Here is a 71343-nt window from a genome sequence, read left to right on the forward strand (position 1 = left end):
TGGGATTCTCCTTCTAGTCTGTGCTGCCAGTGAATGCCTGGGTGGAATGTCATGTGCTCTCCGTGGCCCCAGGCTTGAGCCAGGTTCTCGGAGAGCAGCCGGCGTGGGGGAAGGGCATGGCGCCATGGAGGCAGGATGTGCAGAGGCTGAGGGGCTGCAGTCTCTGGCCAGACACCCTGGACCCAAGGTCTTCTCCACCCTTGTGAGCTATGTGGGCAATTTATTTGTTTTCCCTAACCCTCAGTTTCCTAATCCAATCTCATACATTGTTTTGAGGATGAAAGCAGTTCACGTACGTAAAGCCAATTCTGGCACACTGCGTAGCACAGAATAACTTTTTTTTTTTTTTGCCGCCGCACAGCATGCGGAATCTTAGTTCCCCAACCAGGGATCAAACCCATGCCCCCTGCAGTGAAAGCGCGGAGTCTTAACCACCGGACCGCCAGGGAAGTCCCACACAGTAACTTTTTAATAAGTATCTGCTAATATTAACTGAAAAAACCCTAAGCTTTGCCACATTCATAGTAACGTAACAGCTGCCTTCAAATATGTTAAGGGACCTTACATGGAAGACAGAATAAGTGCTCTGAACCATCCTGGAGAGAAGTTGCAGGGAGGTGTCCCAGTTCTAGGTAAGGAAGGGCTGTTCACTGAGCAGATGGCCGGCAGGTGAAGGTTGTGGTCCTGAGCGTTACAGCAAGAGGCCCCCGCCACTCGGCAGGGATGCTGTGGGGAGGTCAAATGCCTGATGGGTGCTGGACCTCTGGAGTCCCATCTAAACTTGAGAGTCTATGATTCCAGGACTTGCTCTCTTGGTTCCTCAGCCTGGAGATGTTGGGTTAGGGCTGTTCCTCACAGCCACCCGCACACTGAAAACCCCGGAGTCACCACTGAAGACTCCCATCTCAAAGTCGCTTAGCCAACCCCAAATTCACATTTATACTCCAAGTCAGGAGGGGGAAAGCTAAAACTGAGGAGGGCCCAGGCTGCCTTCGAGACTGGGTGGTTTTTGACTTACCAGGATCAAGACCCTCTTTTATATAAAGAGAAAAATGCTAAAAGACAAAGACAAATACAGGCAAAGCCCAAGAAAAGGTGCTGAGTTCGTCCTCCGCTCCCTCTCACACGCCAGGCCCTCCTTCTATGAAACACAGGGCAACAGCCTCAGGAAGACCCCGGATGTTCCGACAGGGTCCTCTTCTGACATGACCCGCTGCAGCTGCTGTTAACGTCGTACCCCAGCCAGTGGCGGGAGGGACGCTACCTGAAGCACCTGCCCAGCTCCTCTGATAAAGGCTGGGCAGCCAGTCCACAGATGTAAAACAGATGGCACCAGAAAAGCTCTGTGAATAAAACTTTAATAATGTACAGCAGAAACTGGACAGGCTCATTCTTATATTAAAACAAAAGATTTCCTATATTACAACTTATTTACATTTGCATACTGAAGAGGTAAAGTGTCTAAGTGGCTATCTTACAGTCCATTCTAATAAAATGTACAAAAACAAACAGAAGTACCGAGAATGCCGTTCGGGGGCCTTGACGGCGACCTAAGAACGGGCTTGGACTTGGTCTGTGAATCCAGAATCCAGAGGTGCAGGTAGCCCTATGGATCGGGGTTAGCCTCAGGGGGCCAAAACCACAGCTTTAGTTTCTTCCCAACTCTCTCACTCCTAACTCTCGGGTTAAGAGTGGTGGCGGTGGGATTGGGAGCTTCCCCCCAAAACTGCTCAGTCTTCCCCAGAGGTGGAGAAGGAGGAGTGTGTGGTGAGGACAGCAGGGCCACCGGAGGAGTGGGCTAGTGGCTTGGGAGTCCCTGGGTCAAGGAGTGTTGGCAGATCCCAGAGGCTGGCTGCGGCGGGGGGGGAGAGGAGTCTGAGTTCCGTCATCTCCTCTAAACCGCTAAGTTCTGCCGCAGGGCGGACAGATGGGGCATCGGCAGGGGTGGCGAAGAAGGTCCCCCTAATGACACAATTGGTATTCGAGGGAAATTAGTCAGGAGCCAGTAAATTGGCTCAGAGGGTTAGGGGAAGATCTCCTTTAACGCAAGGAAAGAAGCGATACAGCAGGAAAATAAATAGGAAGGCCAGGGCACGGGGGAGACCAATGGAAGTGGGGGGAGGGCTCTCCCCTCCTCCACAAGCTTTGGCAGAGAATCGCTGGGCTGGAGGCAGGGATGCTCTGAGGCTGCACACAGTCTGTGCCTCCCCTGGGGGCAGGAAGGGGGCTCCGGATGAACGCAGCGACTGGGGGGGTCTCACTGCCCACCACCGGCCTCTTTGGTGGGGGACAGGTGGGCATCCTCACTCCTTAGTGGTCTTATATAAGAGCAATCACTCCAGGCTCAAAAGGCTCAGAAGCAACTACGAAAACTTCTGGTTTCAAAACAGTCACCCACTAACTTGAATGGGTCCCGTGGTCGGCGCTCCAAGAGTAGGACCCAAGCCTGTCTTGTTCACAGCTGTATTTCCCAGCGCCCGGCGCACTGCTTGGCATCCAGCAGGCACTCAGCGATGTCTGTAGCGTGAATGCCTGCAGGAGAAGCTGCAACCTGCTGGACAACACACGGAAGGCCAGGGCCCCAGTGCAAAACCCACTTGTGGAACTGGGAGGGGGGGCAGAACGCAAGCGAGACCAACCCCCAGGGCAGAGGAACTCTTGCTGCTGGGTGGGGGGAGCAGGCTCAGGTACAAGGACAGACATTTCCAGTGTGATTGAGCTGTGTGCGTTTGATTGAAGCATTTTTTGTGTGGTTGTTTTTATAGGGATTTCCTTAAAAACAAATAGATTGAGAGGTAATCATCACATAGAGATGGTTTTCCTTTTATAAAAACTTAACAATATTTAAAAAAAGTTAAAATCCAGACCCTCCCAATTAAATTAAAAAAAAAAAAAAAAAAGAAAGAAAAGAAAACCAAACCACTCCAGTTAAGTTATGGCTTCAAAGTTAATATATACCTAAGATATGCTGACGGAATCACCACCCACAACCGCGCTTCCAGACGTCGTTAAATACTACACTCAGGTTAAACAACAGGTTCAGCTCGGGCTGTTCCCTTTAGTAAAGCCCCTGAAGTGGATGCAAGTCTCACATCTTCCCTCCACCGTGATCAGATAATCCAGTAAAAGACCCATGCAGATGCCTCCCTCCCGCCCCAGACTCCCTCCCCACTCCTTGCCCCCCCTTCCCTTCCCCACCCTAAATCCACTACCACCAAAAATATACACTGCTGTTTCCAGAATGTGGGATATGAAAGACAGATGTGACATTCCGATCTGAGTCCCAAGATCTGGGCTTCAGATTCCTCGGCCCTTCCTCGACGCTGCCGAGGACGCTGCCCTTAGGCTGGCTCATTTCCCACGGTGGCCGCTGACCACAACACCCAGACTGCCACCGAGATTCTCTCCCTGCCCATCCCACCCCGCCTCCCTTACGTCTGGACCCAAGAGCCTTGCCTGCCAAGACAACCGGGCCAGCTTTGGTTCCACAGTCTGAAATGGAGAAGGAGGGCCAGGCGACACAGGGCAGGGAGACCCACCGTGGAGGGGGGCTTCTGGAAGGGAGGGGAGGGAGACCTCCGGGAGGGGCACCAGGGAAACCAGACGCTGCTCACTACTGAACAGAGGCCCCAGCGCGCAGAGCCGGCGTGACGACCACACGCCTGACCTGCACATGCACGGAAAGCTCGAGCAGGTAAGTGCGCACCTACAGACACACGTGCGCGCGCACACACACACACGCACACACGCGCACGCGCACACACACGTGTAAGGGCGCGGCACAGACCAGGCACAACAGGGGACGCACCTCGGCACATGCATACACGGCTGGACAGACGGGCACTGGCAGTCCCTCCAGGTGTCCCGACGGGGCGGAGGGGAGCACGAGGCCCGGCGCTGCCGAGAGGGGCCATCCTTCTGGTTCCCCGGGCTGCCTCGCTGCGCTGGGGTTGGTCCCAGAGGAAAGCCCTCGGTGCCGCTCAGCAGGGACCACGCTCGCTCCTCCCGGGCCCTCCCAGGCCGCCCGTCACCATGCCAGGCTTCTCGCCAGGTGCGCCGGGCTTTGCAGAACTTCCCACTACAGCCGGTCCAGGCTGTGGCACTGAGTTCTCCACACCGTTTGCTCTCAGAGGCTCTGTGCCACTAGGAGGTAAATATAAAAGGTGTCTGTGTCTCAAACCCAATGTGGGAGTGAGCGAGTCTCCCGGGCTCTGTCCCTCTTGCGGGCCAGGCTCCTGGCCACAGAGGGCTGGGCAGAAACGAGAGGTAGGCCTCCATCGGACGCTCAACACGGCAGCTCGGCTGTAGGTCCCGCTGCCCAGCAGCGTGTGGGGAGGGGCAGCTAGATCTTCACGTCCTCCTGCACGCTGAGCTGGGAGAGGGTCTTCTTGATGCGCAGCGCGGTCAGGCGGGCCGCGCCGTTGGCGTACCAGCACTCCCGCATCATCTTCCCCATCACCCGCAGCGCCTGCACAGAGACCCGGCGTCACTCGAGCCTGCCCCCGCCCCCACTGAAGCCTTCCTGGTCCCCAGGCTGCCGTCTCCCCGACCCGTGCTCCGCCCGCCCCCCACCCCCTGCCCCGGGCTCCCCCTTCCTTAAGGGACAGCCTGGGGAGGGGGACCTTCTCGGCAAGCATGGTTGGCCAGCCACTCCCCGGTGTCTGGGTGATCCTGAGAGAAATACCTGCAACGGCCTGTGATCTGAAAATCACTTCTGGAAGGTTTGAGTATCCGTGTTTATGACTGTTTACTGACTGCTTTTTGTAAAGCAGCGCTCGAGCCAGGCACAGCAGGGACATCCCCCAGCACGAGCACGCACGCGGCTGTGACCCCACGTTCACGTGCAGAGACAGGGTGGCGGAGGAGGAGGCAGCAGCTCCTGAGGGGCAGCCTCGTCAGAGGCAGAAGCTCACGGCCAGGGCCCGGACGGCACAGGCCAGGGGCAGCCAAGGGGCGGACCTGGAAGGTCACCTGTGGAGGGCTACGGAGTCCCCAGACTGCTGCCTCAGGCCTGTTTTCCAGGTTCCTTTTAGCAGTGGGACCCGTTTTCCCCAGCGGAGTCCCAACACACAAACAGCCCCGACTGAAGAGGGAGTGGGGTGCGGGCAGCTGAAGACCAGCTCTTTCTGCTTCCCTCACCCTCTGAAGTGAATAAACCCTGAGGGTTCCAAGGACCATTTTGGAAAAGGCTGCTCTGTCAGGCAAAGCGGAGGCGTCACCAAAGTGTGAGCGCAGTAATTGTGCTCTTCAACGCAGGCCTGCCCTCCAGTGGACACACTCCTTGAAGCAGAGCCACGAGAGAAAAGGGGGCCCAAGAGCACTAGCGAAGCAAACCCTGTGCCGCCAAAGACTCCAAGACCCCGCAACTCCATGCTTCTTAGGAATCTAGATCATACATTTGTCCTCGTTTCTGTTATTGCCATCGAATGCCACCCCCTCCCCGCTTCATCCGCCATCACTCCCCAACCCAAATTCTCTACACCCTCCTCGCTTCTGAGTTTTTAGAAAGGCCACTTCCCTCGCAGACATGTCTTCTCACCGAGTCCCACCCCCTCATTCTTCTACACCCTTCGTGGACGCCTCTTCTTAACTCTTCCACGAAGCTCAGCTCACCCCTTGGCTCCAGAGCCATTTTTCTAGTTGGGCAGGTCTAACAGCTCCCACTCAGTCTTTGTTCTGTCTCTTATCTGTGTCCTGGGACCAAGCCTTTTTCTTCTTCTAGGCTGTCAATTCCAAAGGGGACCCTCCAGTGCCCAGGACAAGGGCTCGGTATATATAATACAACAGCACATAACAGTCTGCAATGACCGACACGCTCAGGGGGTAGCCCTGGGGTTGGCCCCACTTTTGGCAAACCCTCTTCTAAGGGAGAGAAATCGGGCAGATAGAAAGGCCACGGGAGAGAGGGGAGCTTCCCACCTCGTAACTCTGCCACCAGTTGGGGATGTTGGGGCGGAGCTTCTGGTCGCATACGACCTTCCGCATCTCCTCAATGGAAGGGTCAGAGGGCACTAGGTCATAATATGGTAGCTGATATTCCTCATGGACTCCTGGGAGAAAAGAAAACGTCCACCGGAGTTATCAAAAGAAGGAAGAGATTACTCAAAAGCCAATGACAACACCCATGTTGCGATCTGTAAATACCACTTCCCACTAAGAGGAACTAGGGCTCCTTGGAGAGCCTGGTCAGTGCTAGTTATGGGACAAGAGACACACAGGATTAGCCAGGAATATCTTTTTCGTAACAAAAAGCAAGGAAACTATCAAAGACTACTGAGGCCATGTCAAAAGGTACCGACCTGAAAAGCTCCCAACGGGCCAAAGATGAGAACATTTAAGCAACAGTAAGACCTATGACTTCAATGGAAACAAATATTTTAAATCACCAGTTCGTGATGACACTAAAAACAAACAAATAAACCAAAACCTCAGTCGCCTTTGTAGAATGAGAGGGAATAAACTCATTATTTTGAAAAATGTCAAATAAATGGAAAGAATCAAGTATTTATCCTGCCTTTCCTCTTCAAATTAAACATCTTGGTAACCAAATAGACAATAGGGGAAGTTTCTCTTTAAAGAAAAAAATCTAGCTAATACATGAAGTTTGACAGGATCGGAATACTGGCATTTTTCAACCTCTAATACATTTGGATTTGGACAATAATCAACAACAGCTGCTAACATCACAAAAAGAGAGGTAACCACCATTATCTGTGTCTTTTAACAGAAGGATTTGGGGGGAAAAAATGATTCTAGTCTTTAGATGGAGCTCTCATAGGAAATTCACAGAAACAGTAGAACGTGTGAACTGCATAAGAGGTTACCTGGAAAATCTAGACAGGAAAACCCTACAGGATAAAGGACCTGGATTCTCCAATTTTGAAAACTGCAGGAGAGGGGACTTACTTGGTGTTCCAGTGGTAAAGAATCCACCTTACAATGCAGGGGATGAGGATTCGATTCCTGGTCGGGGAACTAAGATCGCACATGCCATGGGGCAACTAAGCCCATGCGCCACAACTACTGAGCTCTCGCGCCTCAACTAGAGAGCCCGCGTGCCGCAAACTACAGAGCCCACGCGCCCTGGAGCCTGCGTGCCACAACCAGAGAGAGAAAGAACCCGCACGCCACAACTAGAAAGAGAAAACCTGCACGCCGCAACTAGAGAGAAGCCTGCGCGCCGCAACAAAAAGATCCCGTGTGCCTCAACGAAGATCCCGCATGCTGCAACTAAGACCCGACGCAGCCAAAAATAAAATAAAAATAAATAAATAATAAATCTTAAAAAAAACCCCAAAAAACTGCAGAAGAAAAAAATTGAGGGGTAACCTGTAGATTATGAGACTTGGGAGTTACATCAATCAACTGCAGTGGATGGACATTTAAATTAAACCCTGATTTAACAAGCTGTTTTTTATAAAAAATTCACAGATAATTGGGGAAATCTCAACACTGGCTAATGTTATATGATATTAAGAATTAAGATATTAAGAAAACAGAATTACTGTCTGTTTTTTAAAGTGTGATAATAGTACTATATTTTTGAAGTCCTTATCTTCTAGAGCTACAAACTGAAATATTTTCCGTAATAAAAAGTTAATTTAAAAAAATCCAATGTAACTTTCTCATGCCTTTTTCCAGAAAAAAATTCTGCTGTTCTGAGCTGATGGGACAGATTTTTATTTTTATTTATTTATTTTTTTGAGATTAGCATTTATTTTATTATTTCTAAAAAATATTTATTCATTTATTTGGTTGCGCTGGGTTTTAGTTGCAGCTGGCGGGCTCCTTAGTTGCAGCTCGCTGGCTCCTTAGTTGTGGCACGTGGGCTCCTTAGTTGCGGCAGGCAGCCTCCTTAGTTGTGGCATGCGAACTCTTAGTTGCGGCATGCACGTGGGATCTAGTTCCCTGACCAGGGATCGAACCTGGGCCCCCCTGCATTGGGTGCACAGAGTCTTATCCACTGCACTACCAGGGAAGTCCCCCACTGCACTACCAGGGAAGTCCCGGGACAGATTTTTAAATAGAGTCTGACTTGGTTAATCATCTAAGGAGCAATTAGCTTAAACTCTGGCCTCAGTCTGCCAGAGTCTGAATCCTAGTTTCTCAGTGGTGTGACCTCGGACAAATCACCTAATCTGTGACTCACCTTCTTCATCTGCAAAACGGTGACAATAACAGTACCCACACAGACCCGTGCGACCAGATTCAGCTTGATCTGTTTTATCTGTATATCACGATCAAACTTTAAGATGTACCATCCATAATTTGGATTTTACCAAATGTATCACAGATGGAAAAAGGCAGTAAAATACAGAAAAGGGCTCTGCTGGAACACTCACCAGTTCTTTTTAATTAATTTAATTCACTTCCACTGACCTGGAATCTCTTACATCAAAGATAAATGGCTAAGGGCAGGGTTCTAGTGGTTCTTGAACTTGATCATGTGGCAGAATACTTAGAAGTCACCATAAAATTCTGATATACTAAGCCGATGATAAAAAATGTTTTCTGCTGGGCTTCCCTGGTGGCGCAGCGGTTGAGAGTCCGCCTGCTGATGCAGGGGACGTGGGTTCGTGCCCCGGTCCGGGAGGATCCCACATGCCGCGGAGCGGCTGGGCCCGTGAGCCATGGCCGCTGAGCCTGCGCGTCCGGAGCCTGTGCTCCGCAACGGGAGAGGCCACAACAGTGAGCGGAGTACCGCAAAAAAAAAAAAAAAAAAAGTCTTCTGCTAAATCTGATACTACCTTTCATTGAGTTCTGACGTGGTTGAAAACTTGCAAATGCCAAAGACTTAGGAGAAAATTGCATAAGAAAAGACTCACTGTGAGAAAATTCTACGCATTAGTAAGCTTTCTCCCACAAATTGAGAAATCACCACTATTATTTTATCAGTGAAACCCCACATTCCCCAGGAACGTGGCTTGAGAGCCAGTGTGTTAGAATACCCTGCCTCCTGTATAAAAGAGACCCCTGCATTAGTCCTGTGCTATTCCTACCCAGGGCTTTCCCAACCTCGAAAGACCAAGAAAGACAATGTGTTACCAAAAAAACCCCCCAAAAGCCCAAATGAGTCCCCGGAACGGTCACCACTACATAAAACACTATTCAACAAGCTGGTCCAAAGAGTAAACACACTCTTGTCCCTGCGGCTCCCCGGTCCCCTCCCTCCTCTTGGATGAGAACCCTAAGTATGATGGGTGCTGGCGCCAGGCATCTGACAGGCCGTTAGGAGAAAGAAGGCAGGACAACTCTAGCCCCTCAGGACTCTGGACTGCGAAGGAGGAGCCAGAGAAGGCAGGAAGAAAGGTACCTCCAGAGTTGCATCTTCGAGCAATCTCCCAGTACACGAGCCCAAGGGCATAGATATCAGCACACTTAAAGGAGTCGAAGTGCTTCATGTTGATGGTTTCATCAAGTACTTCGGGGGCCATGTATCTGCAAGAGCAAAGGAAACGTGATCACGCATAGAAAATGATGACTTCTTTCTCGACTCAAAGTACTGATTCAAGGGCCCCCTGAATGTGGGACAGAATCACCCCAAGACAGCCCCTTGGGGAGGAGGAAGTGATGGATTCTTATTATTGCAAACTCCCATGCTTTGGATTCGAATCTAAACACCTTAGCAAGGTTTGGTAATACTAGCCTACTCTTATTTCTACCTCTATTTTTTAACCGCCAAGATTTATTTTAAGCGTGTTTTGATTTCTTGGCAGAGGTATGCGTACTGTAGGCCACAGAGCAGGAACAGTACATAATATCTGGTTGCTACTGGGGGCTTGGACTTTATTCAGTGCAGCCAATAATGGGTTGAGCTTAAATTTCAGTCTGAACTTCTTTTGTTATCTTACCCGTGCAGGTAGTGAGAACTAGTTCTAGGTAGTCATCAGAGTCCCACTCAGTTAGTTCATGAGTACTGCTTGAGCCACTCCCCACTGCCCACAGAGGCCAATCAGCTCACCTCAGGCCTCACACTTTGGGGCCTGGGTGGCTGCAATCATTCAGGTCAAAAGGAAGGGGAAAAAAAGCAGCAGCACAATTAGTGAAATTCACTGATACTCAGCAGAGAAACAGCCCTCCTCTTCCATCCTATGAAAAGTTGCATTTCCAGCTCGTGAAGTCGACCTGGAGTCACAGTCAATCTGTTCCTTATTTCCTTTGTTTTTGGCCATGCCATGCGGCCTGTGGGATCTTAGTTCCCCATCCAGGGATTGAACCCAGGCCCCCGGCAGTGAGTGCTCGGAGTCTTAACCATTAGGCCAGGGTACGCCACGTTCCTTATTTCTTATGTCACTTCTCTGTGACGCGGGAAGGAGGCCCATAATCCTTACGCGGGGCCCTCATCTCCACCCTGGACTACCTCTGCTCTAGCTTGGCAAACCTGCTCTCTACACCCTAAGCAAAGCATGCTCCCTGCCTCCTGTGGGGTCCTGCCCAGGCCACCCCTTCAGACTGCAACATTTTCCCTCTCCCCCAGCCAAGCCTGGTGCCTGTCTCCCTTCTAAATCTTGCTCCAGGTTCTCTTTCTCCATGGCCTCCCCTGCCCAATGCACCAGCACCTATGGGTATAGGGTCCTCCGGAGCTGTGCCGCTCGCACTTGTATCTGTGCGATGCAACCTGTGTGGCTTTCCAGTGTGGGGAGCGGGTGTTCAATTCAACCGCCAGCTGTCAGAGTAAGGACCACACTGCCTTCTCCCACGCAGTTGGGCAAGGGCTACTCAGTACCAGTGTCGGGCAAGCGCGAAGGCCCAGGGCCTTCCTACCGTTTGGTTCCCACCCTCTGGTTGGGGGCAATGTCAATGGTGTCCGTGACTGCATCGTGACGGACAGCCAGGCCCAGGTCTGCAATGGCACACATGCCATTTTTCTTCACCAAGATGTTCTTTGACTTTAAGTCTCGATGAGCAATTCCAGGCTTCCCTAGCAGAGAAAAAACAAACAAACAAACCAGGGATCTTTAAAGACAGACAGTACAAGTGTTAAAAGCAAAGTCTCTGCAGCCAGCCGTATGGGTTCGAGTCCCCGTTTTGCTCCCCACTAACCCAGTAACCCTGGAAATGCGACTTCACCTGTCTATGCATTGGTCTTCTCATCCATAAAATGAGACTAAACCCCAGTACTGACTCCAGGGGAATGTTGTAAGGATTAAATGTACTGTATTAACTTAGGTAAGTCAAGAGCTTAGAAGGGCATGCGTATGAGCTAATCTTGCTATATTAATACTACTCCTGCTCGCCTTCCCCGAACTAATAAGCTCCTGTACAGAACTGCTGAGGACTTCAGAGAGAAGCTGCTGCGCTAGCTACGTTCTGAGAACCAAACGGGGGAGGTAAGGACTGCTACTTGCCCTGAAGAGCCCAGCAACAGGGTCAAACTTTCGTGGCTGGTTTTCTGTCACGGGCAGCAAGAGCTGCTGCCCGGTCGACCAGGCACGAAGGAGCAATGTGCCGCCTGCCAAGCCCAGGAGCTCCCAAAGAGCTGATGTCAGGCCACAAGCAGGGGTGCCCGCGGTCGCCTTCCTCCAGGAGGGCCCTCCTAGTTTAGCAGAGCCCCGTGTCGAACCCATCAAGCTGACCCACCGATGAGGGTGTGAACCTGCTAAACTGACGCTCGGCACAGCAGCTCCTTCGATTTTCTCAGTCCCCTCCTCTACCAGTGATCCGTGGGCATCTGAGATGACCACTCAGTCAACGGCAGCCTCCCAACCGACAGCCACGCCAGTCCATCGGGGACAAACCACCCACACTTCCGTCAGGAGTCCCCCGAGGAGCTCTGAAGGCAGAGGCACCTCTTGTTCTCGCTGGAGTGAGGCCAAGCTCTTCTCGCTTAGACCAGACCCCAGGCCCTGAGGCCCAGATCCCACATCCTCAGGGAGAAGGGGTTCTGGGAGCTCGGTGGGGATGGGACAGGCCCACTCACCTTGGGTGCCCACAATCTCCATGTGCAGGTGTGCCAGACCGCTCGCGGCAGACAAGGCCAGCTTGATCATCCCCTCGATGGTCACCGTGTACCGGTTTAGATAGTCAAACAGGGAGCCGTGCTCGTGATAGTCGGAGACGAGCCACAGCTGTGTCCAGGTGCCGTTATCTGCAGAGAGCCACAGAGCAGGTCCAGAAAAGGCACAACTACCAGCAAAAAGGTCAAGGTAGGAAAGGAAGAGTCTGTGTGCAAGCCCCAGTTAGACCCCTGTACTCCCCGCTCCCCGCCCCTACACCTCCTGAGGCCCCTCTGTGCCCGTCTCATCCACCACCGTCCACAGCTTTAGGCTCCAGGAAGGACAGAACAGTCTTTCTTTCTTAGACCCGCTCCCTTACTTCTCGTAGGCAGGATTCTGAACCGCACGCACCCTGATTACACCCAAATTTGAAATGCGAGGCACCCCGAGGAGGAAGCACATGCTTAGGCAAAGTAACAGGATCATCTGTTTCTTCTGCAACACTGCTTCTGATCCTGACGAGACCCGCTCATCAAAACCATGACCGGCCGCACCCACCCCCGCCAAGGAGGAAGGCTTCGCAGGCCCTCCTCTGTGCTCCAAGACCCTGCGAGCACAGCCCAGCCCGAGCACCAGGCTCATCTGCAGCGGGTCCTTGAAGTCCACTGCTCTTACCAGGCCATGAGCTCTCTGTGAGAAGAGGAAAGAGCTCCTTTGCGTATTATTGTGTTCCAGGCCAAAATGCTTTTCAACGCATGAAGAGCACACTTACAAGTATTCCAGAGAGGAATCTTATCATCTCATCCTCAGAAGAGCAATGGGAGGTGGCGAGCACACACTTTCCTACTAGGGGAGAGGGGTATGCAGTGTACAGCGGGAAGGAGGAGTGGGAAGAAGGGAGGGAGAAAAAGAAAAACCAAAAGCTGGTAGTCTAATTAGCTTGTGCTGCTGTCAGTAAGAAGACTGGGAAATTGGATCGAGATCGCCCAAATTCCAAGCTGGCCCTAGCTCCAGGACGCTATACTATCCGTATCATGTTAAACAGGCAACAACAAAGGAATCCGAACTTCCTCCTCCCCTGGCCCTCGCGTGGGTTTCAACAGCCAGATCCTACTCACACAAGCTGCCAGAATCAATACAGGCAGTGGCTCCTGGAAGAGCACCAGCCTGTTTCCCTGATTACGAACGAGCGGTCCACCGAACACACCCCTTTACACTCAACTAGCCCTGACATCTTGAGGACCCTGCCCATGAGTTAGAAGGGAAGACATCTTCTGACCCTCTAAAATATATGTCGGATTTAAATGAATAATCAAAAGGTAATGCTGTTTTACAAAGGCACAGCTTACTCAGAGGGAGTAAGGAATTCTCTCTTCCCCTTCCTCCCTTGCGTGAGAGGTCAAGTCTCTTCAGCCTGGGGGCAGCTGAGGCCACTACAAACCGCCACGGCAACGTGAGGAATGAGCGCCCTGCTGTTGTTTTAGGAAGGAAAAACAAACACTTAGCATCTTCCGCAGCCTCTGCCAGCACCAACTTCTAAAAATTACTGGACCACGGAACAAACTGTGTCCTGACCGCCGGAGACACTCTTCTAAAATGCAAATGCCTTCACCCACGGTCTTTCTGACTTCAAGTGCGCTACCTGCCCAGGTGTCGGCTGTCCCCTCTTCCGGGGCACTGTAAGGTCAGGGACTGTGTCTTGTTCTTATATGTGATGATTCCAGGACCAGACAGCAGCCAGTGAATATTACCGAATAAATGAATGCAATTTCGATTACTACCCACTCTCTATAAGAAAATACAATCCTCTCAAAAAGGCCCTTCCTAATCTGGCCTCTGCCACCTCTCCACCCATGTCTTTGGCTGGAACATCCCAAGTTACCTGCAGGTTCCCAAAGACACTTCCCCTTTGCACATGTGCCTGGAGTGCTCTTTTCATTCGTTTTTCTTTCTGACCAACTCCCTGCCACCTTCGCCTCAATCAAGCTCAGGTGTGATATCTGTGATCCCCATCTCACCCCCAATTTGCGCTCACCAGAACAGCTGTTGTTTGATTACTTCCTATAAACAATCATTAGTTTGTCTCTTTGCTAGTCAGCGAGGTCCTTAAAAATGAGCACATGCCTGGGCACACGAGAGAGACTCAAAAACTACAGCGAAATCAGCAGAGAGAGGGAGGAGGAAATAAGGAACCTCAGGTACAAGCGGACCCAAAGCTGAGCTTGGAGGCCACGGGGAGCACCCGGGGGGAGGCAGGCCGTGTCTCTGCTGCACCCGCTCCACTGCAATAGTGTGTATGATGCTGGTCTGTCACTCAGTGTGGATCGCATGCCTTTCCAGGGCCAGCCTTTCCTGGCAGGGGTTGAAGCCACCCTTCTTCGTTCCAACCGGAATGAAGGTAAATTTACTGGAGCCCCTGCAGGGACTACCCTAGGGGTGGGTTTGGGAGTATCACAGAAGGGAAAGTGAGCAGGTAGGATGAGGGTTTACTTATCTGCTTAATAACTGCTTATTTACTTGCTTAATAACCTGGATTTCTGTACAAGCTTTTCATAGAAGAGAAGTTTGAAAACCATCGCCTTACTCAGATCCCCTTGCTATGGGTAATAACTATAAAGGCAAACAAAACTGTGCTGTCCCACAACCGTTCAGTTTCCACAGTCACTCCTCCATCTGGGACTACTGTTGGCTTTGGGACACCCCGTATCCAAACCCAGCCCTTTACCTTTATTGTCGGCAGCAATAAACCCAAGGATGTTCTCATGGCGCAGCATGACTGTCTGGTATATCTCTGCTTCCCGGAACCAAGACCGCTCTTCACGAGAAGAGAATATTTTCACAGCCACGTCACCACCCCTCCAGCGGCCGCGCCACACTTCTCCAAACCGGCCCTTGCCAATAATCTCCTGTAAAACGATGGTTCGGGCCACTGTGCGCTGGACAAAAAGGGGTAACCCTACAGACCAAAGAATGGAAAGAAAGCAGACATTTGTGCATTTGCTGAACTTTGCAACGCCCACTCTCACTGCCACACTGGAAAAGCCCTTATCACAGTGCCTCCGTTCTACACTGGTCCAATGACCACGGAGAGCTCGGCTGCCCCTACAACCGTCCAGGTAATCCTCCGGAAGTCTAAGCTGTGCAGCGCTGACGGTGAGTGAGCGAGGACGGGGCAATGTATACGATTAGCTCCTCCTCATCTAAGCGATTTCTCCTCCCAGTTAGTACGGATGGACGACAGATCTGAATGTAAATGTCTGACCGGATTTACTAACTCTTCAGCCAGCCTCCGGGGGGCCAATCCACCTACAGCTGCTTTATGTGGAAGAGGAAAGCGGAGGTTTGAGTGCTGGGGGCCGCCTCTGCTGCTCCACTCATTGGCCACTGGAGGGCAGTGCTGCGTGGCCCATGAGAGCCGACGTGTGGTCAGGGCCCACCAGGTTCCCACCTCTCTCCAGGGAGATCAAAGTTCTGCTCACTGGGAGCTCCACATGCAGGACGGTGGGGGGGGCGCTACCCAGGCTTATTCTAAGATTACATTTACTGCCTTTATAGGACTCGTTTATCGCCTCATTTGACCCATGCAGTAAGTGTCTCCCTGTCTCTCCAATCACCCCCACCATCGTGACCCTTAACTCTCTCCCTCTCCCTGACCAAACAAATAACGTGTCGTTAACCCCTAACTTGTGTACTGTATGTTTAATACTATGCAGGAGGCACCTGCATAAATGATCTCATTTCCTCACAACCACCTATACGGTAGGTGGTGTTATTATGCCCATTTTACAAATGAGAAAACTAAGCATCAAAAGGGAAGGTTAAGTAACTCATTCGAATTGCTACAAGCTGTAAATGGCAAAGCATCTAAGACCGACTCTAAGGTTTATGCTTTTAACTCCCACAGTACAGAGCCACCAAATGCTTCTCAATGCAGCCCCCTCCTCCCCAGGTCCCCCCTCGCTGGCCCTTGTCCCGGCCCTCCCTCGAAAGATTTCCAGTGGGCCTCTGCGCCTCCCAGCTCACCCGCCTTGCCCTGCCCTCCCCAACAGGGGGCGTAAAGCACAGCAGCCCGAGGCTTTCCCACCCTGGCCTGGGGACGGCGTGCGGGCCTCTTGACCATTCCCTAAACACCCAGTGAGCGTTCATGCCTTTCTGTCCTTCTTTTGCTCAAGGGTTTTCCCTTGGCCTGGAATGTTCCCTGCCCTCTTACCACTCTCAAAACGTCCGACTCGTGCACCCCTTTAGACACAACCTCCTCTGTGAGACCCTTCTCCACAATCTCTTCTCTCCCATCCTGGCTCGGCCTCTTTCTCATTTTGTTCGCCCTGTATCACCCAGAGGGTATTCAACGTATACTTGTTAGTGTGAACTGAACGTCACACAAACAGCAATGACTGGGCTTCCCTGGTGGCGCAGTGGTTGGGAGTCCGCCTGCCGATGCAGGGGACGCGGGTTCGTGCCCCGGTCCGGGAAGATCCCACATGCCGCGGAGCGGCTGGGCCCGTGAGCCATGGCCGCTGAGCCTGCGCGTCCGGATCCTGTGCTCCGCAACGGGAGAGGCCTCAACAGTGAGAGGCCCGCGTACCGCCAAAAAAAAAAACAAAAAAAAACCAGCAAGGACTTAGTACTTTAAGTCCACAGAATTAAAACCCCAGCACCTTGGAAGCTTTGCATATTCTGAATTAAGAATGGACTAAACCATCCAGAGAGGAACAGTTATTAACCATTTTACTCCAGATGACCGGGCAACTGCCCTGGACCTGCCCTAACCTCAGCTAATCCTGATCTTACAAAAGACTCCAGAAACCCCGAGCAAGCCTCCTCCAGCAGCAAGTCAGGTCACAGAGTCAGTCAGTTCTAACCACTGCCCTACCCTCCTTCAGCAAAGAACAAGCCATATATTCTCTCTTCCAAAAATATGCAGCTTTTAAATATATCCATCATCTTGGCACTCTCTACTGCAGAGCTTAATAAAGGCAAAACCACAGAAACTCAGGAGATGCCAGAGCCCAAAGCATTCCTGTGCTCAGGAAGGGATGTCTGGCCATGGCTGATGGCGGCATAATTTCCCTACAGAAGAGCCTTGTCACACGGCGAGAAAACATACATAAACACGCACAAAGCTCTCACAGATGTGATCCTGTCTGTCTTAGTTAGAATGGCAACAGTGACCTTTGTGGATGATTTTTTTCTATAGGAAGAGAATACCACCGTCACTAAAATAATCGTCTGTCTTCACAAAAAGACTCTTTTGCAGTCATAGCCACATCTACTAGCTAGCTGAGCTCTACCCTGCGACTGAGACAACCCAACTCTCTTTACCCTAAATTCCAGTCTCAAGTCAAGGTCCACCTAAGAAAGGCTTGGTCGCTCACAGGCAGCTCTGCAAGTGGTGCTGACGCCATGCTGGAGGCCCCAGCTGCCTTTATTTCAACCGCCACCAAAAACCCTTGGGCAACTGGCACAAGTCAACGACTCACCCAAGCCGGGCTCTCGGCTCTACTCGGTGTCCTTAAACTCCCCCTGCGGTCGCGCGCAGATCAATGATTAGCTGCCACCACCTCACAGGAACCCGGCACACTCCTGTTTCTCAAAAGGGGCCCTGAAACTGAGTACTCCACTGCTCAGGTGGAACCAGGTGAATTTTCATAGCTGTACGGTTACAAGACTTGGAGAGGCAGGGATCCCGGAATGGAGAGCTTTGCACCTGACCTTTGGAATTCCAGAGAATGAAAGATTTTCTGTGAACCCCATTATCTTATCTTATTACGTGTCAGACTCCCAAAGAAGGGGAATTATGAACGCAAATGGCCAGCCTTCTTCCTGAACACTCCATCCTGCTGGGAGGCAGTGATGGAGGCCAACAGCAGACACGAGGCCTGAAGAAGCGGTACCTGAGCCAGACCCCGACGTGGAGAGGTCGTAGACGAGATCCTGGAGCGTCTTGTCCTTGGAGAGACACATCTCACACGAGGGGTCCTCCACGTCCAGCCTCTGGCGGTTGTGATAGACGCGCTGATGATAGTTAATGACAAGGAAAACAATGATGATGATGAGAAACAGGAGGAACACTGGGCCGGCAATAATGCCCACCAGCTCCACAGGGCCCCACATGGAGGGGTGCTCAGGCTCCTTGAGGTGACCTGGGTCAGGTGAGAGAGGAGAGGGAAAGAACAGAGTAAAAATGAGGGAACGCCATGGCCTCATTTTTCCCCGGCTCCTCCCTCCAGGTGGAAACGCCCTTTTCCTCTCCCTGTGTTCAAGGTGCCCTTGATCTCTCTGGTCTTACTGGGCTCCGTATCTGCCTGGATGCTCTCAGATACAAACCACTCTAGTTAAGGTACCCTTTGCAACAGTCAAACCCACAACCCGCTCTGTAATTTCACAGCATGTCATGGTGCTCTTCCCACTTCCACGCCCCAGGCACGTGCCATGTTCTGCTCCCCCACTTGTGACGGCCTCCTGAAGCTCGGCCTGGTCTCTCTCTTCCTCCTCTCGCCTCCCCAGTCATACCTCCTAAGTGGCGGACCTGCGAAGGCTGGTGTCTAACACTCCTCAGCCTTGATGGCCGTCCTTTCCAGCTCTAGCTCCTCTTCCCATTTTGCCATCACCATCACGCTAGAAGCTTCCTTCAGATGGCTTAGGGGCCGCCTCCTTCGGGATCAGCCCCAGGCCCTCCCGTGGGGACCCCTGCCTGGCCCTTCCACATCTCACCAGCCGCCCATGGCTGCTCAGCCACGACCCAAGTCGCAGCTTTCACCTCTGCGGCTCACTCGACAATCTGTTTCCCCCATCCTCGGAGCTACAGACCGGACCTGGGAGGAATGCCATCCCATGTCACCTCCGGGAGCATCAAAAAGGCACCTTTACCTATCCTCCAACAAAGGGGTGGGGGCACAGTAGAGAAGGATGAAAATGACAGGGGTGCCCTACCTCCACGATGAGCCAATAGTCCAACAAGGGTGTCCACTCACCGCTGGGCACCCTCAGGTCGATCTTGTTGCAGAAGTCAGTGTAGCAGCAGTGCGTGTTGCGCAGGTCCTCGGAGCTCAGGCAGTAGAAGGGCTTCCCGGCGGGGACCAGCTCCACTTTGGGGATGCAGGTGCGCACATGGTGCTCCATCCCGTCCAGGTTGAAAATGGAAACCATGCAGGCCCCATCTGTCTCACACGTGTAGTTGGCCTGTAGGCAGCTGGTGCACGCACAGAGCAGAGCTGCGGGACATTTGGGAGCGGACACTGACATCAATGGCGAGGTCTTATCCCAGGTCCTTTTCCAGACTTAGAATACAATCCCCCAGCATACTTGATGTTCCAAAATAAGGCGCTTTTATAGAGATGGGGCCAGAAAGATGACATCGCCAGTGGGGGCCCAACCTTTGCACCTGTTTATTCTGCTCACAACAAGGCTTTCTGGGTCCCACCATTGTCCTCTAAGTGCTCTAGTTTATGCCTACAAGAAACAGAGAAACTGCCTTTTTAACTTTTAGACTTTGACTTATTTAAAAAAATTGTTTTGTGGCTAGGAAAGCCTGAGGATGGGAGGAAGGCACCTTCCCTTGGGAGACTAGAGGACCCCTCTCCCCACGCACTCCAGCTGACACCACCCGGGCTCCCTGGAGTCATCATCAACCCCATCTCCTTTCTCTGCACCAGGAACGCCCCCAGTTTCCTGAATGCAGTGTACGTGCTCTCACACATGCTTTTGCTGCAATGCTTCTTTTCCCAGCTAATGCTTACAAGTTCTTTAAGATTCAGCTTAAACGTCACTTCCTTTGAAAAGCTTCCCGACTAGTCCAACAACCTCCTCCATCCTTTAGTCCCCAGCAGGTGCCCCTCTCAAGAGGGGGCAAAAAGAACACCCTCCAAAGAAGATAATATTAGTGCCTACCTCATACAGTCACTGTGAGGATTAAATGAGCTAACGTACAGAAAGTGCTCAATAAATCTAACCCATTCGGAAAGACAACTGATATCACTTTATTTTTTTATTTATTATTTTTTTAAAAATTTATTTATTTATTTTTGGCTGCATTGGGTCTTCGTTGCTGTGCGTGGGCTTTCTCTAGTTGTGGCAAGCGGGGGCTACTCTTTGTTGCGGTGTGCAGGCTTCTCATTGCGGTGGCTTCTCTTGTTGAGGAGCACGGGCTCTAGAGCGCAGGCTCAGTAGTTGTGGTTCGCGGGCTCTAGAGCGCAGGCTCAGTAGTTGTGGTGCACGGGTCTAGTTGCTCTGCAGCATGTGGGATCTTCCCACACCACGGCTTGAACCCGTGTCCCCTGCATTGGCAGGTGGATTCTTAACCACTGTGCCACCAGGGAAGCCCTGGATATCTCTTTTAAAAGCACTATATATATATATATATATATATATATATATATATATATATATATATATGTATATATATATATATATGTATATGTATATATATATATATATGTATATGTATAAATTTTTTTTTCTTTCAAATAGGTAGTGCACACAATCATCTCTGGAACTAGTGAGTTTGGCTGGGTGTGTATTATCCGTAAGTGTGCACTGTTGACAGGAAATTACTGTAAATGAATTTGGTGCCTCTGAAAGCCAGCTCGGCAGCCCTGGAATCTGAAATCCTTTATTTATCCGTCTAACAAGAATAGCACAGACAGCAGCCGTTGGTTCTCCCCAGCACTGTCTCCCATGAGCCTAACCCAGCCCTGACCCCTTGGGATGGGCAGGAGGGTGGCTTGAGCCACTAGGATACTGAGGTTGGGACTCCCAGTGCTGAACGAAGCATTCACCCAGCGGGGATGCAGGGCCCACCCGAGGCCCCGACTGGACACTAAGCCAATACTATCTGGATCCCAAGAGGGAACATATTCAAACTATGGCCCCTGGAGAAGAGACATTTATGACCAGTCCCGTGAAAAACCAGCCTGTCGTAACTCACCCCTTTCGGCTGTAAACAGTCTATCTTTGTCTCTTCCTCTAAAACACTGGAAGGCATCTCCTGGCTTTTCAAGTCCAAAGACAGATTCCAAATATCTCAGGGTCCAGCCCCCTCCTTCCCCAGGCTTTCTGTAAGTGACACGATCCTTGCCATCCCCAGCGAGGAAACAAAGCAGGGCGAGCACAGACAGGTAAGTGGACAGTGTGGATCTCCACTGCACCGCCTGTGGGATTTTTCTCACCGCGTCTGATCAGAACCCTTTCTTCTGGGAGAAATTCCAAAACACGCAGCTACCTGCTGAAGGGCTCGGGTAGTGTTCTATTTTAAAGGCAGGAAGTTTAAAGCAGGTACCCTTTAGACTAGGATCCCAAACATAAAAGGAATTTTAAAAGTAAACTCCTCCTAAATTTCCTTCTTCTTGCTAACTGAAGTTTACTTCTGCGACTCTGAGAACACTCAGCCCAAACCTCTTTGACTCACCCTGGAGTCCTGACTACTCATCCACGAGCGCAAACGCCCATTCCTCTTGGTGTCAATGGGGACATTCAGGCACAAAAGGGGTCCCCGTGGCGCGCACACCTCTCAGTACACGCGCCCCGACGTCCGGCGATGAGAACAGCCTCAGGTCTATTTTGGGAAGCAAGAAGGGAAAGCGAACAACTCCCAGAGGGCTATTCTGAGCACAGTGGGACACGCGGGCCAGACCCGCAGCCGCCTTTGGAAAAGCAGCTCACTTCAGAGTCCGTCAATTAGCAGGCAGGGAACCAGAGCCTCTGCTCCCAGACACGCACTCTCCTTTCCTTGGTTCGTGGCCTCTTTCACAGTGATTCATCCTGGAGAACGAGCACACCCACACGTGGCTCATTATTTTTGGGAAGTACTTAAACAATCTTGGTGTAAGACAGGAAAGAACAAAAGTGGTGAAATCTATGCTAGACGGGACGAAGGACGGAACTGGGAGCAGGGCCATGCGGCTTTGTGATAAGGGATTGGGCAATAAGCCCCTGACTCTATCTGGGCTTCGGCCGCCCAGCCAGAAAATACCATTTATGTTACAGAGATGGTATGAAGATCAGCCCACATCTGCTAAGTGCCGTGGGTACGCTGAGAAGACTGCTCACATCTGTGTACATCTCTGCTTTTACAGAGTGAGAAGTCTGAAAAAGCTATTTTTGCAATAACCATCACTACTGCCCACACCCCTGCAGAGGTTTCAGTTACTCTCACTAGAGCCACAGCAGAGCATCATGGCAGGAACAGGCCACACAGACCCAGTGCTCAAATACCAGCTCTAGTGTTAGTCACATGGCCTTGAGCAAGTTAGTAACCTTCCTGCACCCCAGCTGCCTAATCTGTAAAGTGGGACTGTTAATTAGTTCACAGGACTATGTAAGAATTACATGAAATAAGAGATTTAAAAAGTGCTCAGCAAATAGATGCTCAATGAATTTTAATCCCTCCCTTCAATGTAAAACTCAAGTAAACACATCCATGTACAATGTGTCTCTCTAACCACTAATTAGGAAGTGACAGCAAGACCACAGCAAGGAACTGCTGTTTGAGTCTCAGCTCTGCCAGTAACTGGTCGCGTGGTTTTGGGCAATTCATTTAACCTTCCTGAACCTCATTTTCCTCACCATTAACCAGAAAGAAGGGGTTGAACCAGATGACCTCTAAAATCCTCCACTTGAAATCTGAATCTAGCTTGTTTTTAAATTCACATTGTCTGGATCACTGATTCAACACTGGGAAGTTCTGCTTTAATTCCATATACCTTTTCCTGAACTTTATAAAGACAGACTAGTCTTTAAACTGTCTTCTGTTAATATTCATTTTTCATTGAAACAAAGTAAGTGACAATAAGATTACAAAACATCTGAATTTACTAAAACTCCACTAGTATACTACATCACAAACCTAATTGTGATTTCTTTGAAAAGTTAAATCTGGACTAATGATAACAGCCCTTTATAATCTGTTTCATAGCGACTCATCAAGTGAAATCCGCCTACTACACATGTGTACATAAGCAACACACACCTAAAACTCCCAGTGTTCCATCACCAAAGAGTCACGTAGTAGAAACAACACAATTAGGAAAGCCGATGGCAGAAGAGGAACAAAATCAATCTACAGAAAAGCAATTAAAAAGTGGTCAGAGTGCAATTCTCACTAGCACAGCATTTTGTTACTAACAAGCGAGTCAAACCTGAACTAAAGACATTTTGGCAGGATTTGAACATGGTGCCAAAGTATGATTAGGAGGCGGTCTGTGGTAGGATGTCAAAGCAAATTTGATTCGTGAGACAGGATGTGTTTGGAGGAAGGCTGACAAGTCCCGGCCTGGGCAGGCTCTGTCTCACTGCATCTTATGTAGGCACTAACACACGGGGCCTGAGCAAAGGCACCCCCACCGCAGGCCCCTCTCTCCTGCCCGCGGCATACTCTAGGAGGATACAGTAAGGCTGTTGCTCACTGGAAATTCCCAAGAACCACCATCCAGGACTAAACTCACAGCCACTCAATCCACATCACCGGGGGACAGGATGTGGGAGGAGCAGGGTGGGGGCACCGACCTCAAAAGGTAAGAGGCATGCTGCAAGACACCCACCTTTGTGCTGGTAGATGAAGGTCCACGAATGTTTTAAAGCTACAGTTTCTATGATTTTTAGCTTATGTATATGCTCCTTGGGGATGGTAAGTTTCATCAATTTAGCGTGGAACAGGGTCCCATTTAGGGACACTAAACCTGCCTCTTCCAAGCTTCACTGGGCAACCTTCTAGATCTACAGGAGCTAAAATGTGGTGCCCAAATAGCCCGTGCCACCCTTCCTCTTCATGATTTTACAACTTGATCATAAGCTGCCTCTGAGCCCTCATCTTACCAGATGACAGCATCTATCAGGCAGGCCAAACTGATAAGAACAGCCTATTACAACCCATGATTATTTTAATTATTCTTCCATGGACCCTATCCAAACACCCTACAGCTTACTTGGGATAGAACAAAGACTACAATTCTACACAACTCTGTGATCCTGAATAGCCAAGATGATCTTGGGAGGAAAAAAAAAGAGAAAGAGAACAAAGTTGGAGGGCTCACACATCCTGATTTAAAACTTACTACAAAGCTACAGTTATCAAAACAGTATGCTACTCCCCGAAGTACAGACTATAAATCAATGGAATAGAATTGAGAGTCCAGAAACAAATCTATACATCTATCATCAACTGATTTTCCACAAGAGTGTCTACAACATTTTGGGGGTGGCAAGACTAGTCTTCAACAAACGGTGCTGGACAACCAGAAATCCACATGCAAAAGAATAAAGTTGGACCGTTACTTCACACCATATACAAAAATTAACTCAAAGTAAGTCAAAGACCTAAATATAAGAGCTAAAACTTATATTCGAAAACTTCTAAAACTTTTAAAATGAAAGTAGGGGTATATCTTCATGACCTTGGATTTGGCAACAGTCTCCTAGATATCACACCCAAAACGCAAGCAACAAAAGAAAAATAGATGAATTGGCCTTCACCAAATTAAAAAATGTTTGTGCCTCAAAGGACAATATCAAAAGAGTGAAGAAAAGAGAACTTACAGAATGGGAGAAAATATTTGCAAATCACGTATCTAGTAATGGTCTTGCACCCAGAATATGTAAAGAACTCTTAAAACTAAACAACAGGGCTTCCCTCATGGCGCAGTGGTTAAGAATCTGCCTGCCAATGCAGGGGACATGGGTTTGAGCCCTGGTCCGGGAAGATCCCACATGCGGCAGAGCAACTAAGCCTGTGCACCACAACTACTGAGCCTGCACTCTAGAGCCGGCGAGCCACAACTACTGAGCCCTCGTGCCACAACTACTGAGCCCTCGTGCCACAACTACTGAAGCCCACGCACCTAGAGCCTGTGCTCCGCAACAAGAGAAGCCACCACAATGAGAAGCTCGTGCACCGCAAGGAAGAGTAGCCCCCGCTCGCCAAAACTAGAGAAAGCCCGCATGCAGCAACAAAGACCCAACGCAGCCAAAAATAAATAAATAAATTTATATTAAAAAAAACCTCAACAACGACAAAAAATAACTTTAAAACAGGCAAAGGACCTGAACAGACATTTCTCCAAAGATATACAAATGACCAAAAAGTACATGAAAAGATGTTCAACATCATCTCAAATGCAAATGAATTTCAAATTCAAATGTAAATCAAAACCACTTCACACCCACTAGGAAGGCCATAAGAAAGTGTTGGTGCAGACTCAGAGGAAACTGGGACCCTATACACTGACAGTAGGATCATAACCCGGTGCAGCCACTATAGAAAGCAGTTTGATGGTTCCTCGGTAAGTTAAACATCGAATTACCACGTAACCCAGCAATTCCACTCCCAGGTGTATATCCAGAAGATTGAAAACAAGTGTTTAAACGAAAACTTGTACTCGAATGTTCATAACAGCACTATTCACAACCGTCAAAAGGTGGAAACCCCAATGTCCACCAAACATAGAAAGGATAAACAAAATGTGGTATATTCATATGATGGAGTATTACCCAGCTATAAAGGGGAATAAACTACTGATATTCACTACACTGTGGATGAACTCTGAAACATTATGTTAATTGAAAGAAGCCACATACTGTATGGGCCCATTTATATTAAATATCCAGAAAGCATTATTAGTGGTTGTTAGGGGCTTGGGGGAGAAGATGGGGAATGCTGGCTTAATGGGTTACTGGGTTTCCTTCAGGGTAAAGAAAAAGTTCTGGAACTAGAGAGTGGTGATGGTCTGTGTACCATTATGAAGGTACTTAACACCACTGAATTATATACTTTAAAATGGTTAAAAATGGTTATATGTGTTCTACCGCAATTTTTAAAATACCATAAATCTCTGTAAGACAGTATGTATAATATAATCTCAATTACAAAACAATAACAACGAAAACCTAACACGAGCATACCAAAAACAATGGAGGTACAGTGTCCTTCCCAAGTCCCAGGAACCTGTAAACTCCTAAAGGAGGGAACCAGTGTCCTTCTCTGCTTCATTTTCTCACTGGTATCCAGCACAGTGATCAGCAAATAGCGCCATGATTAATAAGTCTCATTCAACAGATCTCAGCCTAGCAATCTGAGAGGGAAGGGGCTCTGCCAGAGTGGACATGCTTTTATCCGTTTTATATACCTGTCTACATTTTCATTTTTGAAAGAGTTTTACTGCTTTAAGAAGACAGAAAGAAAAAAGAAAGGGCTTCCCTGGTGGCGCAGTGCTTAAGAATCCGCCTGCCAATGCAGGGGACACGGGTTCAAGCCCTGGTCCGGGAAGTTCCCACATGCTGCGGAGCAACGAAGCCCATGCTCCACAACTACTGAGCCTGTGCTCTAGAGCCCACGAGCCACAACTACTGAAGCCCGCGAGCCTAGAGCCCGTGCTCCGCAACAAGAGAAGCCACCGCGATGAGAAGCCCGCGCACCACAACGAAGAGTAGCCCCCGTTCGTTGCAAACAGAGAAAGCCCGCGTGCAGCAACGAAGACCCAATGCGGCTAAATATAAAAATAAATAAATTTTTTTAAAAAAAGAAAGAAAAAAGTTGTTCAGTAACTACTGATTTAGACAACTGCCAAAATGTTTATGAAAATCTTGAATCGGGTTTAAAAATGGAGGTGTCTGGCACTAAACTATCACAAAGTAGAGGTAATGTTTGTTTCTCCAGGGGGTGGGGGGTTGGGGAGAAGACAGCGGGTGAGGCTGCAGAACTGACACAGTACCAGGCAGAAAAGTCCTGCTGCATTAAAATACAGCAATCAGATGCTATTGCTAACAAAGAATCAAGCTGCATTTCCAGCCTTCACAATCATCAGAATTAGATTGTAAAACTACACTAAAATAAAACAAAACAAAAAGTCTTAAGCACCCAAGAGCCATGATAAAGTCAAATTTTACATGTGTAGTTGGTGGTATCGAAAACATCCAAAAAGTATACTGGTAAAAAGCACTTATGAAAAAAATGTAACTGACTTAATACAGGAAGCTATTTGTATGACGAGGGGGAAAAACGCACAGATTTAACAATAAGACATTTGATAAGCTTGGTGTTTAATTTCAATCTGGGAAAAGGTCTCAGAGTGGGTTTTGCATAAGAGAAAGGTGTTTGAAAAGCCAGCTCCACACTATATCTATTCTACAAACTGCCTTTCTGACATTCTACTTGGAGACAAACCCAACCCCAGAGAGCTGTTTAAACAAGTCACCCTTAAGCCTCAGGTCTAGAGAATGAAAGCTTTGTTCTCACTCGCAAAAGACGTTTGATGTTTATGCTAAGGAGACCTGTCACTGCGACTTAACTTATGGCTGACTGTAAATGCCTGAACACCTAGCAAGGGCCCACCTGCTGCCCAGGAGAGCGTCAAGGTAAAGCTGGAAGGAGTGGCATCACTATGACAGAGCACGTCCGGTGTTCCTGGGACCTAAATGTCCAGACTCGGCTGTCACATTCAGGCTGCCTACTAGTAACCTGGTATTTCTCCTTTACTGACACGTTTATATTGACAGGTACAACCATTCTGTTTTCTTTCTCTGCTGTACTTAAGCAGACACGCTCGTGGCCCGTCAGAGCAGGGGAGGGTACTTACCAGCGGCAGTGCTCTTTGCTTCCTGACCTACTGACTATACTATGGATGTGTGGAGAGGCCACAGGGTACATCACAGTTTTGAGGGAGAAGAGGGATAGGAATGACTGTTTCAGGCAACTGGGACAATGAAGGAGAGAACAAAATCAGCCAGGACGGAGAATAAAACTAAAGAGGCTGAGATCAAGTTCATCTGGCTGGAATTAAATGGGCAGGTGGTAGAATAAACAGAGTAGAATAAACAGAGATGCAAGAGGTGAGGTAGGAAGTGTGATTAGGATGTTCCAAGTAACTCACAAGTGTTTGCAGCATTCTGAGAGACTGGGATAAAAACTGTACATACAGGAGACAATAAAATTACAGCAGGACAGAACTAGAATTATTTACCTAGGATTTTGCTGAGAGGATGGAAAAGAGATGAATGAATTCAATTAAATTATTAAGTACTTAAAATACACAAGGCTCTGTGATAGGACGAAGACATATAAAGAAAAATAACGTAGCTCCTAGCATCAATTTTTATGGGGTAGAGAAGCGAGAGTGGGAGAAGCAGAAAGCTATAAACCAGTGTGAACCTCTATACCACTGACATGGATGAAAGAGAAAAGCAGAGAGGATGGAGTCACTGGCTGGGGGATAGGAGGAAGACAAAGTGGGTGCCACATTGGAGGATGGCTGGATTTGGACTAGGCTAAGAAGAGAAGGCCAAGACCAAGAAGAGCACAAGGCATGTGAGGCCCAAAGCAAACAGATGTGACAACAATGCCACGGTTCCAGTCAGAGGCGAGGGCAGCAAGGGAGACTCGGCCGGACTGCATGGACTGTGGTGTGACGCCAGGCTACGGGGTCTGGAGCTGATCCTGGAGGCCACATGAAAGTGACACGGAAGGTGCACTTTCCAAAGTTAAATCCAGTGGTAGGAAGGATGATAAGGGAGAGACAGGAGGCAGGGACTGGTTAGAAAGCTACTTTAATAGTCATTACAGCACATAGTAGAGTACAGGATTTAGAGCATGTGCTTTGGAGTCAGACAGACTTTAGGCCCACTGCTTAACCTCTCTATGTCCCAGTTTTCTCATCTGTAAAATGGGGATGAGAGTGCCTCAGAGAATAGTTGTACAGAGTACGCGATGTAGCACAAAGGCTCCGTGTAACACTTGAGTAGATAGTAAACATTCAGTAGATCAGATGCTTTTATCACTACTGTCATCCTAGTGAATGAGAAGGGTCAGAGCTCTTTGTGGTTTTATGGTTCTTCTAACAAGCAGAAGTCAATTTGTGCGTAAACGCCTCAATGGCAAGGACAGAGTCGTTCCTCAGTATCCCTCTCAACATTAAGCTGGGCCCTGCATGTTAGGAATGAACGTTGACTGAATGTGATTCAAGCTTATCTACTACAAGCGTAGAATGTAATGTCTACAAACATACACCAAGACGATATGCAGAGATTCGGGGTAAGGCAGGTTCAACACAAATACTTATTAAAAAAAATATCCTTCAATTCACAGATTCCTCAACTCAAAACATCAAAACCATCTGAAAAGTTTATCTCCAAAGCACCCACAATCTCCTCTCTCCTCCAAACACTCACAGATATCTAGGAAAAGGTAACAGGCAGTAGGTGAAAGCCACAGGTGGTCAAAGGACTTCTTTCCACATGCAAGGTCCATCCATGGGATGACAGGTCTCAAGGCGCCTCAAGCCTATCTTGGGAGAGTCCTGTTGTTTCCCTCTCCTGTTTTCCTTCTCCTCACATCACCATCTGACTCACCACACACACATTTTTAAAAACAACACCTATTTACTATTTCACAGTTTCTGTAGGTCAGAAGTCCAGGCACAGCATGACTGATGTCAGCCGGGGCTGCTTTCTCATCTGGGGCTGGGACCTCTCCCAAACTCACTCGTTGCTGCCGAACTCTAATGCCCTGTGGAAGAAGGACTGAAGCCCCCGTTTCCCTCCTCGCTGATGGCCAGGGACCACTCAGCTCCTGAAGTCAGCCTGCAGTTCCTGCTCACGTGGCTCCCATGGGCAGTTCATACATGGATGTTTACTTTCTTCCAAGCCAGCTGGAGCATCTCTGCCTTCCTCTTCTGCAATCAGCTGAGAAAATGCTCTGCTTTCAAAGGGCTAGCTTGATTAGGTCAGGCCCACCACGACAGCCTGCCTATCTGGAGGCGCACTGATTTAATCCCGTCACAACACAGTTGACCCTTGAACAACTCAGGGGTTAGGGGCACTGACCACCATGGAGGCAAAAACCCAAGTATAACATAACAATCATCCCTCTGGATCTGTGGTTCCGCACCCACGGATTCAACCAGCCTTGGACCGTACAGTACTCTAGTCTGTATTTACTGAAAGAAATCCAAGTATAGGTAGACCCATGCAGTTCACACCCACGTTGCTCAAGGGTCAACTGTACCACCTGCATTCATGCGTGACTGAGTAACTGGGAAAAGGTGTGTATATACCTAAGGCTAGGAAACTTGAGGAGAGGAGAGCAGCGGGGGGACTGTGGTAGACAGAATCACCTTGTATTTTATTTCTTCATTGTCCATTTCACCAGCCAGAAGGTACACTTCACCAAGGAAAGCATTTGTCTCCTTTTGTTTACTGTTGTATCCCTGCACCTACAGCAGTGCCAGGTATATGGTAGGTGCTCAAGGGTTAAAGGAACCCTTAGATCACCGTAGCAGTATTCGATATACGTATATATATACCTGTTTAGTTTATTCACAGGCTGGAAACGGGACTCCTAACTGTATACATTAAACTTTTGGTTCAGTGAAACCATTCAGGAATCCTGGGAATTCCACATGATATAATTTTCTCTCTGCCACAATCATTGTATGGCTTTTAACAAGATACAGTTGATTCTCGTTATTCATGGATTCGTATCTGTGAATCTGCCCACTTGCTAAAATTTATTTAGAACCCCCAAATCAATACTCTCAGTGCTTTCATGGTCATTTGCAGACATGCGCAGAGTGGTGAAAACTTTGAGTCACCCAATGCACACGTTCCCACTGAGGCTGAACAAGGCAATGCTCTGGCTTCTTGTTTCAGCTCATGCTGTTAACATGTGTCCTTCTCATGGTATGTTCAGTGCCAGGCTTTTTGTGTTTTTTCTTGGTGATTTCACTGTTTAAAACAGCCCCCAAGAGCAGTAGCTTAGTGTTCTGAAGCTCGAGAAGACAGTGACGTGCCTTACGAGAAAGAAAATACATACACTGACTAAGCTTCATTCAGGCACGCATTACAGTGCTCTTGGCCCTGAGTTCAATGTTATTGAGTCAACAATGTAAATTAAATGAGGTGTCTTTAAACAGAAACACGAACAACACAAGGTTATGTACCAATCAGCTGATGAAAACGTGTGACCAGCAGCTGCAGGGAACTAACCCTGTGTCTCCCCCAGGAGCAGTGGTCCAGTATTTGCGAATCCTGTGTTCAAGTGGGCCTCACAGAACACAGTTACGGCAAATAACACGACCTGACTGGATTAGCCCCATTTTACAGATGAAACAGTGAAGCGGACAGGGATGCGATGTGGCAGCCCCCCGCGCACTCCAGCACACCATCCTGCTTTATTTCCTTCACAGCCCTCATGACTGATAACTGTGTTTACTCATTTATTTTCGGTCTGAGCCACTGCAATAGTCAGTTCCTTGAGAGTTCGGGATTCTTGTCCACCTTGTTCCCTGTTACCTCCTCATGCCAAGAACCATTCCAGGCACATACCCAACGGAATGAATAAAGAAACCTCCTGTATGTAATTGTGTAAATATTAGGGGGATTGATTCTTTAAAGGGAAAGGCAGTTACTTGCATTGTGTTAAATTCAAAATATTTAGCGAGACAAATGCAGGCTTCAGACTAAGTGGAGAGAGAAGAAAACCCGAAAAGAACACCAGAGCTGCCTGAAGTGGCGCTGTCTCAGACACCCGTGGGCAGGTACGACTGCTGGGGGTGGCAGCTGCACAGCTGCACCAAGCTCCCGAGACCTACAGAGGAAGAAGAAAGCTACACTCTGGAACGGTATTTATCCACGACGGAAAAGCCAGCAAAGCAGAGAGAACAGGCAAGAGCAGAGACGCTGCCTCCAGGCCCAGCCGCAGGTTGAACCACGTGTGAGAGAAGCTGAGGAGAGCAAAACCCGAGAGCTGGACTCGAACCTGGCCGTGATGCCGCCCCTGCAGAGTGACAGAAACGTAGCCGAGACTGCCGGGGACTGGCGGCTCCGGAGCCGATTCCCTTCAAAGGTTTGGACACTCCTAGGCCAGGCGGAACTGATGGGCTCCGGAGGCCCGCAGCACTTCCAGCATCGGGGGGAACTGATGAGCAAAAGGACTCCAGGATTTTCTTCTTGTGAATACAGAGAGGAAAATGAGGTAAGACCCTCTTACATCAACCCTACTGTAACAGACAAATAGCACAAGAACTCGAGACAAAGAGGCGGGATTCCAGAATTAATGTTCACGGCTGCTCTGAGCAAAAACTGAACAGTAAACAATAAGGATTTCAAAATTAAAACAAAAGAGCCACTCCAGTATTCTAATCTAACCTTCAAAAATAAAGAAGATCTCAAGCACCGCGGACTGAGAATTCCATTCCACCTCAACACCCCGCACTCCTGAGTTATTATGAGAACAGACTGCGAGGCAATTCAACTCGTGCTCCGAAATGCAACAAGCAGCTTCAGCAGGCCATGCTGGAAGAGGCAGCGCCTCATCATCACCTCCTGATTCATATTCTGGTAGCAAGGTTACAATTAGCTCACCGGTGGAGAATACACCTATTTATAACACAGTAGTCCACCTGAAAGACACAATCATCTAAAAAGGTTTTTAGACAAAAATGAAGTGCAGCTTCTTCCTGTACTGACTGCAGATTCCCAAGGTCCTTTCAGATGAAGTCCTCAGTCTAACCTTCCTGTGTTCACAGGCACCATTCTGGCCACCTCTCAGCCTCCATGTTCTTATGTAACATTTACATAGTGCCATAAACATACCCGGAGTTGCGTAAGAATTAAAACGTTGCCAAACCAATAAAGCCTAAAGCAGGTCACTCCCTCCAGACTGCCTTTGATTAGCAAAGGTATGCTGCCCGGCCTAAGATGTAAGGGCCTGTCAAGAGACAGAAATTAACTTGAGGAAATCTGAAACGGGTCCACAGAAATGCACAAAGAAGAAGAAATTAACCACACTGTGACATATGATGCTTCTATCAATCCCAAGAATTACTCTGGCCCATAAGATAAAAAGTAACCCAACATTGCCTGGTCTCTGAAGTCAGAAACTGTGTCTAAAAATACCTCCCAGCCAACTGGCTATCAGTAAGTCAGTCTCACAAATGTCCCAATAAGAGCGGCACAGACTAGTTCCTTACTTTACAGAGGCAAAACTGAGGCAGTCACAGAAAGGTTAAGTGCCTCATTCAAGGACAACCTGTAAGGGAGCAAAGTTCAGGGGCTGGAAACCAGCCTCCTCCCTCCATCTGGCTCTAACCTTTAACCAGAGTAGCCATTTTATTGTTTTAATCACATCTGTTCCCGGAGCTCTTAACAAAACTAATCTGAGATTCTCTTTTTCTCTATGAGAGTTCACTTTCACCGTAGTTCGAATTCATGTCCACTCAACAAAATTACAAGACTTGGCCTGAAATTAAATTTTTAGTTTACTCACAGAAATTAAAAATATTCCTATCAGAACCTCAAATGTCTCCCTTGTTGCTTTTGTCTTAAGAAAGAAATATCACGCTCCCCTGCTACTAATTCAATTTTACGTTTTCAAGTACTAATGTGAAAATTCCAAAGGCAGGCCTTAAAACACGGCCCACCTATCAAATGATGCTGTTTATAACCTGGAACTCATGCTTCTTATCACTGGCCTTTTACTAAGTCGACATTAGTTCACTATTTAGCGCAGACACCGACCCCTTGCTGCCCTCATGTCCTGTCCAAGTACCAGGCATCAGGGCTGGCTGGTTCTGCCATTCCTCCAGCCCGCCTCGAGGATCACAACAGAGGAAGTGCAGGGGAGGACAGCAATCAACTTCTTGTTATCCCACAGCCTCTATTTTCCCAGAACTGATGTCTTACTTGAAGCCTTTTGCAACAGTGGTCTCTGTAGCATGCACTATTGGCAACTAGATGTGTCCCGGAAAAAACTGTAGTGTCTGGCCAAATTTAAAGGCCTTCGAGAATGCTTGCTGGACACACAACCTTATTTCCAATTTACCAAAAAAAGAAAGCAACTTCCTATTATGCCCACCCATCCTCACGCCCACAACATCCATTTCAGGAAGGTTACAGAAAATGAACTCTGCCCCATTCAGAACCAGCTGGATTATCAATTAAACATTCAAGGCTCACAACAAGAAATATCCCACCAGACACTACACCAAACCAACAGGGACACGGCTGTTAAAAATCTTGGATATATTAGGAACAGGATAAAAATTCCTATGGAAGGAATTTAAAGATTTATTCATCACATGTAAAATAACAAACCTGAAGGCTGAGTCTCCTTACTTACTACCCTACTAGAGAAATAACATCGTGTTACACACTCCAAGAACATGGCCCATAATAAGGCCCAGTAAACAACATTCATGAAAACCATTAATTTACCACCAGTGTCAGACTGTGTACATACACCTTCACCATGTCTATCAGACCCCACGACACATTACCTATGCCACAGAGCGGCGAAGACCCAGGAACACGCATGAGGCGCCTTAGCAGAAGCATTAGCCTGTGAACAAAGACCCCACCGCACAGGCTGCACCACTGGGAACAAATATCAAGGCTGGAGGTAATGAACTTGTTTTTGAGACTCCAAAGTGGGATGAGGTCTTTTGTTGATTGTCTGGTTTACGAAGGAAGCCAGAACCCACCTAAGAACCATTCTTTTTAGTGGAGAGAAGAGAGCCACAGGACATACATTTGATCTCCCACTGCTGGAAGGTTAGGGGCTGCTGAGAAGTCAAAGCAGCAGGCTTTGTACATCGGGAGCCGATACAGACCTGGATCAGCTCTCCCACATCTATCTGTGGGTCAATAATCAGTTCAATATAACTGCCAAGCATAACCTTCATCTGCTACCCCAATGCCAACACGCATTTGAGACGACACCCTTAAGTTAAATATTTTAGGGTTTCATCTGCTCTCCTCAAGCCCCCCAAGCCTCACAAACAAGACACCCAGCTGAGTGTCCCACAGAAAGGGGCTACCTCTGCAGCGGGAAGGGTGCGGGTGCTACCAGGGAGCAGAAGCCTGTGGGGTTTGGAAGGTAAGGGGTGTGTGAGGTGGGGGAGTGTGTAGGGAAGGGGCTGTGCTGGAAGGTAAATAAATCCTGCCCAAGGGCCGGGAGCCGCTCCAGTACTGGGGTCTTTAAATGATCTTGGGGGTGGGAGGCAGGTTCTAGGATGTCACCTGAAAGGCATCCACAAAGTGACGAAGTGAATGGGCCCCCTGGGGTAGGGTGGGAGAGGCGAGGTGAAAAGCAAATACACCTAGATGCAGATTAACTGTTCTGGAACTAGGTTTCCTAGGGTTCGAGAGATTCCAAAGCCAAGCTCCCAAAACGTTTAGGGCCCTGTTGGTCCCATTGCCTCCACAGAGCTTCCGCGGGGCATGTGTATTGGAGGGGTGGGGGGGCTGGCCCCACTGAACTCAAGGGACTGCGCGAAGGGGAAATGTGACTCGCTTTCCCAGAACATTAGAGAGGAAGGAGAAGGAGGGGAAGAGGCACCCCGAACGCAGGAGCTCAAGGAAAGGTTTGAGACCCCTTCCCCTTTCATCTGAGGTGCGCAAGGACTCTCAACATGAGGATACCTCGGAGAGGCGAAGACCCCATCGCCCGAGCCCCACAATCTTGGCGGGAGAAAAGGCGCCCCCCAAGGAGCATCTGGAGAGAGGGAATGAAGACCACCGCCCCTGGACATGCTGAGGGGCAGAAACGTGGACCTCCAAATATTGGGGAAGGAAGCCCGCACTCCCCTCTATGGAACATGGGGGTGCTGGGAGCGCGACCCCCGAGAGCTCCCCGAATCCAGTTTCGCCGGGAAGAGGGATCGGGTCCCCAGGGGCCCGGCGTGAGCTCGGTCCCGGCTGGACGGCCGCGCCTCGGGGATCGGGGAAAGCCGACTGGGGGTCACCGCGACTCCCCCGCGCCCCCCGCCCGGCCATATTGAGTGCGTGGGGAGGGGGCGCGCTGTAGCCAGGGGCCGCTGCGCGAGGCCTCGCCCTCGCCCGGCCCTCTCCATCCTGGCCCCCGCCCCGGGACTCACCCTGGATCCCCCGCGGCCCGGACCCGCCGCTGCCGGCCAGCAGGAGAACAACAAGGAGGAAGAAGGAGGAGGCTCCGGCCGACTCCGCCATAGTAACCGCCGCCGCCGCCGCCGCCGCCGCCGCCGCCGCCGCCGCCGCCGCCGCCGCCGCCGCCGCCGCAGCCCAGCAGCGCCCAGCGCGCGCGCGCGCGCCCCCGGCGCCTCCCCTCCTCCCGCGGCCCGGCTCCCGCCTCCCTCTTCTCCGCCCGGCGCCGGCACGTGCACTCCCGGCGGAGCCGGCGCCGCGGCCGCCGCGCGCGCCCCCGAAGGGCGGGGCCGGGTGCGCGCGGGCGCCCGCCTTAAAGGGGAGTGTCCCAGTTAAAGGGGTGGGAGGGGTTCGCGCCTCGGCCAACCTCACCCGTGGGTGCAGAGCGCGGCGCGGGGGAGGCCGAGCCGGACACGCGACTTCTGCTCTGTCCTGCGCTCCCCGCAGCGCAGCGTGATCTTAACGGCACCGACCCCCATCCCCCGCATCGAATGTTCTACGAGTGCCGTGCGTGTTCCCGTTCCCTTCATCCCTACTGCTTAGCCTCAGGCTCCCGTCACGTCCCATCGCGATCGTCGCAACCGTCTCCTAACTAGTCTCCCAGCCCCAAGTGGCCCCCCTGCGATCCGCGGGACGCACAACCACCTGTGTGATCGAATCATGGGATGCCCCTTTTCAGAACATACCGGGCTTTTTAATGACAGTACTCAGTCTTGGTGAGGGTGCCGTGTGAAGCACTCCCACTCTGCTGCAGGTAGAATCCTTTTGGTAAACAATTTGGCATTACGTATAAAATGTCTTAGAATATTCATATCCCTATCCCCTGTCTTCAAGAAATAACAGAGATGAGGACAAATATTTGTGAGAAATGTTAACTGTTGCATGTTCATCATTGTAAAAAAGCTGGAAACAAGTACTCAATAATAGAAGACAAATTATGGCCCATCCATATGATGGAGCATTATTTAGTAATTAAAAATTATGTTTATAAAAACAATGACGTGAGAAAATGTCCACGAGATGTTACATGCAAAAAGCAAAATACAAAACTATTTACAGTACTGTTCTAATTTTGTTGACACTATATATCTGCATGGAAAAAAGACTGAAAAGAAATTGCCAATATTATCACCAGAATAATTTTTTACTTTTTCTGTAAACATTTCAGTATTTTCTAAATATTTTGCAAATAAGCTAGTGTTACTTTCAAATTTAGAAAAAAAATGCTTATAAAAGGTAAACTGAATCACCCATATCTTTCTGAAAAGAGTTCACTTTCCTTAGCTTGAAAAAGCGCTTGAGATCACAAAAAGGACAGGGTTTTGGACCCAGAGTTCTGGATCTGAAACCTCCTTTTCTTACTAACTGGCATGAAAACGTAGGCAAGCTTTTTAACCTCTCTAAGCACAATTTCATCATCTGAGATGTGAGGGTGGAGAGGATGACCAAAGGTGGGAGTTGGGGTACGGGGGAGCTTCTCAAATGGAATCCCCACCTTTGAAGTTGTCACAAACCTGAAGAACACCCCTCCTCATATAAAGAAAAAAACTGGACTGTAGACACACTCCCCAGACACAACTCACACACACACACATGTGCAAAGTCTTGCAGAGGCACCATGTACACAAGGGTCAGTAGCTGGATGAGCAAACACCTTATTTTTATACTGCTCTGCCTCAGGCCCCCAAAATGGGCATTCCCCCCTCCATTTTATCTAACTGGTCTCCCAAACTCTGTTCCACAAACCCTTAAGGGCTCCCAGCTGTGGTGGGCACAGTGTAAGGTTACTGTGTTAGTTTCCTAGGGCTGCCTTAACAGAGTACCACAAACTGGGTGGCTTAAAAGAACAGAAATTTATTGTCCCAATTCTGGAGGCTAGAAATCTGAAACTAAGGTGTCAGAAGCCCCATCCTCTCTCTGAAGGCTCTAGGGAAGAATCCTTTCTTGTCTCTAGTTTCTGGTGGTTCCCAGAATTCTTAGTGTTCCTTGGCTTGCGGAAGCATAACTTCAATCTCTGCCTCCGTCTTCACATGGCTGTCTTCCCTCTGTGTCTGTATCTCTGTGTCGAAATTTCTCTCTTCTTATAAAGACACCAGTCATCAGATTAGAGCCCACCCTAATCCAGTACGAGTTAAAATCATTTTAACTTGATTGCATCTGTGAAGATCCTATTTCCAAATAAACTCACATTCACAGGTTCTGAGTAGACATGAATACTGGGGGCACACTATTCAACACAGGACATTCACCAACACACGCAGTTGGGAAGGAAAAGCTGACCCCTCAGGAGCACATTACTGAGACCAAGGGAGAGGAACTGTCCTTCCTTATACTTTGCTAAGTGCTGCCGCTGTGGCTGCAAGACCAAGAGTCGCAGGGGGGACCTGTGGTTGCTCTACTCCTAAATGACAAGGGCAGTCACATAGCTGAAGGTACAGCCCAGGGAATCAGAACGCTGGGTCCACAGACCAAATACCAGCTCACCTGCTAGCCTTTGACTGTGGACAAGATATTTTACCTCCCTAAACCTCAATTCCCTCATCTGTAAATTGGAACTGATGTTAGTTCTACCTCATAGAGATATTGTGGGGATGGATGAAGATACTGTCTTTAAAGCATTTGGCACGGTCTCTGACACCTAGGAAGTGATATTAAAAGAAAAGCTATTGTGATGATGATGATTTAATCTTTACTATAATCCTATGAAGTGGTTGAGGCATGTCAGGGTGTGCTCAATTTACAGGTGAGGCAACTGAGACCTAAGGAAGGTAAGCCACTCGCCCAAGCTCATGTCTAATTTAGTGTTGAAGCCACAGCCTCCTGGTCCTGTGCTTCTTCAACATCACAGCATCTCATGCTTTTCCAGAGACTGGTTTTCAAGAGCCAGCTGAAGGTGGGAAATTAGACTTGATGGGGTTGGGGAGGGGTGCGTTATATTCCTCATACGCTATTCCTGAGAGTTTGCAGCAACTCCTCAAGTCAGAGTTTTACCAGATGATGCATCTACCTTCCCTTTTAGGTCCCAAGCAGTACGGAGACAGACCGCCCAATCTCCCTGCGCTCCCTCCCACAGCCTGGCTCTCCTCCCATCCCTGAAGACCTCAGCAAAGCATCCGCTTCTGTAAGCCTCCTGAATCTTAGGACTGGACCCACATCACATCTACGAACTACTCATCCGCCTTGCTCTGTCCCTTTGTCATGGGATTCCCCAGAGCTACCAGGACTTACTTCTCCGGGAAAAAGTCTTACACCCCAGGCTCCACTGACTAGACCACCCAGTGTCACAGCTGCCATCTTGTTTACAACACACCAAGACACTCCACGGCAGTGAGAGGCCCGCGTACCCCCCCAAAAAAAAAAAGATACCAAGGTAAAATTGTCCAATGTTTAGGCATGGCAGTACACGCGGAGAGTGGAGGGTGAAGGGGGCTGGTGGTGGAGCTGAAAAGTAATGTGGGAGAGAGAGACAGATGTGGAAGTCCACATGGAAGTGTCCTTTTCTCCAGTATTCCTGGACGGGTTCTAAGCAGGGAGGTAAAGTGATCATATTTGTATTTTAGAAAGACCACTTTGTTGAACCAAATGAACTTGAACTTTGTGCAGATGGTTTGGTGGTAAGGAAACCTAAGAGCTAGTAGCTCAGACAAAATAGGAGGAGGACCTGACCCTAGGCAGCAGCAATGGAGACGGGAAAGAAAAATAGATTCAAGAGATTTTAAAGAGGTAGAAGCTACAAGATTGATTGGATGTGAGAAGTGAGGAGGAAACAGAGAAGCCCATTATGTTTTCAGTATAATCTGATGTGGGTGACTGTCTGCTTGGTGGCTAATTCAGCAGATTAGCAAGAGCAAGTTTGGGAAAAAGAAAATGAGCTCCCCGTTGGACATACTGAGTTTGAAGGGCCTCTTGTAGGAACCTGGAGCCATGGAGCTATGGATTGGAAATCAGCAGCATATCATAGTTACGCAGACAGCTCAGGGGTGTGCAGTAGTTCTGGAAGTACAGCAACACAGACAGGAAAGAGGAGACAGAGAAGGAACACTCAGAGAAATAGGAAAAGAACCTGGAAAAAAACAGAATCATGGAAACCAAGGCAGGAGAGGGTTTCAAGAGATCAGTAGTTTCTAATGTTGAGAAGGAGTCAAGTAAAATGGGAAACAAAGAAAGTCTAGGATTTGATAACTTGAAACCCAGTGGTGACTTTTACTTGAGCAGGTTCAGCGGAAGGTGGAGTGGAGGCCTAACTTCAGGGGGCTACAAGTGAACGAGAGGTGAAAGCTTAGAAAGACTGAGTGTCAGACTTCCCTGGTGGCGCAGTGGTTAAGAATCCACCTGCCAATGCAGGGGAAACGGGTTCGAGCCCTGGTCCAGGAAGATCCCACATGCCGCGGAGCAACTAAGCCCATGGGCCACAACTACTGAGCCTGTGCTCTAGAGCCCACGAGCCACAGCTACTGAGCCCGCGTGCCACAACTACTGAAGCCCGCGTACCTAGAGCCCGTGCTTCGAAACAAGAGAAGCCACCACAATGAGAAGCCCATGCACCACAACAAAAGAGTACCACCGCTTGCCTCAACTAGAGAAAGCCTGCATGCAGCAACGAAGACCCAACACAGCCAAAAATAAGAAAGGAAGAAAGAAAGAAAGAAAGGAAAAAAGAAAGAAAGAAAGAAAGAATTAAAAAAAAAAAAAAGACCGAGTGTCATCTGTTCTTTAAAAGAACTTGGCTGTGATGGGAGGGGGAGATTTGAATTTCCTTCAGAATGATAGACCAGGTTCCCTGAGCAAAATTTCTGCTGAAGAAACAACCCAAAATGCTTGGCAAACTAGCAAGAAAGTGAAGAATACTCAAGTCAGAAACTAAGGAACAAAGAGAGGAAAGCAGAGAACCAAAGCTGGCTTTCACCTTGAGAGCATTTGTATACCAGGTGAACTTGAACTTTGGTGTTCTGAAGGTGCGCAGGATGCAGAGGACAGAAGAGAAAGTCCAGGACTGCCCAAGGTGTGGGAGTCTAATAAATCTTCCTCTGCTCAAATCTGAGACCCACAAGAGATAAGATGACACTCGGTCAAAGGATGAACTAGAAATAATTCACTCCTCCAGGAGGCTGCCAGGAAAACTGCCTGACTTGAACCTTGGTCCTGAGTGAGAAAAGGGGAACATCTTCCCTGCGAATTCCGAACTACAAGTTGGCCTGCATCATTTAATTTAATTCCAAATTAACCCTACCTGGGTGGTCTGAAAAACTATACACTATTTAGATTCAAGTGGGCCTGGGCTGGTAGTACCCCCTGGTAGTACCTGGAAGAAAGAAGAGCAAATAATCTCTAGAGGACCCACCTTCAACTCAGGCTACAAGGAATTCTCACAGACAAAATTCCAAGAAACATAATCTATGTAGACAAAAATCCAAAAACAATTAAGTAGGGCTGAGAGAAAAATAACGGTCAACCTAGAATTATATACTCGTAGAAAATGTCTTTAAAAATATATATAAGTGGGCTTCCCTGGTGGCGCAGTGGTTGAGAGTCTGCCTGCCGATGCAGGGGACATGGGTTCATGCCCCGGTCCGGGAAGATCCCACATGCCATGGAGCGGCTGGGCCCGTGAGCCATGGCCGCTGAGCCTGCGCGTCCGGAGCCTGTGCTCCGCAACGGGAGAGGCCACAACAGTGAGAGGCCCGCGTACCACAAAAAAGAAAAAAAAAAAAGTATATATATATATATATATATATATATATATATATATATATATATATAAAAGTTATGTATGAATTCATGCCTACTTTACTAATTGTCAGATATTCCCTATTAGAAGGGAAACAGACTATATAACTTCCAGGTTAAGAGAAGGAAAAAATAGAATAAGAAAATATAAGCAATCCTGGGCTTCCCTGGTGGTGTAGTGGTTAAGAATCCATCTGCCAATGCAGGGGACATGGGTTCGAGCCCTGATCCAGGAAGATCCCACATGCTGCGGAGCAACTAAGCCCATGCACCACAACTACTGAGCCTGCACTCTAGAGCCCCTGAGCCACAACTACTGAGTCCCGTGTGCCACAACTACTGAAGCCCGCGCACCTAGATCCTGTGCTCTGTAACAAGAGAAGCCACTGCAATGAGAAGCCCATGCACTGCAATGAAGAGTAGCCCCCACTTGCCACAGTGAGAGAAAGCCCGTGCGCAGCAACGAATACCCAACACAGCCAAAAATAAATAATAAATAAATAAATTCTTTAAAATAAATAAAGGCGGGAAGAAAGAAAATATAAGCAATCCAAAAGGAGGCAAGAAAGGGGAGAAAAAAAGGATAGTATTAAGGTGAGATAAATAGAAAGCACAAAATAAGATGGTGAAAGTAAATTCAAATACATCTGTGATTACAATAAATATGCATGGGCTAAATAATCCAAATTAAAAATACAGATTTCTAGACTAGAGAAGAGAAAGAGAGAAAAGGGGATTTCCAGAGGACATACAAGGTCAAAGAAGTGTTTGCTGCATTTTGTTGCTTTAATAAGAAGGGAGAGATTGCAACTTAGACTGCAATAAAGGAGTCAGGAAGAGTTCAAAAATATGGAAGAAGAAGAAGTAAGTGATGGAGCGAGAAGCTGGAGGAGGAGGTGAAAGAAAGTTTATAGGCATGAGAGGGTCACCTGGATGTTCTCAGTCAAGTTTTGGGCATGGCCTGTTTTGGTACAACATGGTCAGGAGGCAGGATAGCATATGATGGAGGACATGCTTGAAGAGAGTAGGGAAATTTTGCAAAAGCCACTGTGGGGAATGGGATGGTGTCCAAGAACATAGGAAAGCAGAAGGTAATTGCCAGGGTGGCTCTGGGACCCAACCAGAGTTGCCGAACGTTAAGTTGAGGTCATAACAAGCCTCTTTGATGGTACAGTTTCCTCTAGAAATGCTCAGCATCCCAGAGTGGGAGCTGAAGAGGGGATGTTTGGAGGCTGAAGGGGTGGGGGAAGCGGTATAGGTCTGGTGGGAGAACAGGTGGGTCCGGGAGTTGAGGGAAGCAGAGGGAGGGCAGCTAAGGCAATGGAAGTAAAAGGAATGTGATGTGGCTGGTGGCTAAGGATGGGAGGCTGGCTAGAGGCACTGTTATGGGCCCGAGAATCCCGAAGGCCCCAGTCAGTGTTAGGGACCTGACAGAGTCAGCGGCTGCTGTCTGTGCTCAGGGGCCCCATGGGATGGTGCTGAGCTCTGCTGTTCTTGAAAAAAACCCTCCCCAGGCTTTTCCCCCTCACCTTCTGCTCCAGAGGCCATGGCATGATTGTAGATTACTATAACCCCCACACTGACCTCGTTCCACCCCAGTGCCTCCTTGGTAAACAGGCCCAGTGCCCTCAGCCTTGATGATTCATACTTTAGTTCTATCCGGACATGCCCAGAGGCCAAGCAGGATGGCTCTCCTGGTCATTCTCCTTTTGCTGTGGACCTCTGAGCTTTTGCCTATCTGTACCCCCCTCTTCTCCATGCCCCTAATGAAGCCCCCATCCAGAACCTCATACCATACACCTCTGATATTGCTAGCACTGTAACCTCCCCGACCTCCTGGTCACCCTTCCTGAAGTTACCAGGTACGCCATAGCAAACCCGTGTTCCCTCTCATTTTGTCATCTGCCTTCCTGAGAACATATGAGCTCCCTATTGCCCATGACACCACGCCAAAAGCATGGCATTCTAAATCTGCAGGGGATTTTTAGAGATAATTTAGTCTGACCTCATTGTTTTACAGATGGAAAAACTGAGGTCCAGAGAAGATAAATGACTTTTCCAGGGCAAAACCAAAACTGGTAGTCAAGACCTCTACATGACAAGCCCTTAATATCCATCCAGACTTACTTCCCCTACACATAAAAATAGCATACAGAGACTGACCATGTACTCTCCTAAGAGCGCTTTGTGGATTATTTATTTAATCTTCACGACAACGCCGTGGGAGCAGTACTACTGTCCACCCTATTGTAGAGATGGAGAACTGAGGTACAGAGAGATCAGATAATTTGCCCAAGATCATCCAGCTAATCCCAGTTCTGACAGCTCCTCCGTCATCCCGGCTCCTCTCTCTCTCTCTCAATCCCTCCCCCTTTTACACACTTATACACTTGCAAGCACACCTGCCAAGTCCTCAGTCATAGTCTTCCCCCTGCTTGGACAACCCCTGCTCCCTTTTTTTCCATGTGGATTACAAGGGGGTGTTGCTGTCACCTGCCTACACCCCCTTCTCCTAGATGAATACATGGTCTGCCCTCTGGCCACAGATGATTGCACCAGCGTTGGGCATCTGAACCAAGGGAAAGTAGTAAATAGACTGGCTGAGGTATTCAGCTTCTCTTTCATGAGCATTTGAACTAAGGAGGCGTAGAAACTGTGTTACTTAGATGGTGGCAGGAACTACAGAGTAGTAACTGGAAGCCGTGTGGTATCAGGATGAGCTAGGAGAAGAGAATGGAATGGAGTCAAGGCAGGGAGAAGGCCGGGGGTGGTCACCAAGGTGGGCTAGTGCACACGCACCCTCCAGCCTCAGCCCCTCTAACAGTCAAATTGTCCTCCACACATACCCAGTCCAGTGTCTTCAAGACCCCATGAGATCTGGCCATATTTTCCCGTTACCAGTTTCTCTGAGACGCCCATGTACCTTTCCAGGAAATCCTCTTTTTTCACTTCTACTGGTTTGAGTGTGTTAATCCTTGTAGCCTAGGGTTCCTGGCTAGAACCCCAGGTCGAGGAATTCTACCCATCGTTCAGAACGAGCTCAGAGCCTGACTGCTGTAGGAAGCCTCCCCCCTTCCTGGGTGGGTAGCCTCTGCTTCCTCAGACAGATCATTAACGCTACCACTTCCATTTCCCTCCCAATGTTCAGGAAATACTAACTTTGGGGCACCCAGTTCTAATTTTGCCATTTGAAGCTGGACTATCTTTACTGTTACCATTTTCTGTTCTAGAAAAATCCATGGACCCAGGCATCATTTATTGATCCTGGAACATGTTTTGAGTGTCTTTGTGCCAGGCACCGGGCTAGGCCCTGGGAATGATTCAGATGAAGTTCTTAGTTCTTTGCCCTACAGGAGTTCACAGGCCAGGAGGGAAGTCTATATTCCCCTTGCCAAACTGGTCACACCAACACGGCCTCCGGTTTCATGATCCCAGACACACACACACACACACACACACACACACACACACCCCAGACGTGACTATGAACGCTGTCACATTGTCACACACACACTCAGACACGGGCTCTATCTTGTCTCCTCCTCCCGGTTCCTTCATCGCCTTCCTTATGCCATGTGCCCACCCATCTGGGGCCTGAGCTCACACGCACACTGCTGTCCGCTCAGGAAGATGCCCTGGAGTTCCTGCTCCACTCACTTTTCGATCATTCTGTGGTACGGGAATTGACACCATAGTCTGAGTGTGTGTGTGCCTTCATGCTATTTTAAGACCCCAGCACTTTGCAAAAACCTGGTGGAGAATACTGCCAAAGCCAGAGGGCGGGGGAGGGGAGGCCAAGCAACCTGAGCCCAGGCGGCCGGGCCTCTGCGAACCCGGTTAGCGGAGCCAGCTGCAGACTCCGCTGTGAACTGCTGCTTGCCCGGCCCGGCCTGACCTGGCCGTCTAACATCTCTCTGCCACGTCCAGCCCTCATCCCTCCCCAGGAGTTGTTTTGGAGTTTGCACACCATGCAGCATGTAAAATTGTTTGTGTTTCTGGAAACGCACGCGCACGCAGAGAAGTCTTGAAATTCTTCTTGGAACGGTTCCAGGGATTTATTTATGAAATTCCCAAGGGGTGGGAGAAACAGAAGTCTGGACTTTGCAGACTGAGTGCTGCGCCGTCATCTCATCAACATAAACAGCAGCTCTGGTGTGCACTTACTAAACACCCACCGCGAGCCTGGGCCGGGCTGGAGGGGTGGGGGCAGGGGAGCATGCACAGGTGCTCTGTCCCCAAGGCAGCAGGGGTGCCCTCCCTGCCATCCCACAAGAGGGAAAGACAAACATGATATTGACATATTTTGCCCATGGTCCCTCCTGCCTGCGCTCTCTCTTCTACCAGCCTCCACTTCCTCACTCTCTGGCTCTCTTTCTCCTGGCGTCTGCAGCCTCTCTCCCCCTGCCCACGCCACTGCGGAGTCCATACTGTCCTGTGGATGGATGTCTCCGTCCTCTGAAGAAAGGCTTCGTGGCTAGTTTCTCCACGAGTGAGAAGCTGAGAGCCAGCTGTCCTGTGCTGCCATCCCCGCATCGGATCGTTCTGCTCCGATCCCTGGCAGTTTGGCAGGGAACAGAAACGGGGTTGAGGCGCAGGCATGGCAGGGTCTGCCAGCTGCTGGAGAAAACTGAGGTGTCCAGGCCTCTGAGGATGGTTTCTAAGTTGTCCCCCAGGACGTGCTGTGGGAGCTTCAGAGGGGAACTGAATGGAGGCGGATAGTCAAGCTAATGGAGTTGGGGAGAGAGCCTTAATTCTGCTCCCAGTGGAAAAGCGTGTAGAAGCTTCCTGCTGCAAGGCACGCTTCAGCAGGTCTTCTAGCCCCAGTCAAACCTTCTGATGACTGAAGCCCCAATCAATGTTATAACTGCAACCTCATGAAAAACCCTGGGCCAGAACAACCAGTAAGCCACTCCCAAATTCTAGAACCACAGAAGTTGTTATGTGAGATAATAAGTGCTTATTATTGTTGAAAGCTGCTAAAGTGTGGAGTAATTTGTTGCATAGCAACAATACATGACTTCCAGGCTTGCATGATACATCCCCTTCTTTGGCCATTAGACCCCATCGCCTACAACCCTCTCCCTTGTTCATTCAGCTCCAGCCAAAATTTACCTAGTTGGCTTTACCAAGTGTTCTTTTTTTTAAACACCTTTATTGGGGTATAATTGCTTTACAATGGTGCGTTAGTTTCTGCTGTATAACAAAATGAATCAGTTATATGTATACATATACCCTCATGTCCCCTCCCTCTTGCGCCTCCCTCCCACCCTCCCATCCCACCCTTCTAGGTGGTCACCGAGACTGATCTCCCTGTGTTATGCAGCTGTTTCCCACTAGCTATCTATTTTATATTTGGTAGTGTATATATGTCAATGCTACTCTTTCACTTCGTCCCAGCTTACCCTTCCCCCTCCCCGTGTCCTCAAGTCCATTCTCTACGGCTGTGTCTTTATTCCTGTCCTGCCCCTAGGTTCATCAGAACCAGTTTTTAATTTTAGATTCCATATATATGCGTTAGAATACAGTATTTGTTTTTCTCTTTCTGACTTACTTCACTCTGTATGACAGTCTCTAGGTCCATCCACCTCACTACAAACAACTCAATTTCGTTTCTTTTTATGGCTGAGGAATATTCCATTGTATATATGTGCCACATCTTCTTTATCCATTCATCTGTCGATGGACACTTAGGTTGCTTCCATGTCCTGGCTATTGAAAATAGAGCTGCAGTGAACATTGTGGTACATGACTCTTTTTGAATCATGGTTTTCTCAAGGTATATGCCCAGTAATGGGACTGCTGGGTCATATGGTAGTTCTGATTTTAGTTTTTTAAGGAAACTCCATACTGTTCTCCATAGTGGCTGTACCAATTTACATTCCCACCAACAGTGCAAGAGGGTTCCCTTTTCTCCACACCCTCTCCAGCATTTATTGTTTGTAGATTTTTTGATGATGGCCATTCTGACAGGTGTGAGGTGATATCTCATTGTAGTTTTGATTTGCATTTCTCTAATGATTAGTGATGTTAAGCATCCTTTCACGTGTTTGTTGGCAGTCTGTATGTCTTCTTTGGAGAAATGACTATTTAGGTCTTCTGCCCATTTTTGGATTGGGTTGTTTGCTTTTTTGATATTGAGCTGCATGAGCTGCTTGTATATTTTGGAGATTAATTCTTTGTCAGTTGCTTCGTTTGCAAATATTTTCTCCCATTCTGAGGGTTGTCTTTTCGTCTTGTTTATGGTTTCCTACCAAGTGTTCTTTAAAATCACTTATAAGCCTGAGGTTTTAGAATACAGATCCTAGAAAATAAACTAAGAAACGAAATCATCTATGATTAAGAAATAGACTCACAGATGCAGAAAACAAACTTACGGTATAGTTTGTTTGTATGATATATACACAAACACTGTATAGTGCAGGGAACTATATTCAAGATGTAATAACTTATAATGGAAAAGAATCTGAAAAAGAATATATATAATTGAGTCACTTTGCTGTATACCTGAAACATTGTAAATCAACTATACTTCAATGAAAAAAATTTTTTTAATCAAAAAAAAAAAAGAAGACAGTCTTCAGGTCTCTGCCCCTTATCTATCCCACCATCTGAGAGGAACTTAGCAGAACTTGAGGTTCTGTTGCCGCCCTTGCAAATATCGTGGCTTTACTTCAAGACCTTAAAGGTAAGCTCCCAGGTGAAAATATGGAATGGTCTGGCAGACCTGAGACAGAAGGCCACAGAAGGCCACTGCACTTACTGCAGGGGTTGTAGGACTTTTAAAAATAAAGGTCACCACCCAGAAAATAATCAAATCAGGGGACAAGTAATTAAGTATGTTAAGTAAAAAAGGGACACTGGAAGAATAATAGGGACAATGTCCTTCCGACAGAACCTCCCCTTCCCTAAGCAGCCCAGCTCTGAAGTTCAGGCTCCTCACTCTCTTTAGGAAAAAATCCCCCAATGTCCCAGTGGCCTCACAGACTTCCGGAAGTTTCTCCCTCCATTGGGAAGCCCCAGCCTGGTTACTCAGCATGAGCTGGGGTGTGGAGACGTGCCTTCTAGCAGCCTTTCCCAGCTGAGGCAAGCAGGTGTGGGCAAGTTTACTCCTGGGAAGTCTGTTGTGAGTGGGCTGGGAGTAGGACAGGTCCATCAGCCTGCCAGGGCCTGTGTGCATGCGTGTGAGTGTTTGTGTGTGTGTGTGTGTGTGTGTGTGTGTGTGTGTATGTGTGTGTGTGTTGGCACAGTGCTAAAGGCACAGAAACACATACCCCCCACACCTCTAAAGCTATACTAAGCAACCATGACCTGCCTCTTCAGGCTTATGGGCAAATGTACCCAGGTGAAGATGTGAAGGACCGGATGGATTTCCTTAGTGAGAAGGGCCATGGGCTCTGGGCTCAGACAGATCAGAGTTCATATCCCAGCTCTGTTACTTACTAGCTGTGTGATTTGGGGCCAATCACTTAACCTCTCTGACCTTTGGTTTCCTCATCTGTAATATGGGAATAATGACTTTTATCTTGCAAAAATTTTGTGAGGATAGAATGAAGCTGTCCTTTATCACTTGCCAAAGGCTGTAGACAGGAGAGTTATGACTTCCAATAGGTCCATGACGCAGGCACTGAAGTCGGAATGCCAGTTTTTAACCTTACCATGCTGGTCTTCTCACCTGTAAAATAGGTAAAAGAATGGTCCTTCCCCATAGGTTTGTCCTGAGGATCAGACAAGTCAATACATATATAGCAGCACATTTAACAGTGTCCGGCCACAGGAAGTGTTCCAAACATGTCAGATATTGTTCTATAGACTGCCTAGCACTGAGCCTGAGCTCACACCGCTGTGGTCTTTGTCTCAGGACCCAGCCCCGTCACAGAGCCACTGTCCCAGCTCGCCTTGCCTGTGGCTTCTGACCAGTTTTTCTTACAGCAAAATCTGGTTTTTCCTCAAGCTGGTCCTTCCCAGGCGTGCTGTTGTCATGGGAACCTTCAGGGGCCGCCTGGGTTTGGGGGAGGAAAGGGTTGTGGATGAAAGCTGAAGAATCCCACCGCTGCTGTTGCAGCCACTACAACAGTAGGCTGGCCACCATTCTAGCCCCCAGAATAGATCCCGACAGTGCCAGAGGGAAGGGTTTATGGGCGCTTACTCCTGTCCTGCCCCAGCGCTGGTCAGGTGGGTGAAATCCCGTGATCCAACACTCTCCACCATCATGTCTCCATCCTACTGTCAGAAGAGGATCCTGATACTAAACACCATTGTTTCTTTCTGGGGCTGAACAAATACACAGCTTAGAATAGGGATTTGTAATTGATATATTACTACTTCACCTTCAAGACACACTATAGGACTCCAGAGTGGGTATAATTAGCCTCACTTTACAGGTGGAGAAACTGAGGCCTCGGAACACCTAAGCGACTTGCCTGAGTCATTTAGCCAGTAAAATGTGGAACCAGTCCCTGGAACCCAAGTCTTTTGATCTTTGCCATTGCCCCGAAATGCCTGGGACTGGAGGGGAGTTTGCCCTGGAGGGTGCAGGGAAGGGAGGGAGGAGGGCCAGGAGCCAGTCCCCATAACCCAGTGTGTACCACCTGCCTCTCCTGTGGGAGGTGATTCTGAGAGGACGAAACCACTCTCCTCTCCTCCCCCACTAGAATTCCACTCGGAAATTAAGGCAGCCTTTTTTTTTTTTTTTGAGTCCTGAAGAATTTCTAAACTTGGACTTCAGAACTCCACTCCTAGGAATTATCCCAAGCATATCCATATACTTCCTGACCCTACAATTCCAGCTGTAGGAATTCATCCTAAAGAAATATTGTAATCGGACACTTGCATAAAGATTTGAAAATCGGGAATGTCATCACAGCTTCAGCTGAAATAGTGAAATATTGGTAACAAATGAATATTCAAAAAGAGAGAATCGTTCTTGTAAGGTACATCTATACACATGGTTATAGAAACTTTAATGATGCAACAAGATGTTTAGGACATACAGTTAAAAGGAGAAAGGCAGGTTATAAAATATGTACTAAAATATAGTATATTCTAATATTTATGTTTTAATTATCATAAAAAAGAGCTGGAAGGATATTTAGCAAAATGTTTACAAGAGTTATCTCTAGGCAGTGAAATTACAAATATTTTCCTCTTGACTATATTATCAACATTTTCAAAGATGACTAGATATTAATTTTACTTTTGTAACTAAAACAATCAATGGAGGTATAACGTAAGTAAGACACAAGGATGTACTGTAAAGCACAGAGAATAAAAGCAATATTTTATAATAACTTTAAATGGAGGATAATCTATAAAAATATCAAATCACTATGTAGTGCACTGGAAATTAATATAACGTTGTAAATCAACTATACTTCAACTAAGAAAAGTAAACTGATTTAAAATAGACTTATCCACAAAGATACACGATGCAGCATGATTTGCAATAGAAAAAAACAGAAAAGCTATGTATATGGATATATATATATGGAATGACTTAATAAATTACATAATACACTGTTATTAAATATTATGAAATCATTAACATGATGATGAATTCTGTATAGAAATATTAAAATGTTTATTATATAAAAGAAAAATACTGGACACAAAATACCCTGTGCCCCGTGATCGTAAGTATGTAAAGTATGTATGCAAATATTTGCTTCAATTTGGTAGGGCGAGATTATGCATAATTTTTTTTCTTTCGTTCAAATTTACCAAAATACGATACCTAGCCTTTTCAATAAAAACAAATACTCATGGGATGATACAGTGCCCTGAACCTTATTTCTGAAACTATTCTAGAGAAATGGGTGCAGAGAGTTCTGCCATCCCTTCCTCAGTCATTCATCCTTTGCATGTAAAAATAATAACATTATTGTAATTATTTCTTGATTACCTACTGTATGTATACATACCTCATTTCTAACTTTCACAATAACTCTGTAAGACAGTAGATTACTTAAGACTGTGTCGATTCTAAGTAATAGAAATCCAGTCTAGCTATTTAAGAAAAAACAAATTTTTTTCTTCTTTAGTTTCTCCCAGACTCAGTGCAGCTGGTCTCAGGCAGTGCCTGGAAGCAGGATGTCAAATGGACAAGACTCTTTCTCCATTTCCACCCTTTTCCTCCCTGGGCCTCTGCTTCATCTGTGCCTCTGCTTCCCTCTTCTCTGATGCAGACCAGCATTCTCTGCATCCCATCCACAAGGAACATGTGGCCCCTGACAGTCCTCAGGTCTATGCTCAGCACAGCTGCACAGGAAAGATTCTGGTGTGACGCTCTCTGGGTCACAACTCCTCATTCAGGAGGTAGGGACTGATGGTTCAGCTTGGGTCAAGTGTCAACCTCTGGCCCAAATATCTGTGGGGAGTGGGCTTGGTCATGTTGTACAAACACGGCTATCAGGGACCACCACTGTTCCTATAGAAATAGGGAAGAAGGGGTGATTTCCAGAAAAAGTGTGTGAGCGTGGAGAGGTGGAGGTGGGTCAGGTAGCTGGAAAGAAAAATCTATATATGCTAGACGAAGCAGGTATTACTATTCCTCTTTCTACAGATGAGGACACAGAGGCTCAGAGAGGTTAGTCTACAGGCTCAACATCATATGCAGAGCTTGAAAAGAGCAGAGCTGGAATCCAAACCCAGGTCTGCCTCTCTCCGAAGTCCACTTCATCACACCACTACACGTAGTTACTGATGAATGCAAGTAGTCAGACCAAGAATGTCCTAGACACCAAGAATGTCCTAGTGTGGCTGGAACGTGAAGATGGAGGAGGGCTGTGGAAAGAGATGTGGTCAGAGCTGCGGGCTAGGTCAGATCGAGCAATAGGGGCCTCTGTTAATAAGGAGTTTAGACTTTAACCTGAGGGCAGTGACGTTCAGAGGAGAGCATTATGGAGTGTCCATTTGTATTTTAGAGGAACTTCTCCAGGCTTCAGTGTAAAGGATGAGATGGCGGGGCTAGATGGATGCAGGAGAGCAGGGGGACATTCCACTGACCTAGAGGAGGGATGCTGGTAGCTGAGACCAGGACGGGGACAGAAGCAGGTGGATGGAGTTGGAAAGATAACTGGGAGGTAGAATGGACAAGAATTTGTGTTTCATTGATGGGGGCGGGGTTGGTGTTTGGGAGAAGGTGGTCATGAACAGATCTCCTGTGTTTTCTTGGATAGTAATACTGTTCTCTGAACATCAGGGGCAGAGCAGGTTTGGGGTGACAGATAACGAGTTCTGTTTTGGACATGATACATTTGAGATGTCTGGGAGACATCCAAGGAGCTGTTCGGAAACAGCTGAGTCTTGAGGTCTAGAGGTCAGGGTGGAGGTGGGGGCTGGAGACACAGACTTGAAAGTCGTCATCAATGAGCCTTAAAGCCAAGGTGTGATGAGCTTATGCAGTAGGCTTGTGCAGATGGCGAAGAGGACCTCGGACTGAAAGCCAGGAACACCAGCATTTACAGGGGAGGTAAAGAGAGGCCTTCAAAGACATCTGAAAAGGAGCCGCCAGAGAAGCTGGAGAGAGACCAGCAGCGTGTGGCAGGAAAGCCCAGAGGCGGGAGTGGTCAGTGGTCAAATGTCGCCGAGAGGTCGAGTTAAAAAAGGAAGGACTGATAAGGGTGAACCGGATTTCGCAACAAGGAGGCCAGGGGTAACCTCCAGGAGATCAGTTTCCATGGTAGAGCCAGAAGGTGGTGGACTGAGGAGTGAGTGGGAGGTGCGGAAGCAGAGACTTCACCAATAAATATGACCATGAAGGGAAGGGGAGAGGGATTGGGGTGGTTGGAAGGGGGGTGGTTTGCAGCAAGTTTACACCCTGGTGGGAAGGACTTCATAGAGAAGGTCAAGTCGAGGATTCATTTCGAAAAGTGAAGGACCATTAAGAGTGAGGACCTGGGCTTCCCTGGTGGCGCAGTGGTTGAGGGTCCGCCTGCCGATGTAGGGGACGCGGGTTCGTGCCCCGGTCCGGGAAGATCCCACATGTCGCAGAGCGGCTGGGCCTGTGCTCCATAACGGGAGAGACCACAACAGTAAGAGGCCCGCATACCGCAAAAACAAACAAACAAACAAACAAAACAGAGTGAGGACCTGAGAGGGGGACCTGAGGAGGGAGAGGTACGGGTGCAGTGAGTTCGTGGGTTTGGTGTCTGCAGTTGCGAGACATCCTGGGGCACCATTTTCTATGCAGGAAAAGGCAAAATCAGCGGAGATCTGAGAGTCGCAAGCTTCTCATTTACACAACTGTGATAAATCCGTTTTTGTGTTTTTACCTCAATACGATGGGATCAAAGTTGAAAAAAATTCAAATTTTTATTGAAATACAGTAAAAGTGCAGATCCAGTAGAATTGTGGAAAGGCTAGTTTGAATGAGTGAGTATTGGTTAAAAAATAATAATTTTATTCATTTCAGGTACATACAGTAACACAAAATATTACCTAGTGGTTGGGAAAGAATCATTTGTAATTAGCATAGAAATTGTTTGGAATGTAAATTAGTTTTTCTGAAGTACTTGACTATGCTTAAAAACAGTACTTTAGTATTTTAAGAATTTCCCTTGTGGGGTGAAACCACTTTATATCTATTTTAAGACCTTGTTAAGTCTGCTTAAATGTAGTTAATTTTTTTTTTTTTTTCTGTAAAAGATACTGGCTACATAAGAAAACAGTTTCTGGCAAAGGTAAGATTGTGCAACTGTGCACCGCATGGTACTTTCCAAAGGCCATTTCCACCAGACAGCAGATCTGATTGCCGGAGATTGTTACTAAGGAAACGGTGGGCGTGAATATAAATTTCATTTCACAAAAGACCCAACCAAAGTATTGATCCGAAAGGAGCAGCCAGTAAGTACAGGATGAGGAGTCTTCTTCTAATGGAAATAAATACACACATATATATATCATACACGTGTACCTATACGTATAGGTGCATATACACATATATCTGCAATCATAAACTTTCACCTTGCCCTGCACATCTCTCTTTTTTAGCTGCCGCCCAGATGAGGAGGCCGGGGAGATTAGAGAGCCAGAGGCTAGGGAGAGGGATTGCTTTTCTTTCCCCTGATTTGAGAGAGGGACAAAGTAAGAGTTTTCTATTTGTTGGTTGGTTTGTTTTTTTTTTTTTGGGTGGCACCGCTCGGCATGCGCCACCTTAGTTCCCTGACCAGGGATCGAACCCGTGTCCCCTGCAGTTGAAGCGCCGAGTCCTAACCACTGGACCACCAGGGAATTCCCAGCAAGAGGAATTGACACAAAGCCAGCTTGTAGCTCTGCAGAACCGAAGCCATGAGCACTGCTGGTGAAAAGAGTGCACTTTCATTGGCATTATTATTATTTATTGAACAACAGTTCTGGCCAGGCCCCTTGTCCAACATGATCACGATTCCTCACATTATTCCCATTTCAAGATGAAGAAGCCGAGTATTCTGTGCTGTTTCATGCCCAGGATCACAGGCTTCTGAGCGGCTGAGTCAGGACTCAGACTCTCTGGTTTTGTTGCCTTTTCCCCCTGTACTTATGGGCCTCAGGTTAATCACGCGGTAGCTTGTCATCATCACTGGCCTGTGCAAGGTGGCAAGGCCTCTCTCAGACTGTATTTTCCACCTCTTTCTCCAATCCCCTTTTCAATCTCCATCCACCTTGCTCCCCTCGCTGCACAAGCATTCTAGCCAGCTTGTGTCCTTAAGTACAGGGGTATCCTTGTTAAGAATGCAGTGTTGTTTTGAATATGTATGAATTCTATTCTTATTGTGTGTGTGTGTGTCTGTGTGTGTGTGTGTGTGTGTGTGTGTGTTAAGAACACTTGACATAAGGTCTCCCCCTTAGCGTATTTTTAAGCATACAATACAGTGTTATTAACTAGAGGCTCTTTGCTATACAGTAGATCTCTAAGCCTTGCTCCTCTTGCATAAATTAAACTTTGTACCCTTTGACCACTTCCACCGCATTTCCACCTCACCCCAGCCCTGAGAACCACCATTCTACTTTTTCCTTCTATGAGTCTATTTTAGATTCCTCATCTAAGTGTATCCTGTAGTATTTGTCCTTCTGTGTCTGGCTTATTTCACTTAGCGTGATGTTCTCCATGTTCATCTACGTTGTCGCACACAGCAGGATTTCCTTCTTTTTATGTTTAAATGTTTATTTATTTATTTATTTTTGCCACGCGACATGCGGGATCTTAGTTCCCTGACCAGGGATCGAACCAGCGCCCCCTGCACTGGAAGCGCGGAGTCTTAACCACTGAACCACCAGGGAAGTCCCAAGATTTCCTACTTTTTAAAGAGTCATATTAAAATTAATTAATGGCTGGATAATATTCCTTTGTTTGTATATACTACATCATTTTCTTTGTCCATTTGTCTGTCGACGGACATTATTTTGTTTCATGTCTTGGCTATTGTGAGCAATGCTGCAATGAACACAGAAGTGCAGAGGTCTTTTTAGGATCCTGATTTCAATTCCTTTGGATGTATACCCAGAAGTAAGATTGCTGCATCATAGGATAGTTCTATTATGCATTCCAAATTTATGTAAAAGGCACTGTGCCCGCCTTCTCTTTCTGCCAATCAGTTCTATATTTTAAAGATCTATCCACGTTGCTGTATGTAGATCTGATTCCTTGCTTCTGATGGATGACATAATGCTCTGAAGTATTCATCCACAACATTTTACTTATCTGTTCCCCCAGTGATGGACACCAAGGTTGGCTCCAGCTCCCTGCTACCACAAGCACTGTCCTCATGCATGTCCCCCTGGGGACTTGTATGAGAATTTCTCTGAGATGTGACCCAGAAATGGTATCATGAGGTCAAATGTCATAGGCACACCCATTCTCACTAAGCAATGCTACAAAGGCTACACCAGTTTCTACTTTACAAGAACTGAACAAGAGTTCCTATTTCCCCACCTCCTTGCTAATACTTGGCACTACTCACTTTTCTAATTTTGCCATTTTGATAGATATTAGTTTTATGTCATTTGAATATGCATTTCTCTGACCCCTAGCGAGTTTTAGCATTCCTTTTTATACTTGTTAGTCATTTGGGTTTCCTTTTTTTGAATGAACTCTTCGTGTATTTTGCCCGTTTTTTTATGGAGTCTTGTTGATTTGAAGGGGTTTCTCATATATTGTAGATAGTATTCTCATATCTTGTAGATATTAATGCTTAACAGTCTTTTAGGGATTGTAAATATCTCTTTTGGTCTACCATTTATCTATTAACTTTATTAATTCATTAATGTTAAATTTATGGTGTATCTTTGAAGAGTATACTGATATCATCATATCCATATAGTTCTTCGTTTTGTAGTTTGTGTTTTAAGAGTCTTGTTTAAATCCTTCTTCATACCTAGGTCACAAGGATGTTCTCTTACATTTTCTTTTTTTCTTAAATTTATTTATTTATTTATTTTTGGCTGCGCTGGGTCTTTGTTGCTGCGCACGGTCTTTCTCTAGCTGCAGCGAGCGGGGGCTACTCTTCGTTGCGGTGCGTGGGCTTCTCATTGCAGTGTCCCCTCTTGTTGCAGTTGCAGAGCATGGACTATAGATGCGCAGGCTTCAGTACTTGTGGCGTATGGGCTTAGTTGCTCCGCTGCATGTGGGATCTTCCCGGACCAGGGCTCGAACCCGTGTCCCCTGCTTTGGCAGGCGGATTCTTAACCACTGAGCCACCAGGGAAGCCCTACATTTTCTTTTATTACCCTTACAGTTTTGCCTTTCACATTTTGGTCCTTAATCCATTTGGAGTCCATCTTCGTATATGAGGTCATGTAGAGACCTAACCATTTTTCCTCAAAAAATGGTTTGAGGAAACCAACACTATCTGAACAACCTAGCCTTTCTTCACTAATATTTAAACAGTTTTATTGAGCTATAATTCATATACCATACAATTCACCCATTTAAAGTGGCTTTTAGCATATTCACAGACTTGTACAACAATTATCACAATTAATTTAGAACATTTTCATCACTCCCCCTGGAGAAAACCCACTATACGCATTAGCCATCATCTTCACTAATTTTTGATGACACCTTTATCACATATCAGTTCTCAGGTCTATATGGATCTGTTCCTGAGCCCTTAATATGTTCTACTTGTCCATTTGTCTATGTGTCCACTTGTCTAGTACTATCCTATTACTATGGTTTGTCTTATGTCTTATTATCTGCTATGGCAGGTCTCCCCTCTTCACACTTTTTTGAAATTGGCTTAGCCAAATTCACATAATGACCTAGGACTTCCACGTTTTGGAATTTATCCTATGGATATACTTGAATGAAGCCAAATGATATACATACATATTTAGTCATTGCAGCATTATTTGCTATCGCCAAAAACTGGAAACAATCAAAACTTCCAAAATGGGGGACTGGTTTAATTATAGTACATTCAAACAGCAGAATACCATGCTGTTGTTTAAAAGAAGAATTAGAGGAAGAAGAAGAAAGAGAAGAAGAGGAAGAAGGAGAAAAATGAAGAAAGAATCTTAAAGCTCTCTATCTGCTGATACGGAAAGATCTCCAAGATGTATTATTAAGTGAAAAAAGTAAGGTGTTGAATAGTGTGTACGTTACTTTTGTACAAAGATGGGGAAGGACAAGGATGCATATTCGAATTCACTTATATCCATACAAAGAAACTTTGAAGAGACAGAAGCATAAGAAACTAAGACCAGTAATTTATTTGGGGGTCAGGGAACACTGGCAGATGGGAGACAAGGATGGGAGGGAGAGATTTCACTGTCTGCCTTTTGACACTTCTGTTTTTGAATCATGCGACTATATGACCTATGCAAAAATTAACCTAAAATAAGGGAATATTGACTTAGCTCTTCATGAATTTATATTCTTCCATATAAAATTTAGAATACATTTATTGAATTACTAAAAAAAAAAATCCAAGTCTTGACTAGGATAAAACCCTCTGCTCCTCCCCTCAAGGGTCAGAAGTACACTGACAGCTTTGAGGGCCTGAAGCCAAGAGAAGGCCCTGGTCAGGTGGTAACCAGGACTGGAAACAGTTCCGAATTCAGGAGAAAGACCTCAAGTTGTAGATGGCTGTTGGTTTTCTTTTAAACCCTGGCCATTTAGAACCATCTATTCTGCTCCTTTATGTTTGCCTAACTGTTTTATTAAGGAATGATCTCTCCAGGGAAGAGGGGACAAGAAGTATCTAGTATAAATCTTTCAAATGACCCTGTCTGAACTTCTCTGGTGGCGCAGTGGTTAAGAATCCGCCTGCTCAATGCAGGAGACACAGGTTTGAGCCCTTGTTCGGGAAGATCCCACATGCCGCGGAGCAACTAAGCCCGTGGGCCACAACTACTGCGCCCATGTGCCACAACTACTGAAGCCCGGGCACCTAGAGCTCGTGCTCCACAACAAGAAAAGCCACCGCAATGAGAAGCCTGTGCACCGCAATGAAGAGTAGCCCCGGCTCACCACAACTAAAGCGCGTGCACAGCAACGAAGACCCAACGCAGCCAAAATAAATAAATAAATTAATTAAACAAAACAAAACAAAACAAAATACCCTGTCCATGATCCATGACTACTTGCACTAGTGAGGACAAAGCCTCGTCACCCACCTGGTGGCAGGTTATCTTAACTGCAGGCCGAGTGCTTGAGAAAAGGGCCTTTGTTGAGCTGAGCTTACAAAACCAAACCCAAGGGGCTTCCCTGGTGGTGCAGTGGTTGAGAGTCTGCCTGTCGATGCAGGGGACACGGGTTTGTGCCCTGGTCCAGGAAGATCCCACATGCCGCGGAGCAGCTGGGCCTATGAGCCATGGCCGCTGAGCCTGCGCATCCGGAGCCTGTGCTCCGCAACGGGAGAGGCCACAACAGTGAGAGGCCTGCGTACCGCAAAAAAAAAAACAACCAAACCCAAGAAGGGCAGTTGGACACGTTTTGCAAACTTGTTTGTTTTCTTTCCCTAAACATCAGTCCAGCTTCTTGTCCCAAAGGATCATAGACTCCAAATTAGTAGAATGAAAATTAATGAGATTTGCCAGTAATAAGCCCGAGACTAAAATGATGGAAAATCCACTAATTATAGACTATGCAGCCACCTAACCACGACTTGGATCCAGGCCTCTGGCGGGGAGGGAGGCGAAGGGAAGAGGGAAGGTCGTCGATGCAACCTGTGCCTCACAGTCCTTCCTTCCTGCTGCCACTGCCCTTTTCCTTGGACTTGGGGGCCTCGCAGCACCCAGAGTTTCCTGCCTCTGAACTCCTACCCACCTCCTGCCCCCAGGTCAACGAGGCCCTGCTTCTAAGGGCTCTGTAAGGCTAAATTCCTGGAAACTGCAAAATAGGGCCCATAGTGGAGGTGGGGGGTATGTTTTTGCCTCAGTTCTGGGAAGCAGTGGGGGAGGAGTGCAGGGAGAACGAAGAAGGGCAGAAAAGGCAGACAAAATGCCCATTATACCCAAGCCCTGTTAATTTCCTTTTTTCATCTCTTTATCAGTGTTTGTTGACTGAGCTTCTTATCAACAGGAAACGCCTGCCTAAGGGGATGAGGCAGGTCCAGGGGGACTGGACGCCAGGGGCCAGGAGCTCTGGGTGGTACCGGTGCTGCTCTCCAGCCTGACTGAGTGGCCTCATGATTCCCAGGACCCAGCAAGTCTCCCAGGCTCCTCACCTTGGCATCTGGTGAATCCTCAGGTCTCCATAGTGAGACACGACAGCAGACAGGCCCTGATGATCCCTTTGCCGGGGCTCCAACCCTAGCCTTCTGTGACCAAGGACAGGTCACCAAACGGCTCAAGCTGGGACATGAGAATTGTCCTTGCCCCTAAAACCCACCAGCCCCCCTCTTTTCTAACTGAGAGGCCAAGTGACCTGCCAAGGTCAACAGACGTCTTAGTAAGTCACCCTAACTGGCCCTTCTAGCATGTTTGCCTTTATCCCTCAGAGCATGGTGCCTATTCTGGGCATCCAGGCCTGGGACAATTAGGTGCTTGGCACAGACTTCTGAAGGAGAGGAGGGGACTCTAGCATTGATTGACCTCCTACTATGTGCCAGGTGCTTTAAAAACATTGATCATCAGTCTAGGATACCCGCCTCCCAGATGGGGCTCCCGGAAGAGGGACAGACTGAGGGTCAGATATCACAGGAGGCTAAAAGCAAGTCTTAGTGCTGAAAGTAAACGTCCAAGACGGATAGCTGGGCCAAGCCAGCTTTATGGTGGTCGAGAGGAACAGGTTTATCTAGATGTCTTCCGTCAAACTGGCAGAAGACTGAACCAACCATATGGGAACTGGCTGTTCTGGTAGAAGAGGCGGGAAAGGTTTGTGTACCACAGAATGTGGGCCACCTTGCTTCCCGTTCCTTGCCTCTGCCTGTCACTTGCCCCTGAGCAGCCCCACGCTGCTTTTGGTGGTGCTGGTGGTAGTAAAGGAAATGCCAGTGTGCCTCTTGCCCTGCCACCCCCCCCCCCCCGGCTTCCCGGACAAGCCTGCTCTGCCCCCCACCTCACCACTTGCTCCTGCAGTTGGGGATCTAGGTCAGTGAGAGTGGGTGGGTGAAAAAGAACAGAGAAGAGACTCATCCAGACGTGACACCCGCAGGGCAGCAGTGACAACACTTTAACCTGAAAGCTGCCTGAAAATAGACTGTGTGTCTATGACATTATGCAGATCATATGCAAAGACAAGAAGCCTTCTGTCTCTATTTCTAGCAATCTGAACGTGGCCCTGGTAGAAGCAGCTCGTTCCAAGAGTCGCCCACCCGGAGTGATGACTGCACAGTCAGCATCGGTCCCCGCCCTGGGAGACCGGACTCAGGACGTGCACCCCTCCGCTCCATCCCTAGGGCTGGATCTTCTAGGCATGGGGATTTGCCACTTCTTGGTCTGTTAATCTGGATGGAGAGACGCTCTAGAGGGAGAAGAGCCACCCTCTGAGGGTAGATGCGGGGCAGGACTGAGGGAGAATGGTGACTGGGAGAATAGGGAGAACTGGGTACCACAAGGCCTTGGCAGGGGAGGGCGTGGTCCTCAGCATCAAAGCTCACGCTCCAGGAACCAGCTTCACTCTCATTTGGGCGCGTTACACAGACACTCATCACCCCTCAGAGAGAATCCTTACCACACAAATGGTCCTCTCCCTCTTTATATAGATAAGGCAATTGGAGCCTGGGGTCCCCCAGGAAAGCAAGACAAAGCTGCGAAGAAGGTGATGGGTTTTCTTCTTTCAAAGGCAGGCAGGTTCCCTGAGGCTCTACATGGAGGCAGGGGCTTAGATGCCGCGACCTCCCACCGACTCTGGAGGGCAACGAGCCAATTCTTTTGCAGATCCCAGCCTGTCTTCTTGTGATTTCTTTTCCGTAATATTCCTACGGACCTTCTGCCCACACGCCAACCATAATGTGGACATCAGGGTGGGGATTTAAGGACCAGGGACTGGCAGGCACAGGAGGAAGGGAAAAGCTGCCTTTGCAGGACGCCAGGAACGCTCTTATTTCCCCAAAGTTGGTGTAAGAGGTCCTCTGGGAAGGAGGGTACTGTCTCTTGTGGAGGTCCATGGACATTGGCATCCACAGTCCTAGCCGGCTCCAGGCCTGAGGCCGCTTGGGGGCTGCTGGGAGGAGGGCAGGTCCTCGTGGTAAAACGAATTGGGATACCCCTTTTACCAAGGGTACCCCTTTCTGTGGCTCCCTAAGGGGGCCTCTACTGCAAAGGCACAGATCGTCTAGGCTGGGCGGTCAAATGGAAAAGCCACCTCTTGTCTTCTTTCAGTACCTGCCTCCCCCATGGTATGTCCCCGCCCTCAATTTCCCGTGGGAAGAGGGAAGGGTGCTGTCTGAGCCCGCCCAGGACGCCAAGGTGGGATCCCGAGGATGGCGGTCGCCTTCTCATTCTGAGGATGAAGACTGACTCCAGGCAAGGCGGGGGCCCCATCTGAGGAGGGGATTGAGAACAGGGAATTAAGGCGGGCGCGTCCAAGCTGCCTCTGAGTGAGGACGCAGCTCCTTTCTAGATGTGGTTTTCGGGGGACAGTCCCTACAGAACAGAAGCATAGGGAAGCTCACGCACGCGGGCGCCGGGTGGGGAGCTCCTGGGCGGGTAAAAACAGGCGATCCCCGCGCGGGGGCGGGGCGGGGCGGGAGGCGGCCGCTGGGTAGCCCTTCGGCCAGCAGAGGGCGATGCGGAGGCGCCGCGAGCAGGCTACTCCCAGCCGGCGGTGGGAACTGAGATTTGGCTCCAAGCGGGGGCTTGCGCCAGCTGTGACTTGTCTCTCACGGGCAAAGCCCGGGCAGGATACCCTGGGACCCTCTGCTTCCCCGTCCCCTCTGGTTCCCTCTGCGATGGGCCACTGCAGAGGCACCGGCCTGCGAAGACTCAGCAGGAGCTCCGGACCTTCAACCATGCTTTATTGAGGACCTACTGTGTGCTAAGCACGAGCTAAATGCTCCCACGAAGAGTATCTCCAGGTTAAGAGACTGTAATTTCGGCCTTGGAACACCGTCCTGAACTCAGAAGCATTATGCAGACCGCTCTCACCAATGCCTCCTCCTCTCCCTGGCCACAGCTGTACTCCCAACCCCGGCCGCTTCCCTCAACCCTCCCCCATCACTCCACCTCTTGCCTCAGACCTTCTCCTCTTAGGGATTTTCCAGCCTTTGGTGAGCTGCTGCCTTCAGTTTCTGGCTGTGGAGTCTCAGGAGACTTTTAACCCCCAAATCCAGTGGAGATAAAACCCTTGAGGAGTGTCCTGATTCCTGGGCTAGGTGGGTTCCAGTGACCAGAAGACGTGACACTATCGGGAAGCAGAGTGACCCACGACGACGTGGGAACGTGGCAGGTCCATGTAGCTTTCTGTTTCACCCAGTTTCACTTCCTGGTTCTCCTCCGGGCCTTGCACAATGCTGGGAGGCAGCCTGGGAAGGTGCCTCTCTGACGGTGGAAGGAAGAAACACTCGAGAAGCCGAGAAGCCGGCCAGGGAGGCTGTGCTGGGGCGTTTCCAGCAGGAGGGGAAGGAGGCTGTGTTTCCTTAATCTCCTGTGGACAACTGAGGGTCCTTCTCCACCCTGTCCCAGGCTGAGGGCTGTGAGGCCAGGTCTTCCCAAGCTTGGGGCTGTCATGTCCCTAGCCTGAGCTCTGTTCCCCACCAACACTCAGGCCCCACCTCCAGCCCCATCACCCTCCAGCCCATCTACCCGCCTAGGATTCAGGGTAACCTCCTCAGCGCATGGACATACACCCTCGATACTTCCAAACGCTGAACTTTCCATGTGTTTCTCTCCAGCCACCAGGTTCTTCCTAGACACACACTCTCTGGGGCCCAGCCAAGGGTGTGGGCCTGGGCCAGGGGCCAGTGGGGAGCAGGAACCTGGGTGCTGCAGGCTTGCTGGCTGGAGCCAGATTTCTTCTGAGCCTTGAGGCCCTGCAGGAAGCTGGCCCCTGGCCCCTCTCAGCCCTGGGCAGAGAAGGCGAAGCTATAGAGCAGGCGAGGGGCTGGCTTGCCTGCCAGAAGGCCCAGGGCTGTGTGAGCCCAAGGATGGCCACAGGCATGGGTTACGGCCGGAACTGGAGCTCGTGGAATTAAACTAGGAGGCATTTCAGACACCCTTGGCCTCAGCTAAAGTTATTTTCAAATCTCCATCTTGAGGCAAATTGCCAGGGGCTGGGGCACAATGAGTACAAGGGACTGATGAACTGAGTTCTGACACAGGCTAAACATTTCAAAGAACTTTAGAGCTGAAAAACACCTCAAAAGACATCAGGACCAAATCTTCATCTACAAATCTTTCAATATGTAGATAAAGAAACAAACAGCGAAGCCCTCCTTCTTGTCCTGTAGAGCAAGCACCCGGACCAGACCCTGGGTCTCCTGACTCCCAGCTGAGCCCTTCCCCGGCAGCCAGTTTATTCTGAAAGTCCTGGGCCTTGCCCATCTGACCTGCCACCTCTCCACTGGCCTATGACTCTGCCACGCCCGCAGCAAGACTCCTTGGGTTTAACGCCACAGTAAGTCAGCTAGGACCCAGGATCGGGTCCCCCGCTCTCTCGGGCAGCTAGCATTCAGCTAGCAGGGGTCTTGTCTAGGAGATAGAGGCCCAAGGCGGCCTGGAGCTGAGATACAAACCCACGGAGAAAAACCCATGGGCCTGGGTGTCTGGGGCTTGGGACAGAGGCTAAAGCCTGGCAGGGCAGGGTGTCTACTGAAGGCTGGACGGCGCCCTGTGCCACCCTGGCAGCTCCGGTGGGGCAGTGGGGTTGACTGACAGCAGGGGGTAAAGTGCAGGCCACCCTGGCTCTGAGGCCTCTTTTGCATCAGGTCCTGGGGGTGGTAGGGGGGTGCACCCAGGGTGTGGGAGGCGGGGGGGTGGGGGGTAACCCGGCGTCAGGGAGCCTGCTGCTTTGAGCAGGCCAGACGGCGCGCGGCGGGTGCGGGGATCGGGTTTCAGCCCAGCTGTATTTTTGGCTGGATGGGCTGGGGGCCGAGTTGGGCAGGCACAGCTGCCCACAGAGGGGCACTCCCCTCCCCAGCACACACACTCACAGAACCTCTACCCAGACAGGCCACCATCCACTGCCACCACACACACTGCAGGCAGAGGGGAGTCAGGCTTCAGGCCTGTGGCTAGGGAATCCCCTTGGGCCTCTGGAGACCGTTGCTGAGCTTCTGCAGTGTCTTCTTGATCCGCAGCGCGGTGAGGCGGGCAGAGGGGTTTGGGTACCAGCACTCCCGCATCATCTGAGCCAGGCCTGAGAGGACCTGGGGGGAGGGAGAGCGAAGCAGAGGAGAGAAAGCAGAGACACGGGTCAGGGAAGGTGGAAAGGAAGAGGCGAGGAGGATGCCCAGTGGTGGGGAGACACGAGCAGAACAGAAAGGATGAGAAGACGGAAACCAGAGTGTCGAAAAGGAGGGGGAGAGAAGGGACAGAAGTGGTGGGAAGAGGGAGCGTGGCGGGAACCAGGCAAGGATGAGGAAGAAAGATAAACATGGAAGACGAAGGGAGTGGAGTGAGTAGGGGATGGAGAGAGGCAGGCAGGACGGAAAGAGAGATGTAACTCAGATCTTCAGGGACACCCTTCGGTGAGTACACCCCACCCTCACCTCCACCAAGATCCAGGAAAGGGGAGATCTGCAGGCCTCGGGGCTCCCACGTGCCTATCTGCAGCGGAACCCCAGTGTAGAGGGCAGTGGCTCCCAGCACCTCCACCAGCCCTGGCTGCGTCCTCAAAATGCATGTGTCTAGGGAGGAACCTATCCCAGGAGTCTCAGCGGTCCCAGAGTGAGCCAGCCTCACTCCACCTCAGAGCTCGAGCCGGTTCCCGAGCCAGAGCGTATGTGTGTGCGCACAGGAGTGCATATGAGCGGCTTTTCGTGGCTCTGTATGTTGTGCAGAAATATACACATGTCTGTGTATACATACATGTATACACATGTGTACGTGGATTAATTCTTTCCATAAACATTTACTGAGTACCTACTGTGTGCCAGGCACTGTGACAGGTTAACAGGGAGATAAGGGTCAGCAAAGGAGACATGCTTTTCCTCTTCATGGGGTCAACAGTCTGGCATATACGTGCATGTGTGTGTACCTGTGAGCGTGTGTTTGTGTAGCAGCGCGTGCATGCCCCTGTGTGTCTATATACACGTATGCATGTGTCCTGTGTAAGTATATGGAGTGTTCTGAGAAAGAACAAAAATGAGTAACAACAACAAAAACTTCGTGGCAGGAAATGCAGCAGAGAGCCTCTGACTTTTAAGGCGAGGTGAAGGGTTCTGGTTACCAGAATAACCACAGGGTCCCGGAGGTCCACAGGCAGGGACGTGGGAGGGAGTACCCAGAGAAGCGCCCTGGAATCTGTCCCCCAGAATCTATCCAGGTGAAGCAGAGGCCAGACACAAGTTCCTGGGCTCAGAAACCCCAGCTGTGAGCCACCACCCCACGCCATCCCAGCCCCACCAGAGGGGCCTTACCGGGTCTGCAGCCAGCCGGTTGGGGATAGTGGGGGTCTGCTGGTCAACACACACCACCTTCTTCATGTCCTCAAAGCTGGGGTCATTGGGCACCACATCATAGAAGGGGGGCCTGTAGTCCTCCACGATGCCTAGGGATGGAGGGCAATGGGACGGTCACTTGGGACCTCAAGGAGGCCCAATACCACCCAGAGGACAGCCTTGCCCACCCTCTGTCCCAGGGTCCAGGAAACCAGTTGCCTGGCCTTGCTACCCCTGAGAGAGACACCAGAATATAATAAATATATTTATAAATAATAATAATTACTGCCATTTATTTTACATCTACCATATATGCCAGGCATCGTGCCATAAACACTTTACATGTATTATCTTGTTGGTCTTCACAGCAACCCAAAGACCCATTTTACAGATGAAGAAACTGATGCTCAGAGAAGTTGAGCCCACGGTTACACAGCTAGTAATGGCAGAGCCAAGACTTAAACTCATTGTATTCCTAGGCCAGATCTTGTTCCAGTCTTTCCACAGCTGCCTCCCACCCAGGGCCTGGGTACTGCTCCCAGGCCCCAACTATCACAGATGCCCCCAAATACCTAATGTTCACTGAGCACTTACTATGTGCCAGGCACTGTCCTAACTGCATGGCATTAAATCCTCACAACAACTCTATGAGGTAAGCAATACTATTAGCTCCACTTTATAAAAGCAATGAAATTCAGGCCAGAGGAGTTAAGAAACTTGTCTAAAATCACACAGGTAGTAAGTGACAGAGTTAGGATTTAAGCCCAGAAAGTCTAACCAAAGGCAATGCTCTTGACCTCCAAGCTACACTTAAGGAAGGGAGGCTGGCTGACTGCTGGATGAGGATGTGGAATGAGGGAAAGGGGGAGAAAACACATCTCCTAAGAGAAAGAGATTTTCACCCAGGTCCAGATCACATCCATCCACTCCCAGGGGTGGCACAGGCCTCTGCTGACCCCTTCAGCCAGCAGCGCCCCCTCCCCTCGTCATCTGAAGTACGTGGTCCTTAGCAGTTTTCAGAAGATGATGCCTGTGGAGCTGCAGGCGCTGGGGCAGAAGAGGCCAGACCCCAGAAGAGCGCCCCAGGCCACACCCTGCTTCCAGCCCCCCCGCTGGGAGCCGCGGCCACACAGCACAGCCGCAACCTCGGTAGGGCCCACGCCAGCTGTGCTCCCCGTGGCGGGCTTCCAGGCCAGCCCCTGTGCTGCTCGAGCCCTAATCAGTGCTGCACAGAGGCCTGAGCGTGTCTAATGGGCCTTTAATCAGCGCCGGGGCTGACACCAGATTACAGTGTTTATAATGCGCCACGAATCTGTGTGGGGCTGACAGAGCTTCCCTCCGCTCCAGGAGTCGGCCATCGTCCTCCCCCTCAGCTCAGGCTGGTCCAGCCTCCCTTTCCTGCCTGAAGCCTGGTCCAAGGGGCTTCGGCTCCTTCCAGGTGCCCCCTTCCCCAGCCCCAGCCTCTAGAGCTCATGTCTGAAGGGGCAGGGACCTGAGCCCATCCAGAGGGTGGTCCCCAACCTGTCAGGATTCCCAGCAGCCTCTCCCCATGGACAGCCTCCACAAAGACTGATCACCTCCCCACCTGGTCCAGACTATCACCCAACACCCATCCACCCCAGGGCTGGGAGGGCACCAGCCACAGGGCGGCCCCCTCTATGGGGCCATCAGGAACGAGGTCCCCCGCCTGCTCTCAGCCCCTCCAAATCTGAGTCCCCTGTGGCACCCATGGTAATAAAGAGGCAGCAGGGAATTCCCTGGCAGTCCAGTGATTAAGACTCTACACTCCCAATGCAGGGGACACGGGTTCGATCCCTGGTCGGGGAACTAAGATCCCGCATGCTGCACGGCTTGGCTAATAATAATAATAAGGCAGTAATAAGCAGGCACTGCAAGCGCTACTATATCCCGCGTTTTTGCGGTCAAAGAAACCAAGGACCGGAGAGGTAGAAAAAGCACGGTAATAAAGAGCACTGAGCCCCCAGAGTCAGATTGCCTGGTTTCAGACCCCAGTGCTGCCTCTAGACAGCTGTGATTCTGTGCCTCAATCCCCTCATCTGTAAAATGGGGATGATACTGTGTCACGCATGCGTCATTACAACAGTAATTGCCACTAATATTTACTGAGCTACAGAACAGCTCCAGATGCTGCCCTGAATACCCTATTCGGATTATCTCAACAACTAGAAGTTACGTTATTCTCATCTTACAAATGAGGAAACTGAGGCACAGGAAGGTTAAGTACCTTGCACACGGCAAAATCGGGAACTGAACTCAGGCAGTCTGATTCCCAGCCCACGCTCTTAACCACTAAGCAATACCACCTCCCTGCCAACAAAGAACGATTCAATAAGATAATACGTGTATACAGCGTGGCATCTGGCACAGATTGAAACTCAATAAATGTTAGCTGCTCTTAATACTTTTGTTATTGTCACTTACCCAAGATTTCACAGCCAGAATCGGACTCAGATGAACCTTAAAAGGTCACTCAGCTGGACCAGCTGGTGAGTGGCAGTAAAGGGAATATGGGAGGTCTGACCACAGCCTCTCAGGCCATGGGCACCAGCCGCGGCAGGAAGTCCCATCTCCTGCCTGTCTATCCACCCACCCTATTCCCCTTTCCCTATCCTGTGCAGGGGGGAGCCTCACCATTGACAATGGTCCGGCGGGCGATTTCCCACAGCACCAGGCCAAAGGCCCAGATGTCCGTCCACTTGTAGGACTCGAAGCAGTCGGTTCGGATCTGCTCTTCCAGCACCTCGGGGGCCATGTACCTCTTGGTGCCCACGCGCGGGTTGTTGCCGATGTCCAGGTAGTCGCTACCCTGGGAGTGCATTACAGCCAGGCCTGTGGGTACCGGGCCTGTCACTCCTGCCACTCATCCCAGCCCACAGACAGGGTGGCCCCTGGGAGGCTGGGGTCCGGGGGTGAGGTGGGATGGAGAGAGATGGTAGGACGTAAGAGGGGCCGGCACATGGAGACCCGCCCTGAGGTGGGCTGGCAGACAGCAGCCACGGGGAGAATAACTGTCCCAGTTACACTGTGCTTGTGTGGTGCCCTCTAGGTGCAAGAACCCAGCGAGGTGTGAGTAGGGGAGGCAGGCATTATGATGCCCACTGCACGGAGCTGAACCCCAAGGCCTGGTGACGGGGAGCGATGTAGTCAGCGAAGCCAGGACGAGAACCCAGGTTGCTGGCTCCCTGCCCCTTTCTCCTAACTCCTGGAGCTCGGCTGGTGTGGGCTTGAAAAGAACGTTAAGGCAACCTGTGAGGCTCTTGGAGAGGTGAGATGAGACCAAACACGCGTCTGTAAGTTTTAAAGCGCCAATCAGTGTCCTCACCGACGCAAGGCATCCAAACCAGCAAAGGCAGTACCGCGTGGAAGGGGAGGAGCTCACGGACCCCGCCCCCCGTGAAGGGCCCGCCCCTCCCCGCTCACCCAGGTCCGCGATGCAGCACTGCAGGTTGCTCTTGACCAGCACGTTGCGGCTCTTGAGGTCGCGGTGGGCGATGGCCGGCTTGCCCTGCGTGCCGAAGATCTCCACGTGCAGGTGCGCCAGGCCGCAGGCCGCGGACACGGCTAGCCTCAGGGCCAGCTGGGGCTCCAGCGTCTGCCTCTGCAGAAAGTCGTAGAGCGAGCCATGCTCGTGGTAGTGCGTGATAAGCCACAGCTGCGTGCTTGAGTTGCGGGAAGTCATGTCCGAGGCGATAAAGCCTGTGGGCGGAGGGTCAGGTGGCTCACCAAGGGTCTAGGGATGAAGGAGGCTCGACGGGTCAGGGTCAGGGCTGGGGACAGAGGATGCACTAGGTCAGGGCAAAGCTGGGGCTGGGGTGGAGGCTCGTCTGGCTTAGGTCAGAGAGGAAGCTGGAATCAGAGGGCTGAGGAAGCTGAGGGCCGGCTGGGAGTCCTTCAGGGTTAGGTCAGTGTCCAGAGGCGAGGTGGCGGTCCAGCCCTGAGTGCGGGGGGATGAGAGCCGGGGGCCTGGCACCGCACCCTCCCGCTTGCCTAGGATGTTGTCGTGTCTGAGCAGCACCGTGTTGTAGATCTCAGTCTCCCGGAACCAGGACTGTTCATCCCTCGAGGAGAAGATCTTGACGGCCACACTCTCACCGTGCCACAGGCCCCGCCATACCTCGCCATAGCGGCCCTTTCCTGATCCGACGGCCAGAGAGGAAGGAGGGGGTCACATACTGGACACACAGAGCCCGTGGGCACAGTAATCCCCAGAAGAGTCCCCATCGTTATGCTGCACCGACTTCATCTGCAGAACCTCTGATGATTATGTTTTAACTTAATCCAGACCCAAAGGCAGCCGGCAGGCCAACCCCATTGCCTCTTGCTCCAGCCCAGCTCCTGCAGAAGGGTCTGGCACTGACCCATCTCCAACGCCCTCCCTGGCCAGCAGCATTCCCATTCGGAGCCAGGCCTGGCCCCACCTGTGACGCCGGAGGCCAAGAGCTCCCTCACCCCTCCAAGCTCATGGGAGCTCTTGGTCCCCATCCCCCCGGCTCACCCACTGCTCACCCACACACTCCACCAGAGCCACCTGCCGCGCCACTGTCCTCTGCACCAGGAAGGGGAGCCCTGAGCCGCTGCCGGTGGTGCAGTCACTGTCCAGGAGGTCCTGGGAGTACCGAGAGGCCACTGAGGGGCAGCCACGACCCGCCCAACCCGTTTCTCCCTCCTCGACCCCGGCCCCACTGCTGTGTCTCTCCAGGCTTCTCACTCACCAACCCCTCCCGTCCAGCACCCAGTCAAATCTCTGAGTGCCCGCCCTTGTGCTCTTCTCGGCTACCTGCCACTCTGGGTCCCCTCTGGCTCTGTGCCTCCTGTCT

General features: G+C 49.3%; 2 protein-coding genes across 4 annotated transcripts in view; both read right to left on the reverse strand.

The window, feature by feature from the left end:
• Positions 1 to 3231: 3231 nt before the first annotated feature.
• ACVR1B (activin A receptor type 1B) lies at positions 3232 to 35885 on the reverse strand (the record flags this gene model as incomplete). Of its 3 annotated transcripts, none has more annotated exons than XM_079937982.1 (9): positions 3232 to 4468; positions 5920 to 6050; positions 9314 to 9438; positions 10765 to 10921; positions 11921 to 12088; positions 14662 to 14892; positions 17831 to 18079; positions 18911 to 19150; positions 35795 to 35885. In XM_079937982.1, the coding sequence occupies 9 exons, from the start codon at positions 35883 to 35885 to the stop codon at positions 4343 to 4345; spliced, it is 1518 nt and encodes a 505-aa protein (XP_079794108.1). In that variant the 3' UTR covers positions 3232 to 4342. The 3 variants fall into 3 exon arrangements, with proteins under 3 accessions (XP_079794108.1, XP_079794109.1, XP_079794110.1); XM_079937983.1 differs by lacking the exon at positions 35795 to 35885 and adding an exon at positions 20863 to 22012 and having other exon boundaries at positions 18911 to 19388; XM_079937984.1 differs by lacking the exon at positions 35795 to 35885 and having other exon boundaries at positions 17831 to 17951; positions 18911 to 18999.
• Positions 35886 to 62988: 27103 nt separating this feature from the next.
• Positions 62989 to 71343, reverse strand: part of ACVRL1 (activin A receptor like type 1) — a 14890-nt gene continuing 6535 nt past the window's right edge. The window contains exons 6-11 of the mRNA XM_079938235.1: positions 71033 to 71132; positions 70514 to 70660; positions 69947 to 70222; positions 69158 to 69355; positions 66485 to 66615; positions 62989 to 65272 (exon numbers count right to left, since the gene is read on the reverse strand). Coding sequence (XP_079794361.1) covers positions 65138 to 65272; positions 66485 to 66615; positions 69158 to 69355; positions 69947 to 70222; positions 70514 to 70660; positions 71033 to 71132 — 987 coding nt within the window. The 3' untranslated portion in view covers positions 62989 to 65137. The remainder of the gene's footprint in view (positions 65273 to 66484; positions 66616 to 69157; positions 69356 to 69946; positions 70223 to 70513; positions 70661 to 71032; positions 71133 to 71343) is intronic.

The sequence above is a fragment of the Stenella coeruleoalba genome, assembly GCF_951394435.1.
Source record: "Stenella coeruleoalba genome assembly, chromosome: 11".
NCBI lineage: Eukaryota > Metazoa > Chordata > Mammalia > Artiodactyla > Delphinidae > Stenella > Stenella coeruleoalba.